The sequence below is a fragment of the Lolium rigidum genome, chromosome 2, assembly GCF_022539505.1.
Source record: "Lolium rigidum isolate FL_2022 chromosome 2, APGP_CSIRO_Lrig_0.1, whole genome shotgun sequence".
Classification (NCBI taxonomy): Eukaryota; Viridiplantae; Streptophyta; class Magnoliopsida; order Poales; family Poaceae; genus Lolium; species Lolium rigidum.
The window spans coordinates 183,146,382-183,218,470 of NC_061509.1; the positions used below are offsets into that span (position 1 = coordinate 183,146,382).

Below are 72,089 nucleotides of genomic sequence, written 5' to 3' on the forward strand. Positions count from 1 at the left end.
GAAAACCACCTCCCCTGCCTACATTATTCTGACTGACCCACCTCTGTTGATTGTTCCCATAGCCTCCTCTATTGTTGGTATGAAAATTGGAGTTGAAATTTCTCTGCCCCCCCAATTATCATCTCTAGAATTTGCAAAATTCCCAAAACCGGCTGTCCCACTGGATTCTCCTTGCACATAGTTCCGACCGAACGCACCATTGCCATTACCTTGGTAACCGCGGCCACCATTGAACCCTTGTCCTCCTCGACCACCGCCTTGCCCTATACGCCCGCGAGCTGAATTCCCGGCGCGACCATTAACGAAACCACCGTGAGGTTGGAAACCTCCGCGCCCATGGTTGAAACCACCCCGACCAGGGTTGAAGCCGCCATGGCCTCCTTATCCATTCATCGACGAGGTAGACGGCGGCTGCTGGACGACCTGATCTCCCCTCTCTATTTTTTTCCAGGCGAACCCTAACAGTCGACGAAAAGCACGTCCAGTGACGGCGTCGCCAACTTTTACCTGGATCGGTCGATTGATCCCAATAGATCGATCCGAGCGCACCAGCACGGGCCTACGAAAGATCATCGGGGCTGGGCCACCTCGGCCAGCATCCGAGTCTGTACGAGGCCGCATGTGAGTCGGGCCCATGCCACGTAAATTTGAATGCCCCGTAATCATCGGATCAGACGACCTCTTGCCGAACGCCGGCGACCAACGCCTCCGGCGCATGACGGTCCATCCCTCCTGGCCATCATCCTCAAAAACAGACGGCTCGAGGATGGGCAGTTGCATCGGTTTACCTCTGAGAATAGATTTGCCCAACGGCGTCGAGGTCGGGGAAGCCAACGTACCTTCCGCCGCGAAGAAACCCATGGCCGCTCTTCTCTATTGTTGTTGTCGATGCATTCGCTTGATCATCCTCCTCGCCAACTCCTGAGAGGGTTCGACGAGATCCCTGTCACCGTCCGCCTCCGGTGTGCGACAGAGATAACGCATGGAACCACTATCACTGAGCGGCGAGATCTCCTCTTTGGCGACTTCATCTTCATCCTCATCGTCCGACGACTCTAGCACCCAGAAACGCCCGCTGAGAGGACGCTCAGATGACCTGCCGTCGTTGATCCGTAGTTGGACTGTTGCCGCCGGCGACGTAGCGGGTTCCCGGCCCGCGTTGCCTTCCGCATCGCCAGAGCCCAGCCTAATGCCTTCAGATAAATGGAAATAAGAAGGATTTTTAGGCACCCACACCCCTAGGAATCCCAAGCTCTTGCATAGGTACCTTCACAATGTTCAAGTTTATGGTTATCCATTAATATTTTTTTTTGCAAAGAGAACAAACACTTTCATAATATACTTACGTTTACATAAAACAAAATATTTATGTCAAAGAGACAAAGACCTGATTCATAGTCTCTGCCATTTGCTGGAACTTAAATGGAACTATTTGTTTATTTTCTGTGAAGGGTGCCATTCAATCCTTCAAAAATTTGTTTTCCATTGTCGTGAATTTCTTGTCATCTCTTTGAATCAAACACTTCCAAATCTCCAGAGGATTTCGATCCGTAGGTATTCTATGTGGCATGTTTTATTTGAGTTCAAGGACGGAAACCAGATTTTGCAAGAAATCCTTAATTTAAACTGCATTTTATTATATAGGATTTTTTCTTTAGTTTTAATATTTAATTTTATTTTTGGAAAGAATGGGAAGCCTATGTGTTACGGTATCAAGAGATCCTCAATTGATTCCGGCAATAAACAAAGGAAATCAATCAATTGAATTTCTTCATGGAATTTTCATTCATGCTTTTCCTGCTCTTGCATTTTTTAGAGCTCAGCAAGAATAGAAAAAGCTTCAATAACACTGAAAAAAACCCAGCGATACGAGCAATATATAAATACGCAGAAACACCCGCCTTGCTTCCGCGTCTTCTCCCTTCTCTCGCCCTCACACCTTTCTTCCCCACCTCTACTCCTGCCGGAACCCGTGATCCCGGCGCGAGCACCTCAGGCGCACTTCACCTCATCTTCCCGGATCCAACCTCGCCACACTCGCCGGAGTCCCGGAGCTACAACCAACCAGGCCGTGCCCGATTCTTCGACCGCGTCGGTGGCCAGGCCCAGATCTGCAAGATCGCCACCGACCACGCCCCGCCTTCTCCGAGGTACGGTGGCCAAGCCGTACCCCTCAGATCCGCTCTTCTCCGACGCACCGCTGCTGATTGGCTGAAACGGTGCGGCGGCTCTACTGATGTTCCCGGGATCCCTCGGGCTCGGACGCCGCCGGTACTGACCGGCATCTAGTTGGCGGCGTTCTCGACTCGGGCGAGATGCAGCGGAACGGGGTGATGGAATGTACGGCGTGCCGGTCCCGGCTGGTGGTGCCGAGCCCGCGGAGCGTGTCCAGGGCCTACGACAAGCACCACAACAAGATTACGTCCAAGTTCCGCGCGCTCAAATTCCTCCTCGTCGTCGGCGACTGCATGCTTGTCGGCCTCCAGGTGCGGTTCTACTTCTCTCTGTTTAACAGTTATCGAACTACTACTGTTATCAGCTGCTCAATCCATCCATTATACCGTGTGTTGGTAAAATGGTCTGAGCCATTGTCTGCTTATATCTCTGGTAACAACTAATAAGTAATACTAGCAGGTTACATTCTTATGATTAGCTTTCTGTTAGAAGTAAGTTGGAGATCTGTGTTCATGATCACGTCCGTCCGTGCACTCATTATTTTACCTCTTGGCTGCAGCCCATCCTAGTCTTCATGTCAAAAGTCGATGGGAAGTTCCAGTTCAGCCCCATCAGTGTTAACTTTCTGACGGAGGTTGCAAAAGTTATCTTTGCCCTGGTGATGCTAATAATTCAGGTTTGCTCTTGCTCCATTGTGCTTTGTTCGTGCACATGCATCGATGGTACATGCAAGCACAGTTTGTACACAATAGGTTTTTTGATAATTCTGAATATTACGTTGTGCTTGTCAGGATGTTGCCTGCTTTTGGCATGTCTTGCATAACATGTAGTTTTGCTTGCAGCAAAAGTTCTTTGCCTATTTAGTCACTGAAGCAAAATGTACCACAATATGCTGTTTGGAATTTTTGTACAGTATTCCTCAGCCTGTTTTTATATGGTGCATAATAGCTGTACAGCAACATATTTATTTTGTGATAGCTTCTCTATAGATTATGCTAAATTTCTTACTTCTTATTCACCTCTTTAATGTTGTTGTACTATGTGACAGTCTCGGAAACAGAAGGTTGGGGAAAAACCACTTCTGTCACGTTCAACCTTTATACAGGTGATTTATCTGGCCACATGATGACACAGCTTACATCCCCTTCTGTTATTTTATACTATCTTATTGCTTGTTTTTCAAAAAAAAAACTATTTTTCCAATTTTCCTATGCCCACATATAAAAAATTACTATTTTCTCACATTGTTTTGTTATCTAATAATTCAATCATTTCTTTTGTAGGCAGCCCGTAATAACGTACTCCTAGCTGTCCCTGCACTTCTATATGCCATCAACAATTACCTTAAATTTATTATGCAGGTAAGTTTCATTGGATTAGAGGCAGAGTCTTGCAGTTGCCATGACTATTGTTTGCATTGCCTTATGAGATCTACAGTTATCACCTGACATATTTTGCTGATATTGCAGTTATACTTCAATCCTTCAACTGTGAAAATGCTAAGCAACCTAAAGGTACACTTTTCTCGTCATACTCAAGTGCCATGCTTTAGCTATTAGTGTGTATGCACATATATCACACATTTGTGGTCCAAACTTCTCTAGGTACTGGTCATAGCTGTTCTTCTGAAATTTATAATGAAAAGGAGGTTCTCTGTAATTCAGGTAAGGTTGAGGTTTACATTGTGTGCAGTTATTTATGCATTTTGGTTTTGATTTGAGGATGGAGTTTGCCAAATTATTTTATGCTTTTTAGGTATCTAATCATCTACTACTATTACTTAACTTGATTACTGGGTTAGGCTTCACCTGCCTAATTTTCATGTGATCTCTTACCCAATCACATTAGGAGTGTTAATTTACATGGATTAATGTACTCTAAGCTTATTAATAATTGTTTAGAACCATTATATCATAGATTTTAAGGCATTGCCAAAGGGTACAAAACAAATACACTATGAAAACATATTTCATGATAGATCTACTGATATGGATTTGGTATTGTAGATATTGATATATTTTCCTCTTAAGTTTGACTGAAGACGAAATCTATCAGTCATATATACCCGGCTGGATGGTGTATTTAGAAGGCATTTTTCATCCCAAATGCCCTCAACAAAGTTAGCAATGGAAAACTTTTGATCTTCTTACTGTTTTCGCTTCAGCCTCCTTTTGGGACTTGTGGTCCATTCCAAATAAGTCAGCAGGATACCGACTAGGGTTACAAGCTGTGCCTTCCTAGAATCGGCATGTCCTATCAACCATTTATTGGCCAAAACCATAAATTTCGTACAAATGACTGAGAAATAAAAGTGATATTGACATTTCCATAAATTTTAGCATAATGTCTGACGAGAAAAAGTACATCAAAAGTGTCAAGAAATGTCTGAGTGTCAGCCTTATAACTTATCTCCTCCACTCTTGTTTCAAATATTGGCAGTGGGAAGCTCTTGCACTATTGCTTATTGGGATCAGCATCAATCAACTTCGGACCTCACCCGCGGGCAGTACAGCATTTGGTCTTCCTATCACTGCTATCGCATACATCTATACAGTGATTTTTGTAAGTTGCTGCCAGACCATCTGGTCCTTACTGTTTTATCTATTCCTTCACTCCTTTTTATAAGCTCTCAACAGACAGTGAGCTTAAATTACTGTATATTCAGATGAAACTGTTAATTCTGTAGGTAACTGTTCCATCACTGGCTTCTGTCTACAATGAGTATGCCATGAAAAGCCAAGATACCAGTATTTATCTTCAGGTACTTATGAATTATGATTGTGTAACAGCCGTAACTGTCATTTTTTCATTCTTCTGTTCAACTATCTAGTAGCTCCTTTTAGTTTTCCAAACCTGTATTCTAAGAGGACTCATTCTTATTTTCACATCTGTGATTGTTTCTCTAATTCGATGCTCTTTTGACATAATTCACAGAATTTATTTCTGTATGGATATGGTGCGATATTCAATTTCCTTGGCATCCTTGGGACGGCCTTATTCCAAGGTATGAACCTTTGGTGAATGCCAATATGTTTATGCTAGGTTGATACTTTAATGTTACATGGACAGGGAATTTGTATGCTATGTTAGTGCTTTCGTAGTAGTGCAATCCTGTAGGGACAGGAGTTGGGTATCACTTATTCGTCTCAGCTGATATAGCGAAGGAGCGACTTCCTGGTTGTCTCTACATGGAATCTGATATATGATTATTGATCATTAAACCTTGAGACCAGATATGAGTATGCATCTTTATTTAGTCGACATTGTTAGATTCCAGAACAAAAATGATAGCCATGTTCTATCTCATCTTGAAGTCATCTTTTTATGACATGTCACAATGCTTCACATGGTTTCTGGTGTAATCATGCCCTATCTTCTTGTAGGGCCAGAGAATTTTAATATCCTGCAAGGGCATTCAAGGGCTACAATGTTTCTCATATGTAACAATGCTGCACAAGGCATTCTTTCTTCATTCTTCTTTAAGTATGCAGGTAAATGTTCTAGCTTCCAGTCTTTCTTTCGTTTAAATGGTATTTTTGTATTCTCTATGTTCTTCTATTATTCTTGATTATTAAATTAAATGACTAATTGAAATTTCGCTGCAGACACAATTTTGAAGAAGTATTCGTCAACTGTTGCTACCATTTTTACTGGCCTAGCTTCTGCTGTTTTTCTGGGACATACCTTGACCATTAACTTTCTCCTGGGCATATCAGTAGTATTTATTTCAATGCATCAGGTACCCTTACCTATTTCTGAACTTAATTTCATTGAGCAAACCTTCTTCCTCTTACATTTGTTTAACTGCTGTTTGTTCCCAGTTTTTCTCACCACTAGCTAAAGTCAAAGACGATAAACCAGGTGAACCATTGGAGTTGGAAGTTACACAGAATCATCGGTAAGTTTTGATCCTTTGAAATCATCGTAGTATGAATTTTAATCAGTTTGTCTGCCTTTTTTGTACTGAATCCTTGATTCCCTAACCTTTGATATGTGCACCTGAACGAATTGAAGCTATTATGATGGGAAAGTGATTTCCAAGTTTTTTCTTGACTCATATGATGCTTATTATATCACACAGGTCATCTGAATCTTCATTTGTAAATATGACTGCTGGTGCTGCCGATGATGTAAGATTCTCTCTTATTTAAAGAACAATAGAAGTAACATTTAATTTTGGACTCTTAAGTTTTAAGTTGCACATGTCATTTCAGGCTAGCCATCGGGTTGGAACTGATGAGAGGCAACCACTATTGCCAATCTGAACGTATACTTTTAAGGTATGCATGGCTTATTTTAGCCAAAATTTGTATAAACATTGCTAATTTTACATTCCTTGTTTGCTCTAGCGAGTAGAAAAGAGTACATGCCATTTTTTTCTGCCCATATGTTTATGCTTCTGATATTTGAGTATCTTACAAACCAAGTTCTGAACAAAATAAACATGTCTCCATGCCTACAAACTTGTGCATATCTAGGATAAAAGATGATATTAATTCGAGGAGAATATGTGACAGATATCCCGATCATAAAGTAATAATGTTATGAAACAGGAGTCGCATGATCCAAACATAAGCTTCCATTGTTTTGGAGGTAAGTTTGAAGATTAAAATAATCCATTGGCCGCACTTGCTTTGATGCCGTCTCCATAATTAGATTTTGTTTTTAGGATAAGAAATTGTAAAAGCAACTTAAGCTTCCTTAGGTTCTTTTTGTAGCTCGCTAATCCAGTGCTAAGTTTGTGGATTTGGCGATTTGCCGGTTTTGTAAGAATTCTCACTAGCTCCTTTGAACTCCTTTTTTTATGTCTCTGCAGGTAGGATAGAAGACATTCTATTTTTTTGCGGTGTCACCAATGGCCGGTCGGACAGCAGATTTTGTGTAGTGCTGTGAGTGAAATAAACTATTGTACACTGTAAAGGCAAAGAAAGAAGTTACGAACGTGTTTTCCCTTTCCATTTCATGATTCTTTGGAGGGGCGCATGGCCAGGTGTGGCCTTGTGGGGGTTGGCAGTGGCATAACGACTTTGGATAGACAAATATAAATACCACAGCAAGTCCCCAGTACGATACACATAGAAATCCTTTCTTTTTGTTCTTCCGAACTCTACACTCAGAAGTATTAGTGAGATATTCTTTTGTATCGAAATTTTGAGCTAAGTTACTGATCATTATAGAAAATTGTTTAACTTTGTTTGGCTTGCGTTTTCAGTTACCTGTTGAGTTTTTTTTTCTTCAATAGATACCCCTGTTAGGGATGCAGTGGCTTCCCACTTATATCCTACCTCTAGTGATTTCTAGTTTAACTTTTTGCTGAAAGGATTTACCTAGAAATATTGTAATGATCTAGAACTAGGATATATTGATATCCCAGTTGCACAGGAAGAAGAGAAGACTGCACTGGTCTGTATGGGAGGTTGAGCACTGGCTGCTGGCAAAACGGGGTTTTGAGTGTTTTGTATATCGGGAGTGAATCCCGCTACTCTACCAATTTCCCTCTTGGGGAATAACCATGACTGCTAATTGTTGAGAAAAAACGAAAACAGAGATTTGTTATTACCAAGCAGAAAATGTAAGAGGAAGCTTCCCATTCTTTGGCCTCGTTGATCATGCAGTAGATTTAGTAGTGTAATGCCGTGGATGGCAGAAAGCTCATTTGTGTGCTTGTACTGAAATGCCCTATCTATGCTGGCCTGATCACACTTTTGATTTCATGTGGTATGCATGAAGGCAATTGGGATCTGATCTACCTACACCTTCAGGATCAGTAAATCACATTGGGAGCTACACTTTGTAAACTAACTATGTTTCAGCATTTTTGTTACGATTGAACTGTAACTAGATGTGTAGATGACGAGAGGGGGAAGCTGAGAAGTTACTCTAGGTGGCACAGCAATGAGATTTTGGCTAAAACCAGACATTCATCGGATTTGTTTATCGGTTTAGTGATCCATGGGAGTAGTGAAGCTTCGGCCTGGCCCTGGTTTTGTTAGCCATTAGCTCCCCGTTGATGCCTGAACATGAAGAAGGCGAGTTTGTTGAGAAGCACAAGAGAAAGCAGGACGAAGAATAGAGAGGTGCCGACATATCCATTACTCATGTTTGTTTCCTGCAAGTAACCAGTGGTCCTTTCGTCCATTCTATTATCAAAGATAGGAGCCCGCGGTGGTGGGAGGCGGCTCGGCCGGCGTGGCGGCAGCCTATCCCGGCGACCCCCTCCGCACCCTTGGTGGTCCAAAGAAGCGCGGCGGCGGGCGGAGCTCTGGCTCCTCCTAGATGTGGCGGCGTCGATGGCGGGTCCCTGCTGCTGTCCTGCGAGGGTGGGCGGGGTGGCGCCCCTCTCCCCTGCTTCTTCCTCCTCTGTGGGTGGTGGTCGGCCGATTGCTGGTGGTTGCTTCGTCGCGGCGGCTTCCTAAGGTGCCAGATCTGACCGTGGCGGGCTCGGTTCGATCTGGCCTGTCGGCTCCTGCCGGCGGTGAGGTTGGTGGTCTTGCGTGGTGTGGTGTCATCGCCACGCGGGGGTGCTTGGGCCAGTGGTTAGCAGGCCGGCGACGTTGTGGGTCCCCCTCATCTCCATTCGACAACGTGGGAGTGCGGAGGTTCGGCTGCTCCAAGCGAAAGTTGACGACGCGGCAACTGCGGATGTCGCTATCCTCTTGGGAGCCGTCTTGGAGCCCTCGACCTCCTCCGCTCCCGGGGCATAGTTTTCGGGTGAAAGGCTAGGCCGTGCTGCGCAGGCCGGACAACGGCGTCCATCCACGTCGCTTCCCTCTTGGGGGCGTCGTCTTGAAGATTTTGTTTCCCCAACGTGCTTTCCTGAGGCTGGACTTGTACGACATCGTGGCGGGTGGCCGGCGATGTGTGAGGTCCGTGTGGTGGCTTGTGTGGCAACGATGGCGGTGTTGAGCGACGGTCTGGTAGCGTCAAGACCTTGGATTCGCCGCACGTCCGAGCTTTTTCGTCTTGTGCTTCGCTTGCGGTGGAGTTGGAGTTGCTATGGTTTGTCAAGATTCTTCATTTGAGCAGCGTAAGATGACCTGCAGGGTGGCCCTCTAGCGATGATCTTCCCCGGTGCAGGTCTTGCGCTTATCCTCTTCAGAGCTCGTCATCAGAGTCAGAGTTGCCTGTTGCTTCACGAGAAGTCGCTTGTTTAGCCTTGGCCAGCTTGAGCTCCACGATGCCGCTTCGGTGAGGTCTTGGTGGTTGGTATTTCGGTGAAGTCGGAGTCGCTGAAGAGTGATGACGATGACGTTGAAGATCAGCCGCGACGAGTTCTCGTTTCGGTGGCCTGTGTATCTTGTGTGGATTGCCAGGGTGGCTCTGTGTCCCCACGGCGGTTGTGCTCCATGACGGTCGCCGGGGCACTTGTTTTGGTTTTCGGCTGGTTTCCCGCTAATAAACTGACTAATTTATGTACTTTTTACTAAAGAAAATGACAAATCTTTTGCCTCGTTTCAATAAAAAAAAGATAGCTGCTATTTCTCAGGTTCCAGTGCGTTTTAGTAAAAGCAGAATTTTCATTCAGCTAGGTTTGACATGCTTGGATGGCCACGAGCCCACGAAGTAGTCAGGACGGGAAATGTATGCAACAGATCTCTCCAGTTCGGTTGGATTCAACCAACCATATCAGGAAGCCAACACAAAACGAGGCATCCAATTTGGCGGAGCCAAATGTTCAAACCAAACCAAGCCAAACCAAGAGCTTGATAAAAATAATCTCAGCAAGAAACAAACGTGCGTTAAACGATATCTGAGTTCCATATATTCACTCCAAAAATAGCGGTGACTACTGACTAGTTCGTACTGAGAGCATCTCCAGCCACGTCCCCAAAGCGTCCCCCAAAGGGATTTGGGGTGCGCCGGACAAAAAAATCGTTCCAGTCGCGTCTCCCAAAGCCCATTTCTGTCCGGCGCGCCCCGATACGGTGTCCGGCGCCCTGAGCCCGTCCCCGTCCCACAGGGGACGCACCGGGCACGCCGGACACAACGAAAAGCGAGGCGAAGCGACGCGGGCCCGACGCGTCAGCGGCTCGGAAGCCTAAAACCCCGTCGCCTACCTTTGGTCAAGCGACGTTAATGGCGTCCCTGTTTTCCCAGGCGACGCAGGGACGCGTCTCGTCGTGCATGGCCGCGCGTCCGCGCCGGCGTTATTGCGTGCAACCACCCGCTGCCGCCGCTGTTTAAAGACGCCCTGCAGTTCTCACCGCTCACAAACCTTCTCGTCGCTGCCGCCTTCCCCCTCCCAGATCTTGTCCGGTCCGCTCCAAAAATGTCGAGCTCGTCCTCCCACAAGATCGCCGCGGTGAACGGCTTCGGCCGCGGCAGCCTCACCGTGCCGGAGGCGTGGGCGCTGTACAACGCCCGGTATCCAGTCCCGCCGGACATGCGGCTGCCAAGCAGCGGCGGCTGGAAGATGGCCGTGAACGGCATTGGCGTTCCGCCGTCGCCGAAGCCGCACACGGACCAATGGAGGGACTCCATCAAGGCCCGTTGGGCTCAACTCACCGCCGAGGAGCGGTTGGATCCGACGTGGGCGGCCAACGACAACGACGCCTGGTGGACGACGTACTTCAAGGCGAAGTACGACATTGAGATGCACAACACCGACGGGCTCGTCGGCGGCCCCAACAGCTGGAACAAGGACGGCCGCGCCCTGTTCTGGGGCGTTCCGGGGCGCACCCTCGAGAACGTCATCCGCGGCATCCGCAACGGCGCTCCAAGGTTGGAGATGCCGTCGTCACCGCCGCCGTCTCCTCAATGGCAGCCGAGGAGGAGGACGTACTCGTCCTCCTCGCACTCTTCTTCCTCAGGACCGGCGCGATCGACGCCGTCCTCGTCGTACAGGTCGGCGCCCTACACCGTCCTCGTCGTACAGGTCGGCGCCCTACACCGTCCCTAAACGGGAGGTGAAGGAGGAGCCGGCGACGCCTGTCAACACGAGGCGTGGCGGCAGCGGCAGCCGGCGGCGCCCTCCTCATCCCGAAGCCGGAGGTGAAGGAGGAGCCAGAGGAACCATCGCAGGCGGCGCTGCTGGCGGAGTACGAGCGGCAGCAGCGGCTCATCGCCAGCAGCGACGACCCCGAGGACTGCCCAGGTCTGCGGGCGGCGTTCTTGGCGTCCATGAACGACAAGGATGCCTGGAGGGGCGACCTCGCCGCGGCGATCGCCTTGTCCATCCGCGACTCCGGCAAGCCGCTGGTGGATCTCACTGACGACGGCGAGGCAGGACCAAGCGGATTGGTGAAGGACGAGCCCGTCAACGAGCGCGTCAAGCAGGAGGTCGTCACCGACGAGATGTACAACTTCCAGCAGTACTACGACGCCTCCGGCCACCGCAAGTGGTTCTAGATTAGGTTTAGTTTAAATTTAGTCAAATTTTGTTCGAATCTATGTAAGTTTGGACGAATCTTAATCGAATCTCGTTAAGTTTAAAATTTTCGAAATTTTGTTTGGGGGACGCGACTGGGGAGCGACGTCCCCCAAACACGGCACAAACGAAACACGTCCCCTAAACACTCAATCCGGCGCGGTTTGGGGACGCTTTGAGAGACGCGGCTGGAGATGTTAGTTAATCCACAAGCTCCAGTACTGCTGGGCAAGTTGGTCCTTGAAGATGCCCTACAAAAGCTCATGTTGCAGTAAAGTTTCGCTGTTGACACTCATGACATCACCTTTTCTTTTTTTCTTTTTTTGGTGGCTTGGCATTTTTTTAAGGGTAATGACGTTCATTGATTCATAACAGTAACACGAACATTGTCTTGTTTACAAAGATAAATGAATAAAAACAGGGACCGGGGACAGGCAGGAAATACTCGCTCCTGAGCGCTTAGCAAGAGCAGCAAGGTCATAGGCAACCCCATTTCCTTTTGTACTCCCTCGGTTCCTAAAAAAGCTTCACAATGTTAGATGTATATAGATATATTTTAGTTATAGATACATTCGTATTTAAAAAAAATTAGAAGCTTTTTTTTAACAAAGGGAGTACCTATTTTTGAGATAATGCACTCATGCAATTTTTTTTTAAACGAGACAAGACTTGCTATTTTCGTTAATAGAGAAGAATATGTGGCCGATTTATTAACGGAAATGGGCCAAAACCCGGTACAAACATCCATGCTGGCCGTCCATGGAGGCAAGGGCGCACACACATCCACCTTGGCAACCCATCGAAGCTGCACAAACACCACCGAAGCAAAGATCGTCGTCGAGGTTGCTCACAGGCGTCATCGTCATAACTCTACACTCCGCAACGACTCCGACTTCCCCGAAGAAGCGACCACCAAAGAAAACCTTGCCGAAGTGGCACCACGAGGCTCAGGCCAGCCAATGCCAAACAGGTGGCTCCTCGTGTAAGGGAAATCAGCTCTGACTCAGATGACGAGCTCCGAAGAGGGGATGTGCAAGACCCGCGCCTAAGTACTCCCTACGCACGATCCTCTCATAAACATGTCAGCGGCCTGACAAATTTGGTGTTTGACGATGTCCGATTCCCTAGAACCCAATCCGTCGGTGCTGGTGGGCTATGTTGTATTGTGATCCAAATTCATATACTAAAGGGAGGCTAACTTCTGACGAGCGGAGCGAGGCCCGGTATGGATCGTTGGCACCACCTATATATACATCTTGTAAGCCGCCGGCTAGGGTTTATCAGATTATAAGATAACCCACGGCGTTTGTAAACACCTCCCGATATAGTGAAGTTTTGCTGGCTGGCGCCCGTGGTTTTTTCCCCTTCTGTGTTGAAAGGGGTTTTCCACGTTAAATCTTGTGTCCCCTGCGTGTGTTCTTGTTTCGTTCTTCGTTATTTGCTTGTCGCTTTTATAACAAGTGGTATCAGAGCCCGTGTTTCAATCTAGGGTTTTGCGACATGTCTTCCTTGAAGTTCGATCTACCGCAACTGGATTATACCACGAGATTTTCTCTGTGGCAAGTGAAGATGAGGGCGATCCTTACCCAATCTTCTGATCTGGATGAAGCTCTTGATGGTTTTGGCAAGAAAGATGCCAAGACCTGGACCGACGATGAAAAGAGGAAAGACCGTAAGGCTTTTTCATTAATTCAGCTTCATCTATCCAACAATATCTTGCAGGAAGTGCTGGCTGAGAAATCGCAGCGGCGCTGTGGTTGAAACTGGAATCGATCCGCATGTCCAAAGATCTAACCAATAAGATGCACGTGAAGATGAAGTTGTTCTCGCACAAGCTGCAAGAAGGTGCGTCAATGATGAATCACCTATCGATCTTTAAAGAGATCGTTTCTGATTTGCTATCCATGGAGGTAAAATATGATGATGAGGATCTAGCTCTTATACTCGTTAGTCTCGTTGCCTAATTCTTTTGCGAATTTTCGAGACACCTTGTTATACGATCGTGATGAACTAACCCTTGCCGAAGTTTATGAGGCCCTCCAGCGAGAGGAAAAAGATGAAATCTATGGTGCGAGCAGAGGGTTCGTCATCTAAGGCAGAAGCACCTGCAGGTCCGAGGCAGGACCGAGAACAGAAACTACAACTACAACAACTCGACTCAGATGACGAGCTCCGAAAAGATGAAGTGGCACCACGAGGCTCAGGCCAGCCAATGCCAAACAGGTGGCTCCTCGTGTAAGGGAAATCAGCTCTGACTCAGATGACGAGCTCCGAAGAGGGGATGCGCAAGACCCGCGCCTAAGTACTCCCTACGCACGATCCTCTCATAAACATGTCAGCGGCCTGGCAAATTTGGTGTTTGACGATGTCCGATTCCCTAGAACCCAATCCGTCGGTGCTGGTGGGCTATGTTGTATTGTGATCCAAATTCATATACTAAAGGGAGGCTAACTTCTGACGAGCGGAGCGAGGCCCGGTACGGATCGTTGGCACCACCTATATATACATCTTGTAAGCCGCCGGCTAGGGTTTATCAGATTATAAGATAACCCACTGCGTTTGTAAACACCTCCCGATATAGTGAAGTTTTGCTGGGTCGGCGCCCGTGGTTTTTTCCCCTTCTGTGTTGGAAGGGGTTTTCCACGTTAAATCTTGTGTCCCCTGCGTGTGTTCTTGTTTCGTTCTTCGTTATTTGCTTGTCGCTTTTATAACAAGTGGTATCAGAGCCCGTATTTCATCTAGGGTTTTGCGACATGTCTTCCTTGAAGTTCGATCTACCGCAGCTGGATTACACCACGAGATTTTCTCTGTGGCAAGTGAAGATGAGGGCGATACTTACCCAATCTTCTGATCTGGATGAAGCTCTTGATGGTTTTGGCAAGAAAGATGCCAAGACCTGAACCGACGATGAAAAGAGGAAAGACCGTAAGGCTTTTTCATTAATTCAGCTTCATCTATCCAACAATATCTTGCGTGAAGTGCTGGCTGAGAAATCCGTAGCGGCGCTCGTGGTTGAAACTCGGAATCGATCTCGCATGTCCAAAGATCTAACCATGAAGATGCACGTGAAGATGAAGTTGTTCTCGCACAAGCTGCAAGAAGGTGCGTCAATGATGAATCACCTATCGATCTTTAAAGAGATCGTTTCGATTTGCTATCCATGGAGGTAAAATATGATGATGAGGATCTAGCTCTTATACTCGTTAGTCTCGTTGCCTAATTCTTTTGCGAATTTTCGAGACACCTTGTTATACAGTCGTGATGAACTAACCCTTGCCGAAGTTTATGAGGCCCTCCAGCAGAGGGAAAAGATGAAATCTATGGTGCAGGCAGAGGGTTCGTCATCTAAGACAGAAGCACTGCAGGTCCGAGGCAGGACCGAGAACAGAAACTACAACTACAACAACTCTGACTCAGATGACGAGCTCCGAAAAGATGAAGTGGCACCACGAGGCTCAGGCCAGCCAATGCCAAACATGTGGCTCCTCGTGTAAGGGAAATCAGCTCTGACTCAGATGACGAGCTCCGAAGAGGGGATGCGCAAGACCCGCGCCTAAGTACTCCCTACGCACGATCCTCTCATAAACATGTCAGCGGCCTGACAAATTTGGTGTTTGACGATGTCCGATTCCCTAGAACCCAATCCGTCGGTGCTGGTGGGCTATGTTGTATTGTGATCCAAATTCATATACTAAAGGGAGGCTAACTTCTGACGAGCGGAGCGAGGCCCGGTACGGATCGTTGGCACCACCTATATATACATCTTGTAAGCCGCCGGCTAGGGTTTATCAGATTATAAGATAACCCAAGGCATTTGTAAACACCTCCCGATATAGTGAAGTTTTGATGGCTGGCGCCCGTGGTTTTTTCCCCTTCTGTGTTGGAAGGGGTTTTCCACGTTAAATCTTATGTCCCCTGCGTGTGTTCTTATTTCGTTCTTCATTATTTGCTTGTCGATTTTATAACAGGCTACACCTAGTCCTAGTAAGAGGAGGAGGAGCAGGCCTACCGTGCGCGCCGTGGCGAGTACGACCAAGGATGTATCAGCTGCTGCCGCCGGTTCCCGTACCGTGCACAACCACAACTGTAGTTTGCGCAACGGTTGCCGCAGAGGTTCCAGCCATACGCGCCGAGCGACGATGACAGCGTGACCGCGCTGGCAACCCACTACGGCAGACGCCATATGGGGTGCCAGTGGAGATGCTCTTAGCTTGGTTGATGATGCTTCACAGATTTCAGCGTGGAATACTGTGGACGGGAAAAAGCTCATTTGGTAGATCTACAGCACTTACAGAAATGGCATCTACGCTGGCCCAAACTGCACTGCAGCTTGATCACACTTCCATTTCTTTGGAAACCATGCATGGTAATAGCATTCTGTAAAATCAACGAGCTCTACTTTGTATACTAATTTTGTTTCAGCATTTGAACTGTAGCTTTATGTCTGATGGTGAGAGGGAGAAGCCAAGCGGTTGCTCTAGGTGGCAAAGTTATGGGATTTTGGAGCAAACCAGATACATTCATCGATTTCAACTACTGGCTTAGTAATAGACTGTCAGAAAGCTTTGGCTTTGTCCTGGTTGTGGCAGCATTTAGCCCATCAGGGTGGATCAGAGAAGAGTTTGCTGAGAAGTAAAAAAGAAGAAAGAAAGGCAGGATGAACAATACGAAAGTGTCAACATATCCACTACTTATCACTCATATTGCAGGAGACACTTGTAAGTTACCAAAATAGTAAGAAAAGAATCAGTCAGAACTTTTGTCTTGTAGAGTATGTGTAAACCCTCTATGAATTTTAAACCTTATTGGCGTTTTGAGTATAACAGGATTTTCATTCGGTTAAGTTTGATATTTTCTGATGGCCACGAAGTAGTCAGGACAAAATATAGAGCACGCACCAGAATCTCTACAGTCCAGTTGGATTCAACCAGCAATAGCATATGAAGGCAACTCAAAATGAGGCAGCCAATTTTGCTGAGACCACTTCAAACCAAACCAAACCAAGAGCTTTTGTAAAATAATCTCAGGAAGAACTACTGAAAAACGATGTCTGCATTCCATACATTCACTCCAGAGGTAGCAGTGACTATTCCTGCTGAATGTTAAGGCGGCAGAGCAGCAAGTTAGTCCACAAGCTCCAGTAGCTAGTTAGTCCTTGCTGATGCCCTACAAAGGCTCATACTGCAAATACTGTTTCACTCTTGACATTCATTCTACCATGGCATCAGCCTTCTCCTTCGTTGGAGGATTGGCATTTTTAGCTTTCTTTCTACCTGCGGAATGAATCAATATAGCTTGAGTGAATCTTTCAACCGGGTAAACATGGAAAAGCCATTGAAGATAGAAAATGGGAGCAACATGTTTGTGTTTGATGTATCAAGTTACTTGAACATCATAGTAACTAACCTTTGCCTTTTAGTCTTTTGATCTGTATCCTTGAGTTTTTCTTCACATTAAACTTAATCTGAGGCTTGTCTTTTCCAGTTTCTGAAGATGCTGTATGTAGAAGTACAACGATAAGCAATAGGAGGATGACCACATATATTTGTCTCAATTTGGATGTATTTATACACTAAATAAATCGCGTCTAGGTACATCCAAACTTTAAAAAATCAGTGACATCTTTTTGGGGATGAAGGGAGTATATATATACATAAGTTATGGCATCAGAAAGAAGAATGAAGTGACAAAACAAATATAGGCAGAAATGACAACAAACAACCCAGAGACATTGTTACAAAATAAAACAATGGAAGACAACATAATTCCCTCCATAAGCAGCAGATAGATTAAGGTCCATCAGCAATCAAGCTTGCTTATCAAAGTGTCCAGGTACAAAACAACATCATTATTTTGCAAAAATAAGGACATAATATTAGACCTTCCAAAATAAAAAGGGGGGACATGAGTAGCCCAACTAAACTAGTCGGAATCTACATGACATGTTGTGCAGCCCTACCATAACAAAAATCTATGAAGAGTAAATACAGGCTTTTCTTCACAAATGATGAATACAATCTTCAGCGAAGAAAATGAACATGCTAAAAGTACGTACACGAGTACATACATCTGAACAAACATGCATAAATTCATCACAGCCATCTGGGCACTAGCACAAATTAGACTATGAATATAGATCGGTACTTTTCCATCACTAACTCTTATTTTTTGGGAGCATTTCATCACCAGTTAAGGCATCTTCCTTGCTTTGCTTACAGAATAAAAATAGCCATGCATAACTATCAAGATAATTCATGAAATCAAGAAACAATTAGTGAAGCCCCCACTCCTATGGAATAAATACAATCTTGGCATTACCAGGATAATCACGTGAGGCGTGATGATACAGAGCACTAATCTTTTAGCAACAGAAGGTTAACAATTGGTATGTAAAAACAATAAATAGCAAATGGAACTTGCGCTATACACCAGTTGGTATAGATTGGCCTCACTACACATTAGCTGTCCAGAATGTTTTAGACCCTTAAATGCTATTCTTATAGCTAACAGTGAAAATAGGCATGCATAACTACCAAGCATAATCCATGGAATCAAGAAACAATTAGTGAAGCGCTCACTCCTATGGAACAAATACAATCTTTGCAGAGCACTAATTTTTTAGCAATAGAAGATTAACAATTGGTACGTACGGAGTAACAATGAAAAATAGAAAATGAAATTTGTGCTACACCAGTTGGTATAGATTGGCCTCACTACACTTAAGCTGTCCAGAATGTTTTAGACCCTTAAATGCTATTCTGATATTTTGTCTGCATAGAATCTTAGTTTTTTTTTGCTTCGCTTGACTTGAAATTGGATTAATCGATACAAATTGCTTGGGGACATATTTCATGCTGAAATATATAATGCATTGTTCCTAGCTCGATTGTACCATGAACAGGCTCAATTGTACCATGAACTGCCCAATTGAAGTTAACAGAAACGCACAACTCTTAGCTCACCTACAAATTCTAGATAACTCAAGTTAAATAACCCACGACCATGGGCCAATCCTCACGAATGACTAGTACACTGAACTCTCGTGCAAACTACCTAAGAACTTAACTACAGACAAATAAACATCTGCTTAATTTCCCCTACCAGGCTCGAACAATCAGAGAGGCAAATGGCAATACGTAATTACATATATACATCTGAACAGACATACATAGGCACTAGGATAAATCTAAACATAGATGGGTACTTTTCCATCACTGATTCTTATTTGTTGGGAGCATTCCGTCACTAGTTCAGCTATCTTCCCTTGCTTTTCTTATAGCTAACAGTGAAAATAGGCATGCATAACTACCAAGCATAATCCATGGAATCAAGAAACAATTAGTGAAGCGCTCACTCCTATGGAACAAATACAATCTTTGCAGAGCACTAATTTTTTAGCAATAGAAGATTAACAATTGGTACGTACGGAGTAACAATGAAAAATAGAAAATGAAATTTGTGCTACACCAGTTGGTATAGATTGGCCTCACTACACTTAAGCTGTCCAGAATGTTTTAGACCCTTAAATGCTATTCTGATATTTTGTCTGCATAGAATCTTAGTTTTTTTTTTTTTGCTTCGCTTGACTTGAAATTGGATTAATCGATACAAATTGCTTGGGGACATATTTCATGCTGAAATATAGAATGCATTGTTCCTAGCTCGATTGTACCATGAACGGGCTCAATTGTACCATGAACGGTCCAATTGAAGTTAACAGCAACGCACAACTCCTAGCTCACCTAAAATATCCAGATAACTCAAGTTAAATAACCCACGACCATGGGCCAATCCTCACGAATGATTAGTACACAACTCTCGTGCAAACTACCTAAGAACCTAACTATAGTCACTACAAAACTGAATAATTTCCTTCATCCGGTTCGAAACAATCAAGCAAACCAGAAGCCGTACCTTCAGCGGACACCATGTCGACGTCCCCCATGTTGTTCTCCAGCGCCTTCACCAACGCAGCCTCCTTCTGGTCCTGCGCCGCCGCAGCCATGCCCCCACCAAACAAGCATCAGAGAGCCATCAGTACAACAATCACTAGGAAGGGGAGGCGGCAGGAAATCAAATCCTACCCGTTTGTCGCGGCGCTGGAGCTTGCGCTTGCGCTTGCCCGAGATGACGTGGTGGTCGGTGCGCTGCTTGAGCTTGCCGGAGTTGGGGTCCCCATGGGCGCGGCGCTTGCGGTCCTGGCTGTGCTCGCGCTTGTTCTTCGTCACCACGTTGTACTTGGCCATGGCGGCTGGTGAGTCTCGGCCGCCGCGGAAGAGGGAGGGGGGAAAGAGGAAGCCGACCGAACCCTTCCGCTCCGGCCTTTAACCCTTCTATACCGCCTGGAGATTCGTGCAGGTACGGATGGCCACTCGCCGCGAACGATTTTCTCCACCGCTTCGGGCCTGAATGGTTGTTTCCATCTATAGAAGGAAAATGATTCTATTCCCCCGGGGGACGCGCGCGTCGCAACCTCCTGATGGAGCGTCGTCCGATGGACTTCCATCGTCGGGCTGATATTGCGCCACGTCACCCACGCGCGGACAGGGCATTACTCCTATCCCGCATTTGCTGCATCCCACCCACCACCTGGTCGAGACGGCGTGGGGGCTCGTGGGTTTCGTGGTGGAGAGGTTGGCGACGGCGGAGCGAATCCGCGCGCCGCCGACGGTTCCTGCCACCGGAGAAGACGACGCGCTCCTCCGCTTCCTCCGGTGAGTTGGCTAGCTCTTCCTCGTCTAGGACTTCCTCCTCTCCTGCTCTTCCCCCAACCCTAGGACTTTTTTCCGCTGCCTAGAACTCCGCGGTGGCGTTGCAAATCCGCGCACCGCCGATGATTTGCTTTGATGTGCGCCTCCAGTGTTGCTTCCCGCGCGATTAAAACACGCTGCCTTCATTTTCGTCCAAGTAATTGTTTGGTACCCGTTGAATCCTCACTTTTCCCCTTCATTTTCTAGGTGTTCTTCAAGGGAATCTTCGCCGGCATTCGATTCGAGTCGTTCCGAGGAATTTCTGCCTGTGCAATCATGGCTGTAAGTTCGAACTCGTTCTCGTGTGGATTTTATACTATGATTTGTAGGCGTTTGTCATGTTGATTTTGTACCCTGCGAGCTACCCCTGTGTATTTCTAGGGCTGTAAGTTCGAGCTCGTTCTCGTGTGGATTTTGTACTAGGATTTGTAGGCGTTTGTCATGTTGATTTTGTACCCTGCGAGCTACCCCTGTGTATTTCTAGGGGTGATATACGTTTCTTTTTTGCTATCCTGTGTGCTTGCTATTGCTGCATAGGTTCATAAATTTAGCTATATTCTAATTATATTGCAAATCCTTTATATTTTTGCTACATTCTCTGTGATAATTGCTATCCAGCTTGCATGCAAATGTTCATGATTGCTACATTCTCTGTGATAATTGCTACGCTGGTGATGATTTTCTTGTATGCTTGTGCTTCATTTGTGTCTTTTGCTTTTATTTAGTTTGCTACATAGGCCATTGTGTTTATAAGTTTTGTTTACCATCTATGTACATTATGTACATGAATTGCTGCGTTATCATTTTAAATGTTTTTCTTTTGATTTTTTTTGTGTTCTTCATTTTTAACAGGAAGATGGGATTGGTCATTGGGTTTCCAAGGATCGTTTTGCTGCAAAGCGTCTGCATGCTCTTGCTGCAGAGCTCGATGATCCGAAGAGACGTATTATTGAAGAGCAGAGTGCATTTAGAGCATTGTTGAATGTATCTCCATTCAACATTCCTAATGCTCTAATAGACTTTGTTGCCTCTCATACTAGCCCTGGTTTGCGGGAGTTCAAGTTCCACAAGAAGAGGATAGTTTTCACAAAAGATATGGTGAGGAAAGTTTTTGGAATTCGATGCGGCGACAGACTTGTTGTTCGTAAGAAAGGTGAGCATCCTCAGCTGCGGCGGATATACATAGAAGAAGGACAATCAAGGCCTTTCATCCAAGCATGCCGTTAAATTGCTCAAGGCTTGTGATGTTACGGATGACCTCACCATTATCGGAACATGGGATCTTATATGTTTGGCTACGGTTATTGCCCCCGGTAGCGCAAATCTGATTAGCCTTGACTATTTGGACTCGTATGTTGGACCCTCGGAGGACTCACGAGTTTGCATGGGATGAACACTTGCTTGAGTTAGCAATGCAGGAGGTTACAAAAATCAATAGCAAGACAGCAGAGGTAGTGGTACCAGGAAATGCTAAGAAAAATGAGTTTTGGATCACTGGACCGTTCGCCCTTCTAGCTGTACGTTGTTTGAACTTACCCCATGCTCTGTTTTGTTTTTTGCTTTTTTGCTATTTTTCATGTTTTAATCTTCGCTACTGTAACTGAATTTGTTTATGCTTCCATCCTTTCTTTGACAGGTTGTCTACATGGATCACCTTGATTTTCCACCAAATCAACATGTCATTAACTACTCAATTCCTAGAGTATGTTTTGTGACCAGTAGTGATTTCAAGTTTGTTGTCCAAAATGATGCTGATAGGAAGATCCTGAATAATAAGACTGTTTTTGGAAGGCGTCCGGTGAGTTACTCATAGCACCGCTTGGTTTTTTTGTAGTTTTTTCTATAAGATCCTTATTTTCTTCTCTTTTTTGTTGTGTAGTTTCTTGAACTGTCAAACACTCCTTATGGAGTTGCTGCTTTTTCCAACCGTGATCATGTTGAGGAGCCTGTTGAGCAGCCTGTTGAAGAATCTGAAGTGAACCCATCTGCCTCGCTCAATGAATGGCTTGTGTTTCCTACTAGTCAGGATCTTGAGGTATAGTACGTTGTTTTCAGCCTTTTTCCTCTATTATTTTTCATGTAATTGCTGCATTTTTTATATTGTCTTGCTACTTTACATTTAACAATGTTGCTACTATAGTTACTGTTATGTGCTACCATGGTATCATCTGAAAACCTCCAGCTTCATTAGCATTTATGTAGCAAACCAATACTCTTTGCTAACATGTTATATATTTTTTGCTACTTTATTTTAACAATGTTGCTACTACAGTTAATGGTATGTGCTACCATGTTTTCATCTCAAAATCCCCAGTTTTTATAATGAATGCAACAATTGCTCTTTTATACTGCTTCATTAGTATTTTATTAGCTGTATCACCTCCATTTTATTGCTCTTCCTGATGTATGTGCTATGTATCTGTCGACAGGTTCCAGCTGCTTACAAGCATCTGTATGAGAAACACAGGTCTATTTATGGTCGTGATCTTGACACCACTCTCAAGAATTTTGGTGTTGGTTTGAAGCAAATGCATTCGCAGCGCATGGCAGCTTTGCTTATTGACATAGATGCAGCAAAGAAAGAAAGTGATGGTCCTAGTGTGCATTTCCCAAACAGAGGTGGAGTTGAAGATGAAAATATGGACGGTGCTGACGTGACATGATGATGAAGGTACTTCCAATCATGATGATGAAGAAATCCCGGCAGCCGATTCTCGAAGAAACAGACAACGACGAGTTTGTTGTCGAAGCAAGGGCTGCTGTCATGGACTCACGCACACTCGTCGTGGATATGCCGCAATCTGCTGTTCTGTTGGATTCTTCTACTGGTGGAGATGTTGCTGGTGAACAGGTTTCTGTTGACAGCCCTGTGATGTCACCTACAAACCCACCATTTGCTCGTATACCGGAGGGTATATCTGTAGAAGCTTGGAATAGAGCCCCTGACCCTCCATCAATGGAGCTATTCTCTCAGGATCCAGATGTAGTTGTTGTGTCTGAAGATCAAATCACTATTCCTGCAACAGAAATTACTCCGCCTGCTGATGTTCCTTCTGTAGTGAAGCTTGACGACACATGTAAGCTTTGACGACACATTTGCTTTATTTATGTGTTGTAATTGTAGTTTTTTGATCGTCTAACTATCTGTTCTTTTTTACTAGCTTCTGAGCAGCCTAAAGTTATGGAGGGTACAACACCACCCATACCATCCAGGGATGCTGAAGATCACTTGGGCGAGAACGTGTCACCGCAACATCCTACAAACACAGGTCATTTTTGCCTAAGCAAGTTTTTTTCATCTTTCATTGTTCATGTTTACTAAGTTTTGAAAGTTTTTGCAGATGTTTCAGTTATTAAGAGAGCTAAACTTTTTGCTGCCGATGGCAAACTAAGTCTGATTGCTGGTATTCCTTTAAATGTGGGCTCAACTGTTGTTGTGGCTGAAAGAAGCCCTTCTCCTTCTGGTATTCCTTGAGCTTAAAATGTTCATTTGCTGCATTTTCATTTTTTTGTTGCTACATTATGTATACTGTTTTGGCTACTTTACATAATAATTGTTGCTACATTCCTTCTTTTTGTTTAAATGTTTATTTTTAGTACTCACTTGCTTTTCACAGCATAAAATGGTTTTTGTCTGTGTTTTTCTGCTTCAGATGTTGTTGCAGATGTTGTCACAAAAGATGCTAGTACTGGTGCTAAAACTGTTGAAAAGAAAACTAGGTACAAGAGGGCTGCCAAGGGTGAACTCTCTCCTCCGAAGCTGAAGAAGATTAAGGTCTCTCAAGATGTTGTGCGTAAGTACGACAAATATGTTTCACATGGACGGAAATTCAAGAGGAAGAAGAAGAATGAAGTGGCGTGAGTCCTCCGTGTCATTTTTGTTTATTTTTTGCTGCATGGGTTTTGTGTTTCATCTTACCCTTTTTCCTTCATTCTTTGGAAATAAAAGTGTTTGTTGGTTTTCCATTGCTGCAGCAAAGAGTTTCTGAAGATTGGTCGATTCTTTTGCTCGTACAAGTCCTTCATTGGAGCTCTTCGTCCACGCCAATATTTGAGCAATGTAGTGATGGCAGTTTGGACAGAGAAGTTCAATCATGCAGCAAAAGCAAGTGCTGAGAAGAATCCCCGAAATCACAAGAGATATGCTTTCTCTCCGTACTTTGCGGTGAGTAATTTATTGCATTTTTCTCTTCCAAGCTTGTCCAATGTTATCACTTGTTTCATCATCTTTTATTGTTTTCCAAACATACAGAAAAGCTTGCTCGTAGAAACCTCTACTTTTGACCCTGCCTCTGTCATGAAAGAGTTCAAAATTGCATGTAGCAAATTCAAAATTCTGAAAGATGACATGGTGAGTTTTTCGTGTGTGTTCTTGTTTCTGTGAGCAATTTCAAGGTTTCTCATGCATGTATATCTTCTTCATTCTTAAATTATCTCTCTCGTTTGTATGTAGCTTTACCTGCCCATTGTACAAGCCGATCACTGGATTGTATGTCTGCATCAACTTGCTCGTGCAAGCAATTTCACATTTTTGATTCAATGATGCCAGAGAATGGTGTGAGCAGCTTAGCAAAAGCAGCAAACAACTTGGTAGCAATTTCCACCTTTTTTTCTTAATGTTTTGCTTCAACTATTTTTTGTCCTTACTATCCCATGCTGTTTGTTTTTTCCAAAGTTCTCCAACTTCGTCCGGACTGCAAACGAGTCCAAAGTTTCATGGGTTGACTTTGGGAAATTCAAGGAAACCACACCTGACCATCCACAGCAAGACACTTTGTAAGTTTGCTTCACTGTTTTTTGACAATTAAATGATACAGTCATAATGTTTCTCTGCTTCTTTCCTCTTTTTACTTTGTTTTTCACCATTTTTTTTGGTTGATGCAGGTATGACTGTGGATTCTACAGCATTCTTTACATGGAGCACTTCAATGGGAAAGTCATGCCAAATTTCGAGAATGATGTAGTTCCGTATTTTCGAAGGTTGCTCGCAAGCAAGCCTAATCGACAACAGGGATAACCGGAGTGATGATGTCGACGTGATAATGAACGAGGATTTGCAGCAGGGATAGTTTAGCTTTTTGTTCAAAACACATGGTGTTGCTGCCTTTGTAACTCGTAACCATGTACTCGGAACATGGAGTAGAACTAGGCTTCCGGTGATGGTTCTATATGTTGGACCTCGTTAGTTGAATGATCAGTTCTTTTTATGTTTTTCTCAGCACAATCTACCGTATATAAGTTTAATGTTGGCTCTGGAATATGGATGATGTTTTGAGTTTAAGTATGACAAGTATTCTCATGTTTTATGGTCTTTTCCAAGTATCATTCTCTTTTTACTTGCTACATAAGTTGATTTTGTTTGTCTGTAAATACATAACCCACTTTGCTACCATGCTCATATATTTTTGTCGTCAATTTTACCTGTGGTACATGCACTTCCGTCATTTTTAAGTGTTGCTTCACACAAAGAGTTTATCTCCCTGACAATGTAATAAACAAGTTTTGCTTCAAACCAAATGTTACCTAACCTTTTATTTTTCAACATGCATGCTGCAAGCAATTAGGTTGAGCTTTTCCATTTTCTACTATGATGCAAACACGATGATACAATAAAATGCTTCAATGCTTCAACCATCAAGAAGTTGTCAATTCAAATGATCCCTTTTGTGTCCCCAGTATGACAAATATAGTATGTTCCTGACTGGAATTAATTTGTTGCTGCAAACTCATATCTATTATGCTGTTTTCACAAGCTAAAAGTGCTGCATCTCGCATCTGTTTGTTGCTGCAATTTTTGTCCAAGTATCATTTTACACTATCCAGGTTACAAAATAAATATAAGACAGCCTGGGGTAGAAAATCAACAATGTAGCATCTCGTAGCATTTTATCAACATTTGTAACTTTGTATACTATAATTGTAAGCATCCGTAACATATCTCAACATTTTTCAGAATTAAATGTATAATTCCTCGTCGAAGCAATCTATAACGTCAAATCTGCTCCCGCTTGCATTGCATCTTCTCTAGCCAAAGCAATTTTCATGTACTTGCAATCCTTTACAGATATGTGATCTTCATCACCACAGAATGGACACTTCTTCTTCCTGTACTTCCTCTTTGGTTTTGGCTCTTTTGGTGTTTTAGGTTCACTTTGCTTCTTCCTTCTCTTCTCATTTGCCTCATCCCGCAGCTCGACCAATGTCTTCCTCCGCTTTTCTGTTATCTTTGGGCGACCTTTTGGCTTCGTACGTGGAGGATTCTTCACTCGGTGACTTGCGGTACCATCTACTGTTGTTGTTTGTTGCTCGTGGAGCTTCGGGTTTTTGCTGTCTCTCGGTCCTCACTCTGTCTATGCTCGATAACCTTCTCCTTCCTGCTGCACTTGACCTTTTGCTTTCAGCATTGTAGCAACAACTTTGCTTGCTTCGTCAACAATGCGGGATACAGCAACATATGTATCATCATCAAAGCATGCGTCAGATGCCAACTGGTTCATCTTTCTGCACAGTGAGTTGTACTTGAGTGTGTTACTTGTTGGGACACCAAATCTGATTGTATTTGTCCCAGGTTCGGTGGGCATGTGTTGTTGCTGCCGTAGCACCACCTTTCAAGCATATATCTTCCCGGTATTTGCTGCACATTGAGGTGCACCATCACCCTAATGATATGTGGGCATATTAAACCACACATCTCAAACATGTTGCATCCACATGTGTACAATCCTTCTTCAGGGTTAACTGCAACCCGATAAGTTTTCACATCAAGGTCTTGATTTGGAACAAGATCAAAACATAAGCCTTCTGCTCTACATGGATAGGGTAAAATCTTGTTGAACTCTGAACCATTTTTTGGAACCCGTCGAAGACTTCCCTTGTGTAAAATTTCAATGCTCGTTCTTCAATGTCAGTAACTGCATTTTGTTTTTGTCACAAATGTAATTAGTAAATGCTCCAGTAATAATAAAACAATGCTACATATTCATTGGGGGGACAATGTATAATTGTTGTGTAGCATGGAAGAGTCTCACCTGCCCCAAAGCTTTGCTGTCGTCGTCTCCATTGTGAAGCCCGCATTGTCTTCACGATCCAACATCAAATTCTGGCACAACTCATACTGCTGCACGAAATTCCACACGGAGTCACTAGGGCGAACCAATGTCTTGAAGTATGAGTTAAGGCCTTCCGATCTTCCAGTTGTGCTTGTGAATGGGAAAAAACTTTTCCTGAAGTAAACTGGTGCCCATGTCTTTCTGCTCTTCCACATATTATTGAGGTGGTTGTTCTCTGCCATGTCGAAGCTTCGCAGCATATGCTGCCAGCAGAATTCAAACTCCTCAATAGTATCAGTTCCATATATGCATGAGTAAAATGCATCTGCAAATGGATGGCCTTCTCCCAAATTTGGACCAAGTTTTTTCCTTGCTAGGTGCAGCACATGGTAGCAGCAGCATCTGTGTACTGAATTTGGAAATACCTTGTCAATTGCAGTAGCCATAGCCTGGTCCTGGTCTGTCATTATATGATCTGGGTGCATCTGATTCATTGCGAGCATCCACCTTTCAAATACCCACTTAAATGTTTCTGTTGTTTCATCCGGTAGCAAAGCACAACCTAGAACAATCGTATGTGTGTGGTTATTTATTCCCACGATTGGAGCAAAAGGAAGATTATACTTGTTGGTGCAAAAGGTTGTGTCGAAGAAAACACAGTCCTTGTACTTGGGGTATAGTGCTCGGTCCTTCCATCCACCCGGAATAATCCTCCGACAGACATTGTTTGAATCAACTTGTGTGTCATAAAAGAAATTTGGACTTTTCGCTTTCTGCGTTCAAAGTACTCAATCACCATGCTCATATCACGCTGTGATACTTCCTCTCGCAGCATTGTCCTTATGTTAGACACATCTCTCTTCACGTAGCCTAGCGTCCTTGGGTCGCCACCATGCACACTTCCTAGACAACCCATTATCTGAGCGGTTGTAATGTTTTGATTATGTAGCGTCTGTAGGAATTGGAAATCTTCTTCTGGGACTTTCCTATGTGATCCGTAGTAGCGTCGCCTCCTGCTAGCTTCACCATTGGGTGGGTGTGATCTTCTTTAAAAACAGTGACGGACCAATGGCCATTCCGCTTCCCAACAACCATATGTGCTTTACGAGTCACATCGAAGCAAAATATTACGCTGCTTTGATTCGTTCACGTCCATCTCGTGAACCAGCTTGTTTGCTTCTTGACTTTTGCTCACCAATGTTGCTCATATCAACGAAGCTTCTTTTACTTTTGCAAGCAGCTTCTTTGCTTCTCGCAGCAGAGCATTCTTACATTCAGCTGCTGGTTTACCAGTATGCACACACTCAAACACTCGCTCGCATTGTGTCCTTTGGCACTCCTCGTGCTGTGCTATACTTGGTGTTTCCAATGCGTGTGCCGAAACCAAGCTTCCACGCATAGTCATTGTATACTTGTTTTGCTACTTCAAGGTCATCGAACATCATCCCAACAAATGGAACCACAGAGCTGTGAACAAATTTCTTCACCATCTTCTTCAGCAACATTGGAAGCACTCGCACTTGCTCGTACTATTTGGTCCAGGAACAAATTTTGCTGCATCATTCCCATCTTGATCAGCACCATCATAACCTTCCGTTTGCGCTCGGCTTGTTGAGGTCAAAACCTTGAAGGATGCTGTCGGCAACAAACCCCTGTCGACATAACATGAATTGTTGTTATAGTCTTGTAGCTAGAAGCAACTTTTTCTGTAGCAATATGCAGTCCAAAATCCAGACTACCTCTGCAGCACTTTTTTTTACTGTTGAACTTTTTTTTGAGAAGTATAAATGACCAACTATATATGATGAAGAATATGTGCAGCACTATATTTGTAGCAATAATTTTATATGCAGCATCATTGCTGCATGAGCACAAATATTTCTTAATACAAAGGCCAATTCCATCACGTGTAGCAATTTTCATCACCTGGCTACACGGTTACTAGGTCTACAAGTTTTTTTGCAGCATAGAAGCAAACTGCAGCTAGCCAGAACTCGTGGAGATTCGGAGAGAAGAACTCACCGATGCAGCTGGTTGGTCATCTTCGGGGTTCGGTTGAAAAACACCGGAGGGTTGTTGAATCTTCCATGGATGGGTTGCTGCAACGGCTCTCCTGCTCCGGCGTTCGCCGTATCCGCCGCAGCTCGCCGGCGAGGACCCCGGTTAGATCCGGAGCTTGAAGCAACAATTGGCGGTGGGACTAGGTGGTTCTTATGGCTCGGAGGAGGGTACAGCACGGATCGGAGCAGATGCGCCATGGATCACGCGGCGGAGGTTGCTGCAGGGGCTTGTCTCCGGCGGTTGCCGCGCGGCCGTCGCCAGTGCCGGAGAGCTTGGCGCCCGAGAGGAGAGGTTGGCGACGGGGGAAGCTGATTTAGCTGTTTTGCTGCAATTCGCAAGTTTTTGCTGCCCGGCAGCAAAAGCGGGACAATGTCTTAATTCCGACCAGATCGTACGGTGGAGGTTGTTCCATCCAACGGCTGGCGACCCGGGGGCTGGGAAATCAGATCCCCCGGGGGACGCCCAGCAGTTTCCTCTATAGAATGGCTCCCTAGATACCGTGGGAATGCAACTCGAATTTATGTTGTGCGTTTGGTTGCGAAAAGTGTATTTCGCTCATGGGCTCCATTACTTCTGCTGTTTAAAAAAAATTCGAAAATCATACATATTTGTTTCAAAAAATCTGAAAATAAATCTAGACATAATAAATGACGTAACCTATAAAATTTTAATATGAAATTCTTTATATTGTAGACTACATAAAAAAGACAAAATTTGTTGAAATTTAAAGATTTGAAATATGCATACCCAGATCCACACGTTTGTTATTTTTGTGTAGCTCAGAATTTTTTGTATTTGAAATTGAAAATTTGCATGTTTGTGAGACAATTCATTGGCTACACCATGATTTTTTTTTCTAATTTTTTTGAAACACATAAATGTGTTTTTTATATTTTCTAAAATAGCAGGAGCATTGGTGCCCAGGAGCACCAAATCTCTGTCCGTTTGGTTGCAAATAATTTCTACTCGCATTACTTGTGAAGTAAAGTTCTTAGCGTTTGGTTGCCCGCAAATCGTGTTTCAGCAAATGCAATGACTGTGTGGTGTTTACCCAGTTTACCGTATATGCCTATAAGGTGTTTGGTGAAATAGAAAATAACATGAAAATAACCATAGATCACATAGATCACACAATTAACAAGACTAGCATACATATATTAGTTGTAACAGTGGAGCTGCTGTAACATCCCAAGAATTTCAAAATAAAACAAATGAATTTTACTAGTTCCAAATTTTGGAACCAACAAAAACTTTTATTAATTAAGTAGGATACATAGTGATCTTGCTTAATTCTTGTCCTATTGCCATGATTGCTTGTTATTAGTATTTGAAATAATCTTAAACCCTAAACCTCACCCCTCTTTTCACCATCCTAGTTAAAATAAAATAAAAGGAAATTAAATAAGAAAAAGGGCATATGTGCCTATGGCTATATTTATAAAACTTTACCCTAAGCTTTTCTACTTTGCTTAGAGGTTTGGAAAACCTTCATACACCTTACCTAGTACTTATCAAACCAAATCCAAGTGGTTTCCAAAGAAAATAAAAAGAAACTAAAATGCCATAGAGGCATATGAGAGTAAAATAGCAAATTTGGGAAATTTAAGAATCTTGACCCTAATACATGTTGTGAATGGTGGGATCACTCCTATATACCATTTCAACACTCAACAACACCAATTGGGTCAAGCCAAGTCAAATTAAATCTCAAATGCAACATATGCATAGAGGCATATGTGACACATAGCCATATTGCCCAATTCTTGTTCTATGCCTCTAAACCTTGACCAAATGATGGGAAACCATCTCTCAACCTAATATAACACTAAATTGACCCTAACCCATGCCCAAGTAAAGCAAGGTGAACAATTTACAAAAATAATAAAATTTAACACATCACCTCTTATGTGTTATGGCCATTTTTGCAAATCTTTGATCAAGACCTTGTGAAATGAATTCAATGGTTTGAAAATGTTTCTAAACTAATAAGAATCACATTAGAGTCAACAAAAGTCAAATCAAATGGAGAGAAACCAAATAGTGAGAAAATCCCAATTTTCACTCACATACACTTAGGCCAAAATTGCAAATCTTCACCAAAGGCCACCATAGCTCCATCTTTGGTTTCTAAAATACTTATATAACTCAAACAAACCCAAATGCATCAAAGAAACCAGAATCAATTCAAAATTTAACTCAAAACCATCTCACATGTGATGATGGTCATTTGTGTGATTTTTAACATGATCCCCTCTTTACCCCTCTGGCTTTGACTTTTCTTCAACCAAACTTGATCAACTATGACCATGTAATCCAAGACCATGTCAAAGTGAACAACTCTCATGTTGACCATTAGTGCTGATGTTGACCAGGTTGACTAGTAGAGAGGTGACAAGTAGGGACTTTGAAACTATGTGAAGATGACCACATTTTGAAATCTTTGCAAAACAACTCTAAAATGAACACCACCACCACCAATCTTTCACTTTATTTATATAATTGAGTTGCACCAAAAAGAATTTCAAAATTTGAAAAGAATTTTCATGCGGCCATTATGTCGAATACCTTGCATGCATCATTTGGCAAATGAGAGACATGCTTTTACACAACAGATTTTGGCCTAAACCTTGCATGATCAGAGGTGATCATCACTCCCCTACCTCCCCTGCATCTCTACATGTACTGCCTTGGCTGATTAAAGTGAGGAAAGGACCCTTTTCCCTCCATGCCGTACCATGCCGGCCACCTTGAGCCAACCCCTCTCTGGCCACCATCTCGACGCATCTCCTTGTCCTGGAGCATCTATGCTGCACAAGGACGATGCCAGTACCCAGCCCGAGCTCGCTCGACCACGCCATTGGCCAGGCAAGCCGTGCCCAGACGCGCCAGAGCGTGCCAGGCACGCGGTGACCGCGCCCCGACCCAATCCTGGACGCGCCAGAGCGCCAAGCGCTCGAGCACCCTCGTCCTCCCCCTGCATGCCTACCTCTGCCTAGCGCTTCGCCAACCTCTCCTCTACGCCGTAGACATGCCCACTGGCTCGCGCGTGCAACGTCGCCCTCGCCATCATCAACAATCTGCCGCGCATGTACTGCAAGCACTCGAACGACGCCAGCCTGCCATCGTCCTCCCCTCGCTGCCCCTTCACGCGCGTCGTCCTCTCCATGACCCCAGCAACCTAGCGCGACCCCTACCTTGCCCTTTGGCACGCCAGAACCGCCGCGCCATGGACACCCTCTCACAGCACCCGCCGGTCACCTCGCCATCTATAAATAGAGGCCATCTCCGCCTTCACTCTCCACAACAAACTTGCTCCCCTACCTCTCCTCGACCTCCTCCACCTCTTCTCCCCGCGGATTACTCCACAGAGAGCTCCAATTTCATCACCGATCCCCGCCACAGTAGCTCCGCACCGCCGTCCAATTAGACCACCTCAAGCCTCGCCGCCGGTACCCGGCCGACTCTCGTCGTCGACAATGTCGCCTAGCCTCCACGCCAGCCCCGCGGGAACCTCCGTCACGCCGCTGACCCCCTGCCTCCGCCGTGCCCGCGTCTGCTTCTCGTCGATGACGACGACGCAGCTCCACCGTCCGATCTCCATCTGATCCAGCGGCTCGCGTTCACAGGTACCGTTTCGGGTTAAAGAGGGACTGACACGCAGGCCCCACCATGTCAGCTGGCCCACGGCTGCGAAACGCTGCTGGGCTGGGTTTTCTCTTTTCAAACCAAATCGGCCCAGTTACTTTCCCGCCTAGCCCGTTTAACTCAAAAACGAATTATTCAGTTTAGCCAAATTCAATACTGATGCTTTACTATAAATTGAATAGTTTGAAATCTACTACACCAAATTTAACCAATTTTATATATTTGGAAAGCTCATGAAATTATCTAAATAATGCCACTGGCCTCATGTCCAAATTCGTAATTAAATTCAAATGATAAAAATAACAAGGCAGGGACTTTTCTAACTTCAAATAATTATTAAAAATAATCTACAAATGATATTTGGTTGATTCCAACTCTAATAATTCACATTTGACATAATCTAATTGTTTATGCAAAAATATAGCATAGTTGTTTTGCATGATCATGGACTAGATCCAAATAATGGCTATGGAGCCATTTCTAGTCCATTTAACACATACACATAACTTATTTAAATAGTATGGGAGCTTCTCTCTCATTTAAATTGTGATCCTAAGTAATTAAAATAGAGGTACTGACCTTGGTATAATAAGCCTCATGCTTGGTTACTTAGAGGTTTTAAATCATTTAGATGTTAGTTTTAAATTATATGAGGTGTAGCACCTCATTTAAATTATTACTCCCTCATAATAGATATGAAAGGTTGACCTAGGTCAACTTATATTTCATACCTTATTATTATTCGTGGAGATTAAATCTTGATAGGATTTAATGAGAGGAAATTATTTTCTCCAAGGACTTAAATAGCAAATCAAATAAATGCTCCTAATGAGAGGAAATTAGTCTGCTCTTAAATAAGAACAAACCAAGTAACTCACCATACCATGCTTGAATTGATGTTAGAATAAGTTGTGTGAACCCTTTTTGTGTGTTTTAGTCTAGCATGTAAGTATTGTTTGATGATTGTGTACCTCGTATTCATTTATAGACGCTTGTACCGGAGACTATCAAGAGGAGGAGGTATTCTACCAGGAGGAAGAGCCAGAAAACTTTGATCACCTCACTAATCAAGGCAAGCTAGACTGATGCAAGCTAATATTCTTGCAAGCTAACGCTCTTGCAAGGTTCCCTTGTGCAAAGCTCTACAAGAGCAAGGCACCATTATTTTTAATTTATGCTTAATGCTCCTATCCCAAGTTTTTACTTTACAAGCTTTCCTAAATGTTGTTTATCAAAGTATCTTTTTGATTCCTGATTCACTTGGTTTAGAGATAGAGTAGAACAAGAACATCAAAGTTAGCCCAGAGCAAGACAAGCTAGTTAGCACCCCTCATGACTAGTTGCTAGTGCTAAACAAATAAAATTGACTACTCTAGATGGGAACTTGTGAAATAAAAATGACTTTGAAAACCTTGGTATGATGATTCATTCTATTGAAAGATTTTGAAGGTGAATATGACTTGTGAATGACTTGGTGAATTTTACAAAAACTGATGGTTGGGTTCGGGTGCGATACCATTCCAATTTGAAAGTACCCCCACAATACCCAAAATGGGTAAGGGCTTAACTAGAAATTTATGTGCTTTAGTATGGGTTCCCTCTAAACAAGCGTCATCGGGGTTAGGCTGAAGGCTGCCTCTACAACAAAAGGAGTAATGTTATATGACGTGGAATGAGGTGAATGTCCGGCCCAAGCCCTGTGCAGTTCCCGGGTTGACTGCGGTTTTCACCGGGAGGCCAAGCTCATGGGGAGAGGTGCCTATACTAGAGTATGTAAGTGAAAGGTTATGGTTGGTAGTCCGCATACGGAGTATGGTAAATCAGGGCCGCTTAACCCCGACGGATTATTGCAAATGTTGTGGCACAAGTGTACGACCTCTGCAGAGTGTAGAACTATTCGAATAGCCGTGTCCACGGTTATGGACGGTTGGAAAGGCCATACTGTTCCGTCATCAGAACTTTTCTAAAAATATGAATGGTGACTTGTGATTTGAATTGAATGGTGACTTTGAATTGAATCACAACAGAGTTGTGGGAATGACACTAATGTTCCCACTTGAGTTAGTTTAGCAAATGAAGAGTCTTTTCTAAATGTTTATGAAATAAACTTGGCTTTATGCAAATAAACCTAGAGCTTAGTGTCCCCTTACTAAAAATTGATAGTGCTTACACCAGTATTAGTTTGCGAGTACTTTAAAAGTACTCATGGCTTTGTCCCTGGCTATTCAAATGGCCAGACTATGAAGGTGAACAGCAGTACGAGGAAGATGGACAGCGGGACGTCTACGACAACTAGGACCGCTCCCGACGTCAAGCGTTGGCCTCGTGGATTAGATAGCCACTACTACTTCGCTTCCGCTATTTGTGATGTTCGTTGATCAATAGATCAACTACTATTGTAATATTGGATCATGTGATCTACCCTTGTAAGACGATTATGTGTTGTAATAAATGATGACTCTATGATATTCAACTATTATGTCTCGCAACAACAATATTCCTGGGATTGCGATGTATGGCATAACAGGCATCTGGACTTAAAAATCCGGGTGTTGACAAGTTGGTATCAGAGCCATTGTTTGACCTTAGGAGACCCTAGTTAGAATGGACGTCCGAAAAACTTAGTTTCAAAACAAAGAAAGTGAATATTTCTGAAAACTTATTCTCACCCTTATCTTAAGATCTTTTCAAAAGAATAAATCCACGCTCTACTTTTATTTGTAATTGTACATAAAATTTTGCACACTTGATCACTTCATTAACTTACTCATCCTCATTGCTCACAGATGGAGTACCAATGGGAGTTCTATCAGCTTGGTCGCGGAGGAGACCTAACGTTCGAAAAGGATTTGAAGCAACTAGTGGAATACCTAGGCCACCCGTATCCCGAGTTCTTCGGAATACCCCTCAAAAACCACTCCGGAGAACCATCTCGGTGGGACGTTTCTACTGATCAAGAAGATGAGAGACGAGTTTCGTGAACTCAAGCAAGGCAGAATGTCGGTGGTAGAATATCGCGACAGGTTCCTCACCTTGTCAAGGTACGCCCCGGATGAGACCGACACCAATGAGAAAAGGAAGGAGAGATTTCTGAACGGACTGCACGACGAGATGCAAACTGTGTTAGTGAACATTTCGTTCGCTGACCTCGAAGCCCTCGTGGACTCAGCCATACAGATGGAAGGAAAGCTGCATCAGGCCAATGAGAACCGCAAGCGCAGGATGATGAACCAGAATGGGCCCCACAATGCCCAGAAACACCGCAACAACCACTCTGGAGGATTCACCCCCAGAAACAACAGGCCACCTGCTCAGACTTATCGCCCCAACTACGCAAACAACAACGGAGGACCCCCGAAGCCCGGAGGTAACAACAACAACAGCCACCACAACAACAACAACCCCAACAGCAACAGCAACAATGGGAACAACAACAACACCAACACTGGCCCGAGGACTGGAAGCAATGCCATCCCCGTCACCCCGAAGGACAAATCCACGATCAACTGCTATGAATGTGGAGTTGTGGGCCACTACTCCAATGAGTGTCCCAAGAAGCTTGCCAAGATTGCCGCCAACACCGCTGCACCTGCCCAGCAACAGCGTCGCTTCGCCGGTAGAAGGAACCAGAACAACAACAACGGCCGCCTCTACCACATGACTGCCACTGAAGCTCAGGAAGCACCACAGACCATGCCAAGTATGTCTTACTGTTAATAAAATACTCAATCTCTCTTAGGAACCTAACTTTTCTTAAAATCTCGGGACGAGATTTGTTTAAGGGGGAAGGGTTTGTAACATCCCAAGAATTTCAAAATAAAACAAATGAATTTCACTAGTTCCAAATTTTGGAACCAACAAAAACTTTTATTAATTAAGTAGGATACATAGTGATCTTGCTTAATTCTTGTCCTATTGCCATGATTGCTTGTTATTAGTATTTGAAATAATCTTAAACCCTAAACCTCACCCCTCTTTTCACCATCCTAGTTAAAATAAAATAAAAGGAAATTAAATAAGAAAAAGGGCATATGTGCCTATGGCTATATTTATAAAACTTTACCCTAAGCTTTTCTACTTTGCTTAGAGGTTTGGAAAACCTTCATACACCTTACCTAGTACTTATCAAACCAAATCCAAGTGGTTTCCAAAGAAAATAAAAGAAACTAAAATGCCATAGAGGCATATGAGAGTAAAATAGCAAATTTGGGAAATTTAAGAATCTTGACCCTAATACATGTTGTGAATGGTGGGATCACTCCTATATACCATTTCAACACTCAACAACACCAATTGGATCAAGCCAAGTCAAATTAAATCTCAAATGCAACATATGCATAGAGGCATATGTGACACATAGCCATATTACCCAATTCTTGTTCTATGCCTCTAAACCTTGACCAAATGATGGGAAACCATCTCTCAACCTAATATAACACTAAATTGACCCTAACCCATGCCCAAGTAAAGCAAGGTGAACAATTTACAAAAATAATAAAATTTAACACATCACCTCTTATGTGTTATGGCCATTTTTGCAAATCTTTGATCAAGACCTTGTGAAATGGATTCAATGGTTTGAAAATGTTTCTAAACTAATAAGAATCACATTAGAGTCAACAAAAGTCAAATCAAATGGAGAGAAACCAAATAGTGAGAAAATCCCAATTTTCACTCACATACACTTAGGCCAAAATTGCAAATCTTCACCAAAGGCCACCATAGCTCCATCTTTGGTTTCTAAAATACTTATATAACTCAAACAAACCCAAATGCATCAAAGAAACCAGAATCAATTCAAAATTTAACTCAAAACCATCTCACATGTGATGATGGTCATTTGTGTGATTTTTAACATGATCCCCTCTTTACCCCTCTGGCTTTGACTTTTCTTCAACCAAACTTGATCAACTATGACCATGTCATCCAAGACCATGTCAAAGTGAACAACTCTCATGTTGACCATTAGTGCTGATGTTGACCAGGTTGACTAGTAGAGAGGTGACAAGTAGGGACTTTGAAACTATGTGAAGATGACCACATTTTGAAATCTTTGCAAAACAACTCTAAAATGAACACCACCACCACCAATCTTTCACTTTATTTATATAATTGAGTTGCACCAAAAAGAATTTCAAAATTTGAAAAGAATTTTCATGCGGCCATTATGTCGAATACCTTGCGTGCATCATTTGGCAAATGAGAGACATGCTTTTACACAACAGATTTTGGCCTAAACCTTGCATGATCGGAGGTGATCATCACTCCCCTACCTCCCCTGCATCTCTACATGTACTCGCCTTGGCTGATTAAAGTGAGGAAAGGACCCTTTTCCCTCCATGCCGTACCATGCCGGCCACCTTGAGCCAACCCCTCTCTGGCCACCATCTCGACGCATCTCCTTGTCCTGGAGCATCTATGCTGCACAAGGACGATGCCAGTACCCAGCCCGAGCTCGCTCGACCACACCATTGGCCAGGCAAGCCGTGCCCAGACGCGCCAGAAACGTGCCAGGCACGCGGTGACCGCGCCCCGACCCAATCCTGGACGCGCCAGAGCGCCAAGCGCTCGAGCACCCTCGTCCTCCCCCTGCATGCCTACCTCTGCCTAGCGCTTCGCCAACCTCTCCTCTACGCCGTAGACATGCCCACTGGCTCGCGCGTGCAACGTCGCCCTCGCCATCATCAACAATCCGCCGCGCATGTACCGCAAGCACTCGAACGACGCCAGCCTCGCCATCGTCCTCCCCTCGCTGCCCCTTCACGCGCGTCGTCCTCTCCATGACCCCGAAGCAACCTAGCGCGACCCCTACCTTGCCCTTTGGCACGCCAGAACCGCCGCGCCATGGACACCCTCTCACAGCACCCGCCGGTCACCTCGCCATCTATAAATAGAGGCCATCTCCGCCTTCACTCTCCACAACAAACTTGCTCCCCTACCTCTCCTCGACCTCCTCCACCTCTTCTCCCCGCGGATTACTCCACAGAGAGCTCCAATTTCATCACCGATCCCCGCCACAGTAGCTCCGCACCGCCGTCCAATTAGACCACCTCAAGCCTCGCCGCCGGTACCAGTCGACTCCTCGTCGTCGACAACGTCGCCTAGCCTCCACGCCAGCCCCGCGGGAACCTCCGTCACGCCGCTGACCCCCTGCCTCCGCCGTGCCCGCGTCTGCTTCTCGTCGATGACGACGACGCAGCTCCACCGTCCGATCTCCATCCGATCCAGCTGGCTCGCGTTCACGTGTACCGTTTCGGGTTAAAGAGGGACTGACACGCAGGCCCCACCATGTCAGCTGGCCCACGGCTGCGAAACGCTGCTGGGCTGGGTTTTCTCTTTTCAAACCAAATCGGCCCAGTTACTTTCCCGCCTAGCCCGTTTAACTCAAAAACGAATTATTCAGTTTAGCCAAATTCAATACTGATGCTTTACTATAAATTGAATAGTTTGAAATCTACTACACCAAATTTAACCAATTTTATATATTTGAAAAGCTCATGAAATTATCTAAATAATGCCACTGGCCTCATGTCCAAATTCGTAATTAAATTCAAATGATAAAAATAACAAGGCAGGGACTTTTCTAACTTCAAATAATTATTAAAAATAATCTACAAATGATATTTGGTTGATTCCAACTCTAATAATTCACATTTGACATAATCTAATTGTTTATGCAAAAATATAGCATAGTTGTTTTGCATGATCATGGACTAGATCCAAATAATGGCTATGGAGCAAATGAAGAGTCTTTTCTAAATGTTTATGAAATAAACTTGGCTTTATGCAAATAAACCTAGAGCTTAGTGTCCCCTTACTAAAAATTGATAGTGCTTACACCAGTATTAGTTTGCGAGTACTTTAAAAGTACTCATGGCTTTGTCCCTGGCTATTCAAATGGCCAGACTATGAAGGTGAACAGCAGTACGAGGAAGATGGACAGCAGGACGTCTACGATAACTAGGACCGCTCCTGACGTCAAGCGTTGGCCTGTGGATTAGATAGCCACTACTACTTCGCTTCCGCTATTTGTGATGTTCGTTGATCAATAGATCAACTACTATTGTAATATTGGATCATGTGATCTACCCTTGTAAGACGATTATGTGTTGTAATAAATGATGACTCTATGATATTCAACTATTATGTCTCGCAACAACAATATTCCTGGGATTGCGATGTATGGCATAACAGGCATCTGGACTTAAAAATCCGGGTGTTGACAGCTGCACCACGAGGTCACTGGTGCTACTCGTGATGCAGCATAAATTTATCAACCGAGGAGTTACGTAAATACCTCCTGTCAAAATATACATACGTGTTATCGGTGCAGATCAACCCTAGCCACTTTAAAATATACATCATGGATGCGGTGTTCATCATCAGCAACAGAGAAAGCAAGACAACAAGCATCCAAAGCTCTAGCTCCTCACAGATAATACTTCGTCAGGAAGGCGTTAAACAAGGCCATCCTTACATCAGGGGTCATCGCGAGATACTTGGTCACATGTGCCTTGTGATCCATGAGGTGACTCCGAGCATGGTGGACCGCGGCAAGAGTGAGCAGAGCAGCTGGAACACGGCCTTCGTAGATCTTCTTCATTTGAGCATAGTTCTCTATGAGCTTGTTAATGAACTCGCGTCCCTAGGGTGAGTATGCGATGATGAGGTTACTTAGTTCTTCCACATGTGCAAGCTAACAACATCCATCATAAATGACTTAGTGAATGAAGCTAGTGCAAGAGAAGTTGCAATGCGCTAACCTTGATGTACATATAATACACATCATCGTCCATCATGATAGCTGATGTCTTCTCCACACAAGGCACCCCTCCATCTTTTTGAGCCTGCAAACATGAACCCACCTTGCTCTCCAGTGCCTCAGACGGTAGACCTGAGTGACACCAACCTCACGGCCAGTGAACTTCAGAATGGCATGTACAATCTCCTTGAGGTCACGGTTCCTGAAGAACTGCATTACAACCTTCTCTTCCGTGACCAACTCGCATAGCCGATTCAGCATGGAGGTGGACAGAGCGGCATGCCATATCATGTTGTTCTTCTTCCTAATAGTGCAATACGTATTAGGAACCGGGATGTACCAGAGTGGCACAGCATGCAGCACAAACTTGGACGATAGATTAGGGGACTTCGCGTCCTATGCATACAATCAAAGTAGCAAAGTGCAAGAACAATGATAAGCGAGCTATTTCTTTCACACATAGAAGCTCTCATGACAAAATTATGCAACAATGGTAATCAAGCAAGCATGGTAAGAAGCTTCATTCAATATCCAAATATGTTATGCGCACAAATAATGACCATAACACAGTGTCTGCTTCCATGTATAAGTGCATAGCTGGTACAAGTAGTAGTTGTACACATCGTAGAATCAATCCTCGTACCAACTATCGCACTTATACATGAACAACTTGGCTTAGAAGAACGCATAAACATGGGTTCGACGAAATAACGGCCATTAAAAGTCTTAGGAATGCACTAAACGCTTACGGATCGAAGCAAGAACTAAGTAAAACAACTACACTCTTACAAATTAAAGTAAGAACTAAGAAAATCTACTCTACTCTTACAGATCGAAGCAAGAACATATCATAGCATAAACTTAACAAAAGTACACTAAAAGTAAAAGTACAGATCGAAGCAACAAACTAAGGTAAACTATTATAGGTCTTACATATCGAAACAACAAGTAAGCAAAACAAGTAGATCGAATCAAGAACTCTCTATCCCTACAGATACCGCTCTGCCTATTCTGTTGGATGATGGCATTGAAGATCAAGCTGTGTTCTTTTAATAATTTTTACGTTTACCGGTTCCTTGATGTTTGGTAGATGTTCTTTCAGCACCTTGTAACTATGCTGTTGTGGCTTTACTATGTTAAAGTTGAGCCTTTGGCCTTATCGTTAAAAAAAAAAGTGTGCCACCCAGTTAAAACTTAAAAGGCAGAGGGCTTCAAAGGAACAGCAAAGAGATCGCAGAACTGTGCCAGTATTGTAACTCTTTATTTCATGGATGGAATAACAGGGTTACAATAAAAAGGTACAGTACTATTATATATAAAATTGAATTTGCTGCGAGATTTATTCGATGGCAAGGGAGGAAGCTCCGTCAACTGACGAGCCGGTAACAGTAAATAGTCCGACGGGCTCGCGAATCACGACTGCTTGGTCGCAGCGCGGTGGTGGCCAAGAGCGTTCCTCCAATGGAATATCGTCCAGATGATCGATGGGACTGCGAGCGATTCGGAGGATCTAACAGTTAGTATCCATCTATCTGTAGTACATACGAGGTAACTAATCATCAGAGGCGAGTTCATTACCGGCAAAGAAGCCGAGAGTTCCGAGGCTTGCTGCGGTGATGGTACGGTAAACCAGGTACTCCACGATGAAATGGCCGTAGGCGTAGACGAAGGACAGGAGAGTCGCTGCGCACAGCGGCCTGTTCTCGAGGTTGAAGGCGCACATGAAGCAGAGCGTGCAGGACAGGAGCGTCCACACGCCGACGGTGCGGCCGTGTACATCGGTCACTGCACGCGCACACGTACGTACGGAGTACTACCGATTAGTTAGGGGCAAGGCTATGTATATATGAGGAGATATAGCGATCGAGGAGGAGGAAGATGACCGTGCGTGCCGGAGTAGGTGCCGGCGCGGACCGCCCGGGCGTCGAAGAAGCCGGACCAGGCGAAGCCGAGGCGGACGGCGCCGACCACCACGAGCCACCACCCGAGCGCTGGCAGCGCGGCAAGCTTCCTCCCGGCCACCGCCACACCCATGTCTGGCTCAAGTGCGGCGCGAGAGACGCAAGGGAGTTGGTAGGAGAAGACAGCCGCGAGCTAGCGCGAGAGGGAAATGAAATTGGTCTGACGTTCGAGGTTCACGAGTCGATGCTTTATTGCCGCTTCAGCCGCGGGTACAGCGTCAGACTGGTCTTTTGTTTCTAACAGAGGAATACATACCCTGCATATGGTCCAGAACTTCTTTATAAAAGAAATAAAGGCAAAATCTGTCATTTTTATTAATTTAGAATAAGGTGCATATTTAATTAGTGAAAACTTGGGTAAATCTATACAACAACGCCAGCGTCACAGGACCACGTTCACACTGCTGGGACATGGCCAAGTCAAGTCAAGATGCGAGAACAACCAAACTCAAGTCCGTAAAGACCAGACAATTTTTTAAAACTACCAGACAGAAGACACCATAACGAGATAACCAGATACGGGAATTTTGAACATGGATGAAGAAGTCAATCCTCCAAAGAGCTGCACCAAAGAGACACGCGCGACCAACTTCGAGGGCAACCTCGTCTTCCACACGACACAAGGTTGGGGTCCTAAACATTATCAAAGTTTAGGGGCCGCCGCCCCAACATCCGGATGCTCTACCACGCCCAGTGGAAAATCATCACCGCCTTTCCGGACTGCCTTCCTAACTTGCCACCACTCGTTTCGCTTTCGAGCCACAACGCTGCACGACTTAGCCACCCGCAACCCCAAGCTGCACATGGCAAGCTGCTCTCAGACCACACACGACGCATCAAAATGGGGGTTGCGTAAAAGTCAAATCGCCTCCGCTGAGACGCATCGAAACAAGCCGGCAATCTAATCGCCCGAGCGACACAAGATTGTCAGCCACCCCTGCAAGCAACTGCTCCTCACCATGAAGTGTTGCCCACCAAGATTTTGGAGGCCGCCCACCACCTGGACACACAAAATCATCCTCTCGGGGCCGCTGCCCTAGCATCCACCGTCCTGGCAATAGTAGAAACACATGTCAACTGCTAAATGCGGGCTCTCCAAAACGATGCCCCCAAGAAGGAAGTGATTTATCGACCGCCGTCCTCCACCCGTGAACCAGAGCTAGGGATTTTTCCTAGAGAGCGCAAATCCCCATGAGTTAGGCACTTCGGTGTCCGGGTTTGCTAGATTTTCCCCTTGCTTGGTGGGAGGAGTTCTAGGAAAAGAGAGAGGACTTTCAGAGCAGGTGCTTGGTGCGCACCCGTATCTGGATCATATATACAACATCAAGATCCGTGCTAGCTCTTTTTTTCCTCTCTCAAACAGCTTCTCATTTTTTTGTATCTCTCAGACACACAATCTTTGAACTTGAAAATTTGCATATCACTTAAACATAATAACTAGAATATGGGAAACATATTTTGGATTTTTTATGTCATTATGAACATATATATTTCAATAATTTAATATGAATTTTAAATAATTTGAAATTTGAAATTGCACAAAAAATTCTGAACTATTTTTGTCCCATTCTATTTGTTATTTTTGAGTGACTTGCAAAACAATCAAATCAAAAAGTTACATAATTTGAGAGATATGAAAAAAGAAAAAATCAAAACATGTGGGGATGCACATAGCGCACGTCCTCTCTCACACTTTTCCCCTAGAAAAAAGCCTAGTATTGATCTTGTTGGTGCTGGCAGCGGTGGCCTCCGGCGAGTTCCTTATTGACCTTGTTGGTCCCATAATAATAACATTATGTAGTAGATCGAGCGAGATACACCAATACTCAGCTCAGTCATATTGGCTGAGGGCCTCTACATTCGAACTGTTTTTTTAGGAAAATAAGTTTGGGCCTCTACATTTAATTTTTTTTTACGAAATGAGTCTAGCTTAACTGGTTGGGGATACAAAACCAACACCTGAATTCAAATCCCCAATCTCGATGCGAGTTAAGATTCATGTTTATACTTAATGACCAGACTTTCTTAGTACTCATGCTATTTACAGTGTTGGAAAAGGCGATGCATAGGAAACACGTACTCACGCTTAAGCATTAGGCGATGGACAAATGCCTCGCCTAGGACATAAGCGGAAGTCTAGGTAGGGCAACCATGAAATTGTCTTCCCCATGAAGAAATCATGCCATATTTCACTGTCGAGACACATGGGTCATATTTCACCGTCTAGGCACTAGGCGAATGCCAATCGTCTCGCTTACGCCTAGCGCTTTTTTCAACCTTGGCTATTTATCATGAGGACTGGGCTTGGTGTTTAACCAAGATTAAAAGTTGTGATACTCGTGCTTAAAATGGATGTGTGCATCCTCAGTTGGTGCAGAGGCTGGAAAGTGAAATTATCCCCCACTTTTTGCTGGCTCAAGTCGCTCGTAGGGGCGGTTGGGAAAAATCCTAGCCGCTGACCCCACCCATCCTCCCCTGCATTTCCCCATTGCTGCCAGAGGAAGACGGCGGGCAAAGCCCCTCCTGATAGATGGTTGTGGCGGGCTCTCATCTCCGAGCGCGACTGGGGATGGCGGGGAGGGAGGGCTCCTCATTCTCGCGTGGTGGGATCTCCGGTCGGAGCTTCGCGGCGGCCCTGGACTCGTCTTGCGGAGATGTACACCAGGGTGGCGGCCCCAGACTTCTTCGGGGACCTTGGCGATCGCCGTGGCCGCAAGGGCGACACGACCCCTGGTTCAGGGGGGGCTCAGTACGGCTCAGACCCTCATCTTCGTGTGGTGCGGGTGGTGGTGGAGGTTCCCACTGAGATCTCCGGTATGCTACTAGGAGACGGTGGGCGGCAACGTGGGGGTCTGCCGATCTGCTTAATAAAGGACGTGGTGGTTATTCTCGCACCAAGACAATGTTCTACTTTATGTCGGCCCTCGTTGATCTGGCAAGTGACAAATTCTGGAAGGCTCCGCCGTGATTTCCATTTGCGTATGATGCATGTAAATTGTTGGATATGATCGAGATTCGGTCGTATACGCCATTTTTTTGGTTGTACGGTTTTAGGAGGGAGTGATGCGAAGTTTTGCTTGTTTTACATTTCCATGGAGAAGATAGTGGCGGAGAATGTCATGGCAGCTAAGGCCCGAGGTCTACTAATGGCAGACTGAGTCTTTGTGGCGACGAGGACTTTGCGATGTTTCTTGACTTGCAAAAACAACATCGGCAAGCGGGGCATCAACACATGAGTACATAGTTTTATATTTTTAAAGTCTTAGGTTTGGCCTTAGTTGGTAGTACGTGGTAATGTCCTTGTTGAAGACATTATTTTGAAAGCGCAGATATATTTAGATGTGAGAAGTTCATGCTTTTACTGGCTTTTTGGTCACCGTATGTATTTATCAGAGATGACACACATTTGTTTCATCTAGCCATATGCTTTCTGCAAGCATCGTAGATGTTTTACGTATGCAACAAGCATTACTCCGTTGTACCCAGTAGCTCATAACTCAATATTGTATGCAAATACATTAGCAAAACTCATTTCTATTTCATTGTAAATTTTATACACCATATGTATACATGTATTTTAACATAGATTCAAGTTCTGCGAAAATAATTATTGGTTACATCGTTATCTCCATGCATCAGAAGGTTCCGTTGCAAATGGTCAATCTTTGTTGAGAATCTTCAGTGATCTTACCGTCACCTCTCTAATTTTTTGCCAACACTGCATAGGACTTAAAGATGATGATTTGAGCATATGGATGTATATCCAAGGTTTTGGCTCAATTCTTTAACATTGCTTCTCTAATAGATTTAGAACTCTCTCTCCTCTAGATTTTTATATAATTAATTTGGATTCAGAAGGATAGAATAGGGAAAACTAGGGGATATCCTTGTCATGAATCCAAGAATAAAGTAGAATGAATACCATGAGGTTCATGGTAGGAACATGAATTAGTTTAAGACATGGAAAAGATAGGACAAGAATATTTTCTCCATCTTACGGTTACTTGATTTCCAATTGAATAGATGTTCATATGTTATGGCAAGGAATACCATGTTATGAACTTTTAGAAGATCAAGTAATTGATGCTTGATTAATGTGTTATTGTATTAGTTTTAGTTCCATTTGATCTAGCCCATAGATCAATTCATATCTACCACAAACAAGGTTTTAGCAAAAGTCACATTGAGGTTTATAGCGCTTGACTTGATGAGCTACTTCAATTCCATCAAGTCAAGTGAAACTTCAGTTACTGTGACATGTTTTATTTGAAAGCGCGAAATTTCCCCGGATTTTCTATGCATGAATGCAATGCACACATGTGTTTCCTCTCTTTTTGTAGCCCCAAATCATGGGATGTTACAGATATTCACTTGAGAATAATCCAGACACACTTGAGTCAACCTTTCCTACTTATCTTTCCTAAGTGAAGTTAGTTAGCTAATCCCAAGTATGTAGCACACCATTAAATCCTTAAAACAATTGATGGTAGTGGATCACAGTTGGTATACAATACATGGTAGTCCAAAGAGAGGATACAACCGTAAGGAAGATATCCTATTGGAAGATGTGTACCAACACATGTTATGGTTAAGTAAGAGTTATCTAGACCTGTAATAGGAGTGATATCAAGTGATGAAGATATGTATATAAGAAAGATATCCTATTAGAAGGTGTATACCAAGACAAGTAATGGGTAAGTAAAATCTATCCAAATTTGTGAAACAACTGATAATAAGTGATAAATATAAGTTTTATGAGGTAGTATAGAACATGATGAGTCAATCATGGGAGGTAAGGAAGAGTGATAGGAATAAAAATATGTCTACTTGCATGGTAGAGTTGCTAATCATATATGATTCACTTGAGAGTCATTATGTGATGGACTAGAACATCATAAGTAATTAGGAGGGGTACAATAAGAAGTCAGATGTTAAACAACAATGCAAGATTATTAATCCAAAACCATGGCAACTGTGCCAAGTATACCAGGACCATAGCCACATTGTAGAAACACCTGGAAGTATAGGAGCTATATCCCAATAGTTATGTGTTTAGAATAACCATGTTAGAACCTAGAGATATCATGTGAGGTAGTCCTCAACAAAAATGGAAGTTAAGCTAATACTTCCAAAGGAAATTAGGTCAACCACAACCATTCTGAACTAATTTGTTCAACTTTATTAGATTGCAAACGTGCAATTAAGGTAAGTATTGAGACAAATAGTAGTATGACATATATTCGTGATAAGTGTCACGATATAAACCTATCTTATGTGGTGTAATATACTACACATCTCAGCCTGATGTTTAGAGATGTCTTACTCAACTATTATATTCAGGCTTATGATGATGTGTATTATAAGCACACAGCTGAATCTTCCTGGATTTTATTGGATTTTCATTGTTTGACTAGATCCATACATGAAGTTTGACTTTGATATGAAAATCCATGTTGCAATATCAAGTTCTTACTTGGTGTTATAGATTTAGAGGCTAATGGTATTCATGTGAGGAAGTGACGAATTCTAAAGATTTTGAAGACAAGATGAAGGTTCATCAGAAGGAATGACCAATTAAAACTCATGCTTAACCTCAACAAAGGTGTACTTTAGTATGGAAGAGCATGGAGGTGAGAAATATGGTGATTATGGAGAAGTAGAAGTAGAACCATAATCATTATTGAAGAGGGAATGCATGAGAAATCACTAAGGATACAACATTTATAGTGTCAGCTAGAGGTTTTCTTGCAAAATAAACCCTCAAAGAAGGAAAATGATAGGTGAAACCATACCAGATATAAGAAGACCGCAGTTGGTATAGGATCAATACTGAGAGATAAAGTAGTATATGTCTCGTCCAGTTGATTAGAACCTATAAAAGAGTCCATTTTTGGATATCAATAGCCACTGTTGTTATCAAGTAGTCCGCAATTGTATTATTTGTAATAAGAAGTTGTGAACAAATAAAATCTTGCAAGCCAAATAACTATGACCTATAAACATTCAGTTGAAGGATTCATGTTGGATGTCCACAATTGTGTGGATACACCACAAAGATTCTTCGCGAGACCTTAGAAGAGTGCAAACCATAAGCTATACCTAGACCAATATTCTAACCATAAGTCCAAAGGTTGGAAGAAAAGGAGTTGAAGACCATAAGAAAACTCCAAGGGGGAGAGTAAGGATTGAGTTGGATGTATCAGGATTGAATATTTTGAACAAGATAGAAGAAGAAGGTCTGAACTGAGAGGAAGTTCGATCTTATTTTCATAAGATTGTTGGACACTACTTTCAGAAGGATGTCAGACTAGAAGCCGAGGTTCATACCTCGAGGAAGTAAGAATTGGACTATAACTTGAGCAAGTGAGTAATATCTACTCAGAAGTACGAAAGCTCAAGTAATCCAAGGATAATGAAGTTGGAGGAAGGAAATATCGGAGACCAAATAAAGCTCAAGAAGGTTAAAGACCGAAGGAGTTTGACCATACCAAAATTTAAGACTAATTGAAAAATTCCTTTCATGGAACCTAAATTAACCAAAAGAGGGTTAGAGGTATCAATCATAATCCATGATTGGATAGACTAAATGAGTCTAATCCATTCTTAGTGAAATAAACCATCAAGACCATTCCCATGGTAAGTACCTTACTAACTACCATTACCGTAGTTTTGGTAGTAAGGGAAAACAAAGACCTATTTTGCCAATTAGTAAAGGTTATCAAATTAGTCATCAGCTAAGACTATCAGCACAAGAAGAAGTCCCAACAATTGAATCTTCAAGGAGAAAGGAAACAAGCTTATAGTATTGGAAGAAATCATGGAACTAAAGTAAGAAACCACTGTTTAGTGGCAAACACTATTGGATTCCAGGAAGAATCTGGACAAGGTATATATTCAATTATATCGAACAAGATCACCACGGAGTTCCAGAAATGTCATAGTCTGCACAAGTCAGTTCCACACTCTGAAACGTGAGAGAGTTCAAACTTCGAGGACGAAGTTTAGTTTAAGGGGGAGAGACTGTAATATCCCAGGATTTGGGGTTACAAAAAGAGAGGAAACACAAGTGTGCATCCATGCATAGAAAATCCAGGGAATTTTCGCGCTTTCAAGTAAAACATGTCACAGTAACTGAAGTTTCACTTGACTTGATGGAATTGAAGTAGCTCATCAAGTCAAGCGCTATAAACCTCAATGTGACCTTGCTAAAACCTTGTTTTGGGTAGAGATGATTTGATCTAAGGGATTAGATCAAATAGAACTAAAACCAACAGAACAACACTTTAAGCGATGCTCAATTGCTTGATCTTCTAAAAGATCATAATAGGGTATTCCTTGCACCAACACCTTGATTCATATGGAACTACAAATCAAAGAACAAGAAACAAATGAGAAACCATTCTTGACTTATCTTTTCCATGTCTTTAACCAATAAATATTGTAGGGATTCATAGCATAGAAAACAAAAAATTTCCTACCGCGAGAACGCAATCCAAGCCAAGATGCAATCTAGAAGACGGGAGCAACGAGGGGATGAACGAGACTAACCCTTGAAGATTCCAAAGCCTACAAGAGGAGGCTCTTGTTGCTGCGGTAGACGATCACTTGCCGCTTTCAAAAGCGCGTAGAAGATCTTGACGGTGCCACAATCAGGCAGCACCTCCGTACTCAGTCACACGTTCGGTGTTGATGAAGACGACGTCCTTCTCCCCGTTCCAGCGGGCAGCGGAAGTAGTAGCTCCTCCTTGAATTCCGGCAGCACGACGGCGTGGTGGCGGTGTCGATGGAGATCTCCAATGGAGCTTCGCTAAGCGGTTGCGGGAGAGGTGGAGGAGGAGGGGGTGGCAAGGGATTGGGGAGAGGTGGTGGCCGGCCACTATGAGGGGTGCGGCCAAGGTGGCTTTGGTGTGGCCCCCCCTTGCCCCTCATTATATAGGTGGAACCCCCAAGTGTTGGACTACAAGTCTTCGAATAAGACCCCAACCCAAATCCTTCCATGTGTAGGGAAACCTACCCAAGGTGGGATTCCCACCTCAAGTGGGACTCCCACCCTTCCATGAGGGGGGGGGGTGGCAGGCCACCTTGGTGGAGTCCACCTTGGACTCCACCCCTCTAGGGTTGGCCGGCCATGGGAGGTGGAGTCCCTCCGGGACTCCGCCTTCCAAAGTGATTTCTTCCGAACTTTTCTAGAACCTTCTAGAACCTTCCATAAATGCACCGGATCATTTTCAAACTTATAAAATGACTTCCTATATATGAATCTTATTCTTCGGACCATTCCGGAACTCCTCGTGATGTCCGGGATCCCATCCGAGACTCCAAACAAAACTTCGAACTCCATTCCATATTCAAGTTCTACTAATACGACATCAAACCTTAAGTGTGTCACCCTACGGTTCGCGAACTATGTAGACATGGTTGAGAACTCTCTCCGACCAATAACCAATAGCGGGATCCGGAGATCCATAATGGCTCCCACATATTCAACGATGACTTAGTGATCGAATGAACCATTCACATACGATACCGATTCCCTTTGTCACGCGATATTTTACTTGTCCGAGGTTTGATCATCGGTATCTCTATACCTTGTTCAACCTCGTCTCCCGACAAGTACTCTTTACTCGTACCGTGGTATGTGGTCTCTTATGAACCATTCATATGCTTGCAAGCTAATATAGACGACATTCCACCGAGAGGGCCCAGAGTATATCTATCCGTCATCGGGATGGACAAATCCCACTCGTTGATCCATATGCCTCAACTCATACTTTCCGGATACTTAATCCCACCTTTATAACCACCCATTTACGCGAGTGGCGTTTGATGTAATCAAAGTACCTTTCCGGTATAAGTGATTTACATGATCTCATGGTCGAAAGGACTAGGTAACTATGTATCGAAAGCTTATAGCAAATAACTTAATGACGTGATCTCATGCTACGCTTAATTGGGTGTGTCCATTACATCATTCATATAATGATATAACCTTGTTATTAATAACATCCAATGTTCATGATTATGAAACGATAATTATCTATTAATCAACAAGCTAGTTAAGAGGCTTACTAGGGACTCATTGTTGTTTACATAACACACATGTATTAATGTTTCGGTTAATACAATTATAGCATGGTATATACACATTTATCATAAACACAAAGATATATAATAACCACTTTTATTATTGCCTCTTGGGCATATCTCCAACAAATATTCCTACCATGAACCTCATGGTAGTTCTTGAACTAAACTTTTGAATTTAACACCAACACAAGCTTATCATTAAACCCTAGAGATGGGAGAGGGCTATACCCATCAAAGAGATAAGAAAAAAAACTCTAAATTATTAACACTTAAAAGTTGAGCAACTACCTTGGGGTACAATTGAATTCACTTTAAAACTTATTACCAAATATGGTAAAACACAAGGACCTAAGTGCATAAAATCCATACATTCTGATTTTAATCATAACTTATTAAATATGTGGAATATCACGAAACTAAATTCATTTACATTGCGAATTATAGTTCAAACTATTTGAATAAAATAAACTATGAGTATTTTGAAACTCATATGATCATGCCATGGTGAAATCCAACATCACCATTAAAAATTGGGGTATAATCCTTGTCTTTGACATTTTGATCCCAATTACAATATAAATACAATCACATATGATATTGTGACTCACCCACAAGCATAAAATCATTCAGAAGATATTTAGTAACAAAAGCCACTTGGCTATCCAAAAACAAATCACATGAGAGGATAATACACATGCCACATAGGATAAAAATATCTACATAGCTTGAATCCTAAGCTATGCCACCTTGAAAGGACGAGATCTCGCCTAGAGGGGGGTGTGAATAGGCGTTTAAAAACTCTTACGGATTTGGCTTGTAAGAATGCGGAATTATACTAACGTTTAGTTTACAAGCACAACCCCTAAATATGCTAGGCTCAACTAAGTGCAACAACAACAACTAGAGCTAAGCAAGATAGGCACAAGATATATGTAGCACAAGTGATAGCAAGATATATGTACTTCAAGCACGATGGCTATCACAAGGAAAGAAAGCTCGGGTATAGAAATAACCGAGGCACGTGGAGACGAGGATGTATTCCCGTGTTCCCTTCCTTTGCAAGAAGGTACGTCACGTTTGGAGGAGTGGAGGTCCCACGAAGGATTCCCCAACGCCACGAAGGCTCACCCTATTCTCCGAGCCAAACCCACGAAGGATAATGGCCCTTTCCTTATGGTTAACTTTTCCTCCACTCCGGAGATGGCAAGCTCCACAACCACTTCACAAGCTCCACGAAGGAGAAGCCCGGGCCTCTTCACAATCTTCCTTGAAGAGATCACCGGAGCACCAACCGACAAGCCAACTAGGAGGTCTCCCTCCAAGAGCAACAAGCTCACGGTCTCTCACTCGAACTAATCGTGGTGGTGAGCTCAACACTATGCAATGATGCAAAACAAGAACACTAGAGGTGTTCAAGTCCTTCACACTCAAATCCCACCCGAGCAACAAATGCTAGGATGAGATTAGAGAGGAAGAACAAAGAGGAAAGTCAACAAAAGACTCCAAGATCTAGATCCAATGGGTTCCCCTCAGTTAGAGGAGAAATGAATTGGTGGGGATACTAGATCTAGATCTCCTCTCTCAAATCATCAAGAATGGGCAAGAATCATGGGAGGAATCAAGAGGGGAAGCAAGTTCTTCAAGTGGCAACAATGGAGGAGTAGGGGTGAAAGAACTAACTCAGCTCAAGGTGGAAGAAGGATTTTTATAGCTAAAGAGGGGAAATAACCGTTGGGAGAGAAGTCAACTCAACACACTCGATGAGACCGGTCAACCGGGCCTGGGGCCGGGCCGTCCGGTCCAGGTGCCGGTCAGACCGGGCCACAGGCTGGACCCGGCCGGTCCAAACCGGGCCTGTGATCGGGACATGACCGAGACACTTCTGTGTCTTACAGTACATGGCCCGGTTGGCACCAGTCCACGGGCCGGTTTGAACCGGGACGGCCGGTGGGACGGCCGGTCACGCCGGGTGAGAAACCGGGCCAGCAGGAAAAACATGTTATACAAAAACTGTGATAACTTTTATGTCCGAACCCCAATTGGCATGAAACCAATTTTGTTGGAATTATGGAGACTCCTCACAGTATATTTTTAGATTTTTTTATAGAGGGAGTCTCCCACCGTCAAGAAACGGTGAAGAAGTCCAAACTCGAAAACGCAATAGAAGATGCATGCGGATTCCGTTTTCGATGAACTTGGGCTTGTTGTAAAGCTAGCAACAAGCTCAAGAACCTCTCACAGAGAAACACCAAGAAGAAATAGGGATATGCAAAGTATGCAAAGGACTGAGCTCCCTAAGACGATGTGATCAAGTTACCCAACCGAAATCCCCTCTTGATAGTGCGGCTATCTATCCTATAATACGGTCTCCCATCAACCACCTTGAGACCGGTAAAAGGAAAACCTAGCAAGGCCATACATTTGCCTTGCGCATCCCGCTTGACCTTGATGATAACTCTTCAAGCTCCACTCAAGCCGGAATGCCTCACTTGATCATTGTTACTTCGTGAAGACTCACAAATGCTCCCCCATACACCATGATGGGAAAGCTCCATTGATGCATATCTTCACATGTTCATTATCACCAAATGGACGGCAAGCTTCAAGTATATGATCCTCTGGAGATGCTCAACTTGAACTTGCCCAACTCAACCTTGATGACGATCACAACTTGATGCATGGGCTATATGTCATCCTCTCATGGGCTATATGAGATCTCCCTTTTGATGCATGCCCATGAAAAGATACCTAACCCACATAGACAACACAAGGGCACATATATGATGGGTTAGTTCATAAAGCATAATTGACAAGGCTTACCATACCACATGACTTCGTGTGGCACATTCTTCATGCTTCATGTGTTAACCAAACTTGACTCTATTCTTCACTCCTTATATTGGTCAACCTTGTATCTTCTCATGCTCTATCATACTATCTTGAGGTGTATAAAGAACTCTTCATTTGTTTGCATGCTCTAAATCTTAGTCAACCATGGCTCAACTCATGAGCCTATCATGACACCGACTTAGAGCCATATCTTGAGTTCTTCACTTGTAATCAAGCACTCAAGATCTTGATCATTCATTGCTTATCACATAAGCTAGAGCATGGCTAATATTGAGTTCCACATAAGAACTCCATCTTCATTTCTTCTTCTTGATCATATCACATATATGTCTTCAAATCGATGATCTTGATGCCAATACACAAGGTATATCTTTATCTTCATGGAATCCATACTTGAATCCAACACATGGACTACAAGTAGTACCTATGGAATATTCCTTCATATAAACTCAATGAAAACATTAGTCCATAGGGGTTGTCATTAATTACCAAAACCACCAATAGGGGCAATGTACCCTTACACACCTCATGCTTAAAGGATTGCTATGGATGAGAGCATGACAACTAAGCACCTTATTCATCAAATCAAAATAAGAGTCACCCACCTATGTGTCATGATACTAGAGCTTGCCCAAGCCTATAAAAGGAACCCTATACCTCATCCATTTCATCATCTTATACCATGATACAAGCAAACCAAAGAGTTGGGCCACTCCATGCTTTAGATAGGACCAAGATGAAGCAGCTAGGAGGTGGAGGCATACCACAAGAAGCAGGTTTATCAGATTTCCAGAAGAACAAGCTACAAAAGATAACAAGGTAGAATTCTTAGGCAGACCACATATTTAGATAATAACATCATCATTCCTTGAGTAGAAACCATAGATTATGATCCAAGTACTTCTAGTGATACTTTAGGAAGCCCATACCATGCATGATCATCACCATTGGGTAATGATCATAAACCTTAAGAACTTGAAGTAGAAGCCATTAAGAATAAGTTGATCATGTCTAATCCATAACCATGCTTTGGAGATATATAATTACTAGTTAAACCTTAGAGGGATAAATAGATAACAACCACAACATGAAATCATAGGGAAAACACTAGTAAGCAATCTTAGATTTATATCCCAATCCTCACTTCTGAATCATCTGGTGATCATAAGTAGAATACTACCACATCTACATTCCACTTATTCCTCAATTAAAGAACACAAGAAAACCTTAAAGCCAAACCATATACTTAATATGGTGAGAAACCATTCAGCCTTATAACCAAAGGTAACCATAATAAGAACCATAGCCACCCTAGTTACTTTAATGATAGATTACAGATAATAATAATAGAAGACTACTGGTATAAGATAAAACCAATTCTCAAGTCCTTAATAACTAGAGGAGCACATGAAATATTAAGCAAGTAACCCTCTTATCATGGATAGGGGAGACTAAACCCTAGCCAATACAATATAGTGCCATCTCAACTCTATAACCTAGAACTATATTTCAACCCTAGTTTGTGCATCACTTGGGTGATCACAACTAAAACCTAATCCACAGTTAAGTTCCAACCCCTGAGACAATAAGTAAATATGAGTAAAACCCTAGAATTGCACTCTAATTAAATCCTATGTTGAATTATGGAACATAAGTAATACCTAGTACTAAATCCTATAATTAAAACCATGTATGGTTATCAACCACTTATCCTCATAAACCAAAACCAAACCTTGATGGAAACAACACCTACGTCCTTAGGTACTTTCAAAAATAATGGTAGTAATAACCTTAAAAAGGGGGTTATAATAGAAATTATAAAACCCTAATAAATTGGTGCTCACATAAAATCATATGTAAGTGACCACCTTCTGAAATAAGAGGTCAAGTCCTAATGATAACTTCTAAAACATTTGGAGTAAAAATTATCAACCCTAATTATTCAAAAGGGAGTTATATTCCAAATGAAAAAGGAAATTAAAATGAATAACTACATTCTTGCCTAATTGAAAATTGCAATAAGGCTCACACATATTAAATGTTTACTCAAAAACAATTCAGTAATGCAGTGATCCTTTTCTTAATCCTAATGAAATTCAAATTGTAAAATACCTGCAAGGTATAACATGATTTAAATTTGAATTAAAAACATAATGCATAATAGAAAATGAAAACAGAAAATAAAAATAGAAGGGAAAAGAGAGGAGAGGCTTACCAGACTACCTGGCCGTGCAGCCCACTAGCACAGCCCAAAGGAGCCCAGTAGCAGCCCCTCGACCACGGCCCAACGCCAGCCCAATACCCCTTCATCCAAAATATCAGAGAGGAGGTCGTCCTCATCCTCTCTGTGCGCATGGAGGACAACACGACGACGTGCTCCCCTTCTCCTCGACGCTGGTGACCTCTCCTTGCTCGACAGTGTGACTAGGCATGCCCCTGCGCCGTATAAATGAATCTGGGCGAACCCTAGCTCGAGTTCTTCCTCCTCTGGTCCAATTTCTTCTCCTACCGAAACCCTAGCTCGCCGGCCGTTCTTCTCGCCATCGATTGGAGCACCCTCGAGCCACGCCGTGAAGCCCTGGAGCTCCGCCTCGTCTCCAGCTACCTCCTCGCCGACGCACGCTTGTAGGGAAGTGATGACCCACAAGTATAGGGGATCGCAGCAGTCTTCGCGGGTAGTATAACCCAATTTATTGATTCGACACAAGGGGAGACAAAGAACACTTGGAAGCCTTAACAGCGGAGTTGTCAATTCAGCTGCACTCGGAAACGGACTTGCTCGCAAGAGTTTATCGATAGTGACAGTTTTATAGCGATAGCGGTAGTGAAATAACGACGCAGAGTAACAAAGACAGCGGTAGTGATTATAGTAAACAGCAGGATTAAAATACCGTAGGCACGGGGATGGATGACGGGCGTTGCATGGATGAGAGAAACTCATGTAACAATCATAGCAGGGCATTTGCGAGATAATAATAAAACGGTGTCCAAGTACAAAGCAATCAATAGGCATGTGTTCCAATTATAGTCGTACGTGCTCGCAATGAGAAACTTGCACAACATCTTTTGTCCTACCAGCCGGTGGCAGCCGGGCCTCAAGGGAAACTACTTGGATATTAAGGTACTCCTTTTAATAGAGTACCGGAGCAAAGCATTAACACTCCGTGAACACATGTGATCCTCACATCACTACCATCCCCTCCGGTTGTCCCGATTTCGTCACTTCGGGGCCATTGGTTCCGGACAGCGACATGTGTATACAACTTGCGGGTAAGATCATAAAACAATGAATATCATGATGAAACAATAACATGTTCAGATCTGAGATCATGGCACTCGGGCCCTAGTGACAAGCATTAAGCATAACAAGTTGCAACAATATCATCAAAGTACCAATTACGGACACTAGGCACTATGCCCTAACAATCTTATGCTATTACATGACCAATCTCATCCAATCCCTACCATCCCCTTCGGCCTACAGCGGGGGAATTACGCATGATGGTGGAAACATGGCTGGTTGATGTAGAGGCGTTGGCGGTGATGATGGCGATGATCTCCTCCAATTCCCGTCCCGGCGGAGTGCCAGAACGGAGACTTCTGGCTCCCGCGACGGAGTTTCGCGATGTGGCGGCGTTCTGGAGGCTTTCTGGCGACTTCGACTTCTCTCCGTGCGTTTTTAGGTCGAAGGCAACTTATAGTCCGAAGGAGGGCGTCGGAGGCCGGCCGAGGGGGCCACACCATAGGGCCGCGCGGGCCCCCCCTAGGCCGCGCCGCCTTATGGTGTGGGGCCTTCGGGCCTCCACCTTACTTGTCCTTACGGCTCCGTCGTATTCGGGAAAATAGGGCCTTCGCATAAATTCCGAGGATTTTCCCGAAAGTTGGATTTACGCACAAAAATGAGACACCAGAACAGTTCTGCTGAAAACAGCGTTAGTCCGTGTTAGTTGTATCCAAAATACACAAATTAGAGGCAAAACAATAGCAAAAGTGTTCGGGAAAGTAGATACGTTTTGGACGTATCAGGAAGCCCTGAGCTCATCGAATCAAGCAGTCGTTTCCCCGCCAGACACCACCAGTCGTCGATGTTCACCGTCGATGTAGACCACCGCAAGCCTCACCGACACGCCCGTTGTACTCGCGGTGAGCTCCTCTACCGCATAGCATGCTCGCCTTGCTCCCTAGCACGCCGTAGTGTCGTCGCGCCGTTCAACCATGTCCGCCGCCGCGGTACCTCGTCGTCGGACAAGCTCCGGCGACTATTTAGGGGCGGCGCTGGTACCATTCGACTCGTCACGATGTGCTGGTTCGAGTGACGCTAGAAATCCATCCGCGCAAGACCGGGAAGGGCGGCGCCATCGCCGACATCCCGCCGGCAGAGAGCCTCTCTGCCACGTCATTGATTTTGACCTTGGTCAAAGTCCGCTGTAACGGCCCCGGGTAGTACCCCTAATAGATCTGCTTGTTCTTTTTGTTTCATGCATCATCATGGCATATGCATCATACCATCCATGTTTTTACAAAATAAAATTATTTTGTAAACTCTAACTATTTTGTTTTTCTTCCTCTCATAAAGTTTATTTATTAAACCCCTTGTCTTCTCTTTTAATAAACCCTAACCCAAAACTATCATACAATAAAACTATTTTTTTTGTTTCGTCTATCTCCACCTCTTCATTCAAACTCTAAATTTATTTGAACTGTTTTTAAACCTTTTTGCAAAACAGTTTGGAAGAGAAAAGGAAAAAGGATTTTAAAAATAAAAACCCCTCTCCCCCCCTGGCCTTTTTCTTCCCTCCATCCGGAGCAGCCCAGCCTGCAGTAGCCCATCTCCTCTCTGGCCCAAACCCCCTTCCCTTTCGGCCTGCATACCCCTTCGTCCTCCTTCCCTGTCGCTTTCTTCTCGAGAGAGAGAGAGCACGAGAGCCCCGTGCTGCTTTCGTCACACCGCACCACCACCGCACATGCTCCACCTCAACCTGCTCCTTCCCTTCCCTTTTTAATCTCCATCAACGCCTCAGAAAACCCTAGACCATCTCCTCCCTCGCGCCGCCATCTTCCTCCTCTTCTCCCTATCTTTCTCTTTTCTCTCGTGAACCCGGAAACCAACGAACAGCTCGTCCACCACGCAGAACACCATGGCGCCATTGATTCCGACCACCCCTCGCCGAGCTGAGACAACCGGAAGATCCGCCTCGTCGTCCTCTCCATCCCCCGCAAGGAATCGAGGCTGGGCCTCGCTCAATCAACGCCAAATTCGCCGATACCCATCTCTGACCGCCGGCGAAATTCGACGATTTCGGCAAACCTCGTCAACCTCCGGCCAAACCAAGGCCACCTTCGTCTTCCTGGTAACCTCGCGCACCCCCTAGACAACCTCGCATCCTCTTTTGCTTCCTGGTTCGGGTAACCGACGGTGATGCCGTTTCTCCGTCGCAGATACTCCCCGCCGGCGAGCTCTCCGGTGGTCCCCGACGACCGCACCGCCTCCATATGGTTCGCGCCGACGAGAGGCGCCCAACGCACACCCGCACGTATCCAGGGACGCTCGGCATCGACCGCGCGCGTCCACGCCGCCGCGGTGACCACGTCCTGCAGGAACGCGCAAGGCATCGAGCATCTTCCGTGCGCCCCGCATGCTTCGCCAGCGTGGCATCCACCTCGTCGCTCGGGCCCCACCTGTCATTCACCCGGGTAGCTCCCTATCTGGTGAGAAATCCTCTCCGATCTGGATCTGGATGATTTTGCGTCCAGGCCCCTGCATGTTCTAATTCCTTAACCCGCCATCCTTGCCTCTGACATTTTCAAGAAAAACCCCTGCATGTCTGTAAAAGTAACCCGGGGTCCTTCCCCCTTTCTGTATTTTGTTTTCGGGTCCTTACCCAATTAAAATAAAATATGTTTATCTATTTTAAATAATAAAAACTAATATGTTAATAACTTTTAATCTGTAACTCGAAATATAAAGTATTTTATATGAAAATTGATCAGAAAAATGCACTGAACATGAATATGCCATCCATTCATCTGTTTGCATCTCGCATCATGTCGCGCGTTGATAGTTGTGCATTTCCACCTTACATATATGCGGAGTATTTCGGATTCCGAATATGGTTTTCCCCGCTCCGTTTAAACTTTGAAGTAGCACATCCTTGCCATGTTGTGCCATGCTAATCCACCCTTAAATTTGCCGGTAGAAAATGCAACTCCAACTCTAATTTGATTGTCCGGGGTTCTGACTCCGTTTAAATTGGATAAATTGCATTGCACCATATTTGCCATGTCATGCATATCATCTTGATCATGCTGGATCTTATTTATCCGTAGTAGTAAGATTGCATACGTTGTTTGTCCAGCATTTGCTTCTTCCCGGATAGGATCGCAAAGTGGTGTTGCGAGATACGACAAGTTCTCCGGATGTTCCTCGGCAAGCTTTAACAGGCAAGCATTTCCCCTATACTCCTGCCCCTGCAGAAGTCGCTCACCTATTTTATTTTGCCTTCTCCCTCATGCTATCCTTAAGTTGCGTTCTTGTCACGTGTCCTTTCCACTTGTTACCTCAAGCAGCCCATATTGCCACCACCACCTCCTATGGCTATTGTTTGGTTATCGAGTCTGCCCTTGCGAGTCGTAGTGCATGCTAGTGTTGTTTTATCTTGTTACCGTTATCGTTATCTTATCGGGTTATATGTTGGGAAGAATCATGGATACTTTACTTGTTAACATTTGTTTAGCGGAGGCATCGGTGGGTCAGCTGATCGTTTTATGACGGCTCACTTGTGTTTCCTAAATATCTTAGGACCCCGAGTTCTTGTTATCTGTTCCGAGACTGAGTGCTCTAACCACACGTGGGTATGCTTACCGGGTCTCCCCTCGACCACTGCCGGAATCTACAGCTTTGTCCAATGGCCACAACTAGTTTGGATGTTTGTTTTGTTTCTCTCGGGCGTGCAAGCTTGTTTCTTTGTGGTCAGATGATATGATGTTACTTTTGGGGAAGCCATGTTGCCTTGTAACCCCGTTGTCTCTTGCACATCCGTAGGTGCGGCACGTATTGTTAAGAGGTCATCCTCTAGTGGGCTCTGATCCTCTTAGCCGTTCTCGCAACAGCTAGGTCCGCGCCAGAGTTCCGATCGGGCTCTGAACGGGTTAAACTTAGTTAGGTGGCTTCCTGGACATTGGTGTAGTGAAGGAGAGTGCGAGTCGTGATATCCACCTGTCGCAAGTGGGTTGAGCGTGCGTGTGGGCACATTTGGGCACCCCTGCAGGGTTACAATCTTATCGATAAGCCGCGTCCGCGGTTATGGACGACTTGGAGCTGTATGACTTGACCATAGACAACTTACACCTGTTGTTTCAATCATAATAACTTGTGTAGTAAGTTAGCACAACTTCAATAATAAATGGTTAAAACTTGACAACCGTTTGAGTGCCTTTGTAAGTACCTCCTGGCGAGGGGGGAACACATCGGTTGGGTTATGTTTGCAGAGTATAAAACTGTTAGTTGTGCGCTCTCTCATCTTCTCTGAATAGACGAATGTTGTAGAGTGTCTCTATAGGTTTTAGTGCTTGCGCGCTGCCGCTTAACCCCACCATATTGCCTATGACGTTCCTCTTGCGTCCTCTAAGTCCCCTGCGTGCCTCAAGTACAAAGGATGACTGGTTGACGAATGCTTATACGTCTTGAAGTCTTGTTAAGTACGAACCTGTACTTATTGCTGCTTCTACGGGATATAACCGGGCAGGTATGAAGATATGTTCGATGAAGACGACGTTAGCAAGGTTACCCTTCTGGCTTGGCTCGGGCGGGGTTATGGACGCCACTTGGTTATCTTCAGGACTCTTAGTCCAATTTGTATCTTGTCCGTACTCGGACGCATTCGATCTTCTGTATGATTTGGATCTTTGTATTGTATTTTGTATCTTGACTCGTTGGAGTCGTTGTTGTAATATATGTATCTTGTGGGCTCTATTGTAATCCTGTTGTAATGTTACCGCTCGTGTTAATTCCTCTGGCATCACGTGTGTGATTTGTCGCGCACGTCGTGTCGGGGGGCGTCTCAGAATCGATATCGTGCGGATTTTGGCGGGATCGCTGGAATCCTCATGGTACCGGTTCCGGGGCGTCACAAGTTGGTATCAGAGCCTCAGGTTGACGATACCCCACTAGTCCAGCCTGTAGGATAACCTTGCCAACGGCCGTTGAGTTTAGAGTCCAAACTATTTTCTGAAAATTCGTTGGATAGATCTGATTAGTTCTGATTTTTCTCCTTACCTCTGTTCTTTCTCCTCTTACCTTTGTGAGTTTTGAGTCTTCTCTCTTATCTGGGTTTTCTCGAGTCTCAGGTTCCGACGTGGGTTGGACGATCTTTGCCTCACCTATTAGTTCCGATCTTCTGAGGTCCCGGCGCAAGCGCATCATCAACAGAGGGAACAACGACTTCTTGTTAGTGGTGTCGACCTTCCTTCATGGAGCAAGAATTCTTGTGAGGGGTGTCGACCACCCAAGCTGGAGCAAGACTTCTTGTTAGTGGTGTCGAGGAGATCGACACGTCGCCTGAAGATCCGATAGTTCCACCTCTCTCCCCCGTACCTAGACGTGGGATCTCGGGGCGCGATCCCTTGTTAGTGGTGTCGATTGTAACGGCCCCGGGTAGTACCCCTAATAGATCTGCTTGTTCTTTTTGTTTCATGCATCATCATGGCATATGCATCATACCATCCATGTTTTTACAAAATAAAATTATTTTGTAAACTCTAACTATTTTGTTTTTCTTCCTCTCATAAGGTTTATTTATTAAACCCCTTGTCTTCTCTTTTAATAAACCCTAACCCAAAACTATCATACAATAAAACTATTTTTGTTTCGTCTATCTCCACCTCTTCATTCAAACTCTAAATTTATTTGAACTGTTTTTAAACCTTTTTGCAAAACAGTTTGGAAGAGAAAAGGAAAAAGGATTTTAAAAATAAAAACCCCTCTCTCCCCCTGGCCTTTTTCTTCCCTCCATCCGGAGCAGCCCAGCCTGCAGTAGCCCATCTCCTCTCTGGCCCAAACCCCCTTCCCTTTCGGCCTGCATACCCCTTCGTCCTCCTTCCCTGTCGCTTTCTTCTCGAGAGAGAGAGAGAGAGCACGAGAGCCCCGTGCTGCTTTCGTCACACCGCACCACCACCGCACATGCTCCACCTCAACCTGCTCCTTCCCTTCCCTTTTTAATCTCCATCAACGCCTCAGAAAACCCTAGACCATCTCCTCCCTCGCGCCGCCATCTTCCTCCTCTTCTCCCTATCTTTCTCTTTTCTCTGTGAACCCAGGAAACCAACGAACAGCTCGTCCACCACGCAGAACACCATGGCGCCATTGATTCCGACCACCCCTCGCCGAGCTGAGACAACCAGAAGATCCGCCTCGTCGTCCTCTCCATCCCCCTGCAAGGAATCGAGCTGGGCCTCGCTCAATCAACGCCAAATTCGCCGATACCCATCTCTGACCGCCGGCGAAATTCGACGATTTCGGCAAACCTCGTCAACCTCCGGCCAAACCAAGGCCACCTTCGTCTTCCTGGTAACCTCGCGCACCCCCTAGACAACCTCGCATCCTCTTTTGCTTCCTGGTTCGGGTAACCGATGGTGATGTCGTTTCTCCGTCGCAGATACTCCCCGCCGGCGAGCTCTCCGGTGGTCCCCGACGACCGCACCGCCTCCATATGGTTCGCGCCGACGAGAGGCGCCCAACGCACACCCGCACGTATCCAGGGACGCTCGGCATCGACCGCGCGCGTCCACGCCGCCGCGGTGACCACGTCCTCTGGAACGCGCAAGGCATCGAGCATCTTCCGTGCGCCCCGCATGCTTCGCCAGCGTGGCACCCACCTCGTCGCTCGGGCCCCACCTGTCATTCACCCGGGTAGCTCCCTATCTGGTGAGAAATCCTCTCCGATCTGGATCTGGACGATTTTGCGTCCAGCCCCTGCATGTTCTAATTCCTTAACCCGCCATCCTTGCCTCTGACATTTTCAAGAAAAACCCCTGCATGTCTGTAAAAGTAACCCGGGGTCCTTCCCCCTTTCTGTATTTTGTTTTCGGGTCCTTACCCAATTAAAATAAAATATGTTTATCTATTTTAAATAATAAAAACTAATATGTTAATAACTTTTAATTCGTAACTCGAAATATAAAGTATTTTATATGAATTTTGATCAGAAAAATGCACCGAACATGAATATGCCATCCATTCATCTGTTTGCATCTCGCATCATGTCGCGCGTTGATAGTTGTGCATTTCCACCTTACATATATGCGGAGTATTTCGGATTCCGAATATGGTTTTCCCGCTCCGTTTAAACTTTGAAGTAGCACATCCTTGCCATGTTGTGCCATGCTAATCCACCCTTAAATTTGCCGGTAGAAAATGCAACTCCAACTCTAATTTGATTGTCTGGGGTTCTGACTCCGCTTAAATTGGATAAATTGCATTGCACCATATTTGCCATGTCATGCATATCATCTTGATCATGCTGGATCTTATTTATCCGTAGTAGTAAGATTGCATACGTTGTTTGTCCAGCATTTGCTTCTTCCCGGATAGGATCGCGAAGTGGTGTTGCGAGATACGACAAGTTCTCCGGATGTTCCTCGGCAAGCTTTAACAGGCAAGCATTTCCCCTATACTCCTGCCCCTGCAGAAGTCGCTCACCTATTTTATTTTGCCTTCTCCCTCATGCTATCTTTAAGTTGCGTTCTTGTCACGTGTCCTTTCCACTTGTTACCTCAAGCAGCCCATATTGCCACCACCACCTCCTATGGCTATTGTTTGGTTATCGAGTCTGCCCTTGCGAGTCGTAGTGCATGCTAGTGCTGTTTTATCTTGTTACCGTTATCGTTATCTTATCGGGTTATATGTTGGGAAGAATCATGGATACTTTACTTGTTAACATTTGTTTAGCGGAGACATCGGTGGGTCAGCTGATCGTTTTATGAAGGCTCACTTGTGTTTCCTAAATATCTTAGGACCCCGAGTTCTTGTTATCTGTTCCGAGACTGAGCGCTCTAACCACATGTGGGTATGCTTACCGGGTCTCCCCTCGACCACTGCCGGAATCTACAGCTTTGTCCAGTGGCCACAACTAGTTTGGATGTTTGTTTTGTTTCTCTCGGGCGTGCAAGCTTGTTTCTTTGTGGTCAGATGATATGATGTTACTTTTGGGGAAGCCATGTTGCCTTGTAACCCCGTTGTCTCTTGCACGTCCGTAGGTGCGGCACGTATTGTTAAGAGGTCATCCTCTAGTGGGCTCTGATCCTCTTAGCCGTTCTCGCAACAGCTAGGTCCGCGCCAGAGTTCCGATCGGGCTCTGAACGGGTTAAACTTAGTTAGGTGGCTTCCTGGACATTGGTGTAGTGAAGGAGAGTGCGAGTCATGATATCCACCTGTCGCAAGTGGGTTGAGCGTGCGTGTGGGCACATTTGGGCACCCCTGCAGGGTTACAATCTTATCGATAAGCCGCGTCCGCGGTTATGGACGACTTGGAGCTGTATGACTTGACCATAGACAACTTACACCTGTTGTTTCAATCATAATAACTTGTGTAGTAAGTTAGCACAACTTCAATAATAAATGGTTAAAACTTGACAACCGTGTGAGTGCCTTTGTAAGTACCTCCTGGCGAGGGGGGAACACATCGGTTGGGTTATGTTTGCAGAGTATAGAACTGTTAGTTGTGCGCTCTCTCATCTTCTCTGAATAGACGAATGTTGTAGAGTGTCTCTATAGGTTTTAGTGCTTGCGCGCTGCCGCTTAACCCCACCATATTGCCTATGACGTTCCTCTTGCGTCCTCTAAGTCCCCTGCGTGCCTCAAGTACAAAGGACGACTGGTTGACGAATGCTTATACGTCTTGAAGTCTTGTTAAGTACGAACCCGTACTTATTGCTGCTTCTACGGGATATAACCGGGCAGGTATGAAGATATGTTCGATGAAGACGACGTTAGCAAGGTTACCCTTCCGGCTTGGCCTGGGCAGGGTTATGGACGCCACTGGTTATCTTCAGGACTCTTAGTCCAATTTGTATCTTGTCCGTACTCGGACGCATTCGATCTTCTGTATGATTTGGATCTTTGTATTGTATTTTGTATCTTGACTCGTTGGAGTTGTTGTTGTAATATATGTAGCTTGTGGGCTCTATTGTAATCCTGTTGTAATGTTACCGCTCGTGTTAATTCCTCTGGCATCACGTGTGTGATTTGTCGCGCACGTCGTGTCGGGGGGCGTCTCAGAATCGATATCGTGCGGATTTCGGTGGGATCGCTGGAATCCTCATGGTACCGGTTCCGGGGCGTCACATCCGCGTGGCAGCTGACGTGGCATTGGCCCACTCGTCAGTGACCCTGGGTAGCACTAGCCCGGGTGTGTTTAGTAGTTTCTGTTTTATTTCAATAATTCATAAATTGCTGAAACATTACAAGAATAAAAAAATTCATTTCATTTCTGAAAAATATAAATGAGATAACAAAATGTTCATTAAAATAAAGTCTATCCAATAAAAATATAATATGACATTTTTTATTTTTGATAAAAAATTAATTGTTTAAAACTTATTAATTAAGTCTTTTACTTTTATTTCTAAATTCAATTAAAAGACAATAATTAAGAAAATTTTATAAAAATATTTCAAAACAATTAAGTAAATAAGGAAACCATTAAAACTAATTTTCCATTCATAATTATCTTATTAAATCCTTATTATAGGGATTTAAATATGAATAATATTTATCCTAATTATTAATTCTTTAAAAATAATAAAAGGCCAAGTACAATCTTATATTTTTAATTTGAAGTTATTAATAACTCCAACTCAATAATCAAGTTATTACCTTAAGAGTTGCATCACAAATAGGAAACCCTAATTCCATATTGAAGAAAACTATAACCTCATAATTTCATGTGAAACCCTAAAACCCTAATTCCATTAGGAACCCTAGCTCTATTATTTTATGTGAAACCTAAATTGCTTATAAATTTAAACCCTAGGTTATAACATGTAATCATGTTACTTTCTTTTGACTTATAGTACCACAATTAGCAACCAAGTACGTGTTCTTGTTCCCATAAAATAATAGAAACCATAGTACTTATAAGTTGCTATTCCATGAACTCATCCAAATAAAACCTAGATGATCTAAGAGGATCAACTAAGAGTAAACCCTAGTTACTATTACCAAAACCATCATCCATAGTTATCCTTATTTAGCATCACACCATTGTGATGAATTCCAATAGCCACTATGCCCAAGATTCTGCATTACATAACCATATTCCACTAAACCCTACAAGTACTTCATGAATACAAATCATCCTAATTAGGAACGGATTATTCTTACTTAGTGAATCCAATATATAGAAAACCCTAGGCACCCTCAACCTTAATTGAAATACTTCTTATTACTTAATAATTATGTTCTTCAAAAGTTACTCTTTTGAAGAAAATAAAGAGTCATCATCAACCCTACCTAATAGGACCTATAGACAATAGCTAGCTATCACCAATAAATATACCAACCTTGATAGCAACCATTTATAATTAATTGTGTAAGATACTCATGCTTAACCAAGACCATGCAAGCTCTAGCTATTGATGAATCCAACATTGTTGTGATCCATCTAATCCTTACTCCAGCAACTAATTAGAACCATAGTAAGCCATAAGAACTCCACAAACCTAATTATTATACTTGTTCTTTATTAAAGAACATGTTCTTTAAAAGTTATTCTTTCAAAGTATATGATAAGTAATCATTAACCATGCCATATAATACTAAAACCAACAACTATTCATTCCATGTTAGGATTATATCAAATCTTATTGTTGTGTGCCATTAATATTATTGTTATGATGTATTGCACTACTTGTTTATGATACCAAGTAACCAACCCTTAATAAGAACCTTGTTTGTGAATCACTCTAAAAGTGCAAGACACGTTGAACTAATCATTACAACTCACTAATCCTAAATCATCGGGGTTAGGTCACGCTTAGAGCGATTGCATCTCATACTTATGCATTATTGCATCCTTTCCAATCATTTAGACATCGTCCTTACCGGAGGACCTTGCCTATCGAAGACCTTGCCTGCATAATCTTGCAGTCAAGAAAGGTAAGTTCATCGCTTGCTCATGTCATTTTGAGTATTTTTAGCAAATTACTTTTAAAGTACTATACTTATCACTCTTGCATGAAAAGCAAAAATGCTACTTTCATAATTATGAATATGACTATGTGGTGGGCAATGGAACCATGGTATGAGTATGGTGGAGGTTCCATTGCAAGGGTTTGTATCCATCTAGGATTAACAACCAATGTCCTCCAGTGATTCTTGTGCCATAAGACTCGTGTTAACCATAAGATCTAGAGTGGGACGGAGTAGTCAATTGTACTTCTTCCTCTCGTACATCAACGGATGCACTTACCATAGCAGTTGTGTCTTGCGAGAGCAACTTGAGGGTGGCGATCCCATTCTAATTCCCCACGGTAATGTGGTCTATGATGGGTTGCAACGACCAGCGAAGGTATCAGGTCGAGAACCTGATAATTGTCGAGGTCGGAAGGTATCCAAGGGGTACGCTGACCGGCGAGGACCCAAGGTCGGAATTGCAACAAAGGGTGCGTGTGCGAGGTCGTGAAGGAATACAATATTGGCTAGGACCTTACACCGGGCCTCACACCACGGAAGTGTGGACGGGTTGCGCGCCCGGTTGGCACCAAGGTTAAGATCTCTTATGGGTAAAGCAGTGATGTCTACTCACGCTTCTTTTCCTGTAGACAGTGTTGGGCCTCCAAGAGCAGAGGTTTGTAGAACAGCAGCAAGTTTTCCCTTAAGTGGATCACCCAAGGTTTATCGAACTTAGGGAGGAAGACGTCAAAGATATCCCTCTCAAGCAACCCTGCGATCACAATGCAAGAAGTCTCTTGTGTCCCCAACACACCCAATACACTTGTCAGATGTATAGGTGCACTAGTTCGGTGAAGAGATAGTAAAATGCAAGTAATATGGATGTATATGAGTGGTAATAGCAATCTGAATAAAATATGGCAGCGAGTAAACATGCAGTGGAACAGTAAACAAACAGTGACAACGGCGCCAGAAAATGCTTGCTGGCGTGCAGTTGACGTGGGAGATAGGAATCTTTGTGGTGTGACTTTTCTATTCGGAAACAAGGCCTAGGGATCATACTTTCACTAGTGGACACTCTCAACATTGATCACATAATAAAACCACTCTACACTCTCTTGTTGGATGATGAACACCACTAATTGTGTAGGGCTACAAGAGCACCTCAATGCCGGAGTTAACAAGCTCCACAACATTCGATGTTCATATTTAAATAACCTTAGAGTGCATGATAGACCAACGCAATTATACCAAGTACTAACATAGCATGCACACTGTCACCAACAGACTATGAAAGGAGGAATATATCACATCAATACCATCATAGTAATAGTTAACTTCATAATCTACAAGAGATCACAATCATAAACTACCCAAGTACTACATGATGCACACACTGTCACTGTTACATCATGGAGGAGGAATAGAGTACTTTAATAACATCACTAGAGTAGCACATAGATTAATAGTGATACAAAGCTCATCATATGAATCTCAATCATGTAAGGCAGCTCATGAGATCATTGTATTGAAGTACATGGGAGAGAGATTAACCACATAGCTACCGGTACAGCCCTTAGCCTCGATGGAGAACTACTCCCTCCTCATGGGAGACAGCAGCGTTGATGAAGATGGCGAGTGGTGTCGATGGAGATGCCTTCAGGGGCACTTCCCCGTCCCGGCGGCGTGCCGGAACAGAGACTTCTGTCCCCCAGATCTTGGCTTCATGATGGCGGCGGCTCTGGAAGGTTTCTCGTACTGTGGCTTATTCGTATCGAAGATTTAGGTCAGGGGGCTTCTTATAGGCGAAGAGGCGGAGTCGGAAGGCTGACGGGGCCACCACACAGTAGGGTGGCGCGCCTGGCTCCTTGGCCACGCCGGCCACATGTGCGGGCCCCCTGTGGCCCTCCTCTGGTCCCTCTCGGGTGTTCTGGAAGCTTCGTGGAATTCTAAGATACTGGGCGTTGATTTCGTCCAATTCCGAGAATATTTCCTTACTAGGATTTCTGGAACCAAAAACAGCAGAAAACAGGAACTGGCACTTTGGCATCTCGTCAATAGGTTAGTTCCAGAAAACGCATAAAATCATCATAAAGTGTGAACAAAACATGTAGGTATTGTCATAAAACAAGCATGGAACATCAGAAATTATAGATACGTTGGAGACGTATCAGCATCCCCAAGCTTAGTTCCTACTCGTCCTCGAGTAGGTAAACGATAACAAAGATAATTTCTGAAGTGACATGCTACCAACATAATCTTAATCATACTATTGTAAAGCATATGAGATGAATGCAGCGATTCAAAGCAATGATAAAGATAATGATTAAACAACTGAATCATATAGCAAAGACTTTTCATGAATAGTACTTTCAAGACAAGCATCAATAAGTCTTGCATAAGAGTTAACTCATAAAGCAATAGATTCAAAGTAAAGGCATTGAAGCAACACAAAGGAAGATTAAGTTTCAGCAGTTGCTTTCAACTTGTAACATGTATATCTCATGGATAGTTGTCAATGCAAAGTAATATGATGAATGCAAATATGCAAGTATATAAGAATCAATGCACAGTTAACACAAGTGTTTGCTTCTAAGACAGAAAGAAGTAGGTAAACTGACTCAACATAAAAGTAGAAGAATGGCCCTTCGAAGAGGGAAGCATGGATTGCTATATTTGTGCTAGAGCTTTTTATTTTGAAAACAAGAAACAATTTTGTCAACGGTAGTAATAAAGCATATGCATTATGTAAATTATATCCTACAAGTTGCAAACCTCATGCATAGATTACCAATAGTGCCCGCACCTTGTCCTAATTAGCTTGGATTTACATGGATTATCATCGCAATACATATGTTTTAACCAAGTATCATAAAGGGGTACCTCTATGCCACCTGTACAAAGGTCTAAGGAGAAAGCTCGCATTGGATTTCTCGCTTTTGATTATTCTCAACTTAGACATCCATACCGGGACAACATAGACAACAGATAATGGACTCCTCTTTAATGCATAAGCATTCAACAACAAATAATATTCGCATAAGAGATTTGAGGATTGCTGTCCAAAACTGAAACTTCCACCATGGATCATGGTTTAAGTTAGCGGCCCAATGTTCTTCTCTAACAATATGCATACTCAAACCATTCAACTCATGATAAATCACCCTTACTTCAGACAATACGAACATGCATAGCAACTCACATGATATTCAACA

The 72,089-nt window shown here is 43.8% G+C and overlaps 3 protein-coding genes across 3 annotated transcripts; 1 reads left to right on the forward strand and 2 right to left on the reverse strand.

Annotated features, from left to right (window-relative positions):
* Positions 1-1,927: 1,927 nt before the first annotated feature.
* Positions 1,928-7,335, forward strand: LOC124692684 (CMP-sialic acid transporter 5). Its single transcript, XM_047226105.1, has 15 exons — positions 1,928-2,486; positions 2,735-2,851; positions 3,224-3,280; positions 3,459-3,536; positions 3,645-3,689; positions 3,780-3,839; positions 4,615-4,737; positions 4,862-4,936; positions 5,110-5,179; positions 5,559-5,666; positions 5,781-5,914; positions 5,997-6,073; positions 6,257-6,305; positions 6,390-6,455; positions 6,992-7,335. Exons 1-14 carry the CDS (start codon positions 2,316-2,318, stop codon positions 6,438-6,440), a joined length of 1,215 nt encoding a protein of 404 aa, XP_047082061.1. The 5' UTR covers positions 1,928-2,315; the 3' UTR covers positions 6,441-6,455; positions 6,992-7,335.
* A 9,221-nt stretch (positions 7,336-16,556) lies between these two features.
* LOC124687807 lies at positions 16,557-19,788 on the reverse strand. Its single transcript, XM_047221546.1, has 4 exons — positions 19,627-19,788; positions 19,457-19,529; positions 16,949-17,038; positions 16,557-16,815 (listed from the first exon to the last, which is right to left on the reverse strand). The coding sequence occupies exons 1-4, from the start codon at positions 19,786-19,788 to the stop codon at positions 16,751-16,753; spliced, it is 390 nt and encodes a 129-aa protein (XP_047077502.1). The 3' UTR covers positions 16,557-16,750.
* Positions 19,789-42,222: 22,434 nt separating this feature from the next.
* Positions 42,223-42,843, reverse strand: LOC124690363 (ergosterol biosynthetic protein 28-like). The gene is made up of 3 exons (XM_047223752.1): positions 42,693-42,843; positions 42,388-42,594; positions 42,223-42,299 (listed from the first exon to the last, which is right to left on the reverse strand). The coding sequence occupies exons 1-3, from the start codon at positions 42,841-42,843 to the stop codon at positions 42,223-42,225; spliced, it is 435 nt and encodes a 144-aa protein (XP_047079708.1).
* Between the last annotated feature and the right edge of the window lie 29,246 nt (positions 42,844-72,089).

Excerpts from the sequence above, each read along its gene's own strand:
- LOC124692684 (XM_047226105.1), top strand. The coding sequence starts at position 2,316 with ATGCAGCGGAACGGGGTGATGGAATGTACGGCGTGCCGGTCCCGGCTG. Across the intron at positions 2,852-3,223 it reads TGGTGATGCTAATAATTCAG|TCTCGGAAACAGAAGGTTGG; the intron begins GTTTGCTCTTGC and ends ACTATGTGACAG. Across the intron at positions 4,738-4,861 it reads ACATCTATACAGTGATTTTT|GTAACTGTTCCATCACTGGC; the intron begins GTAAGTTGCTGC and ends TTAATTCTGTAG.
- LOC124687807 (XM_047221546.1), bottom strand. The coding sequence starts at position 19,788 with ATGGCCAAGTACAACGTGGTGACGAAGAACAAGCGCGAGCACAGCCAG. Across the intron at positions 19,530-19,626 it reads TCCAGCGCCGCGACAAACGG|GACCAGAAGGAGGCTGCGTT; the intron begins GTAGGATTTGAT and ends GCGGCGGCGCAG. Across the intron at positions 16,816-16,948 it reads CAAAAGACTAAAAGGCAAAG|GTAGAAAGAAAGCTAAAAAT; the intron begins GTTAGTTACTAT and ends TTCATTCCGCAG.
- LOC124690363 (XM_047223752.1), bottom strand. The coding sequence starts at position 42,843 with ATGGGTGTGGCGGTGGCCGGGAGGAAGCTTGCCGCGCTGCCAGCGCTC. Across the intron at positions 42,595-42,692 it reads CACCTACTCCGGCACGCACG|TGACCGATGTACACGGCCGC; the intron begins GTCATCTTCCTC and ends GTGCGCGTGCAG. Across the intron at positions 42,300-42,387 it reads AACTCTCGGCTTCTTTGCCG|TCCCATCGATCATCTGGACG; the intron begins GTAATGAACTCG and ends AATCGCTCGCAG.